Source organism: Solanum stenotomum, chromosome 3 (assembly GCF_019186545.1).
Source record: "Solanum stenotomum isolate F172 chromosome 3, ASM1918654v1, whole genome shotgun sequence".
NCBI lineage: Eukaryota > Viridiplantae > Streptophyta > Magnoliopsida > Solanales > Solanaceae > Solanum > Solanum stenotomum.
Window position 1 is genome coordinate 23,321,503 of NC_064284.1, and position 72,089 is coordinate 23,393,591.

At 35.2% G+C, this 72,089-nt stretch overlaps 2 protein-coding genes across 14 annotated transcripts; both read right to left on the bottom strand.

Moving 5' to 3' along the window:
* Positions 1 to 3,185: 3,185 nt before the first annotated feature.
* LOC125857730 (mediator of RNA polymerase II transcription subunit 31) lies at positions 3,186 to 9,161 on the bottom strand. Of its 8 annotated transcripts, none has more exons than XM_049537356.1 (7): positions 9,038 to 9,161; positions 8,862 to 8,959; positions 8,495 to 8,591; positions 8,231 to 8,309; positions 7,565 to 7,842; positions 7,345 to 7,407; positions 3,186 to 3,487 (listed from the first exon to the last, which is right to left on the bottom strand). In XM_049537356.1, the coding sequence occupies exons 1-6, from the start codon at positions 9,073 to 9,075 to the stop codon at positions 7,395 to 7,397; spliced, it is 603 nt and encodes a 200-aa protein (XP_049393313.1). In that variant the 5' UTR covers positions 9,076 to 9,161; the 3' UTR covers positions 3,186 to 3,487; positions 7,345 to 7,394. The 8 variants fall into 8 exon arrangements, with proteins under 8 accessions (XP_049393313.1, XP_049393312.1, XP_049393309.1 ...); XM_049537355.1 differs by having other exon boundaries at positions 3,186 to 3,560; XM_049537352.1 differs by having other exon boundaries at positions 7,345 to 7,410.
* Positions 9,162 to 10,185: 1,024 nt separating this feature from the next.
* On the bottom strand, positions 10,186 to 51,482 carry LOC125857728 (polyadenylate-binding protein 1). 6 transcript variants are annotated; one of them, XM_049537350.1, is made up of 7 exons: positions 26,643 to 26,663; positions 25,015 to 25,078; positions 22,151 to 22,218; positions 14,312 to 14,379; positions 13,271 to 13,462; positions 13,062 to 13,186; positions 10,186 to 10,489 (listed from the first exon to the last, which is right to left on the bottom strand). In XM_049537350.1, exons 3-7 carry the CDS (start codon positions 22,212 to 22,214, stop codon positions 10,444 to 10,446), a joined length of 495 nt encoding a protein of 164 aa, XP_049393307.1. In that variant the 5' UTR covers positions 22,215 to 22,218; positions 25,015 to 25,078; positions 26,643 to 26,663; the 3' UTR covers positions 10,186 to 10,443. The 6 variants fall into 6 exon arrangements, with proteins under 6 accessions (XP_049393307.1, XP_049393305.1, XP_049393304.1 ...); XM_049537348.1 differs by lacking the exon at positions 26,643 to 26,663 and adding an exon at positions 25,237 to 25,446; XM_049537347.1 differs by lacking the exon at positions 26,643 to 26,663 and adding an exon at positions 25,237 to 25,446 and having other exon boundaries at positions 25,015 to 25,081.
* Between the last annotated feature and the right edge of the window lie 20,607 nt (positions 51,483 to 72,089).

Consider the following 72,089-nt stretch of genomic DNA (forward strand, 5'->3'; position numbering starts at 1 on the left):
AGAACAAAGTTACGGGAATAGTCTAGAATTCTACTGGGAATTGCAAAGGTTTTTTGAATAAATCAAATTCTTCCTTTAATACATTTTTCTTTTATTTTAAACTAAATGATTAGTATAGTTTTTATACGTTTCTGGCCAAATTCTGGCCACATTTTTCTGGCTGTTTAGCACTTCCCTTACTTTAAATGCATATTACATAAATTTGTCTTTTAACTTGGCATCAACTGCTATGGCCTTCAATTTTGGGTGTGCACAAGTAGACACTTAAACTTATATAAAATTGAACAAGTAAGCACACGAATCCTAAGCGGTAGGATGCCACATAGGATACTATGTACGACGTATGTGTCTATTTGTTCAACTTTATACATGTTTACGTATCTACTTATGCACATCCATAGTTGAAGGACATAATTATTGGTTAAAACCAAATTAAAGAACACGTTTATATATTATACCTAATTCTAATATTTACATGAAATGGATAAATTTAAGAACTGCATATAAGTGTACAATTTTTTCCCCTAGTTTTATATCAAATCACCTCAAATATTTTTATCTTTACACTCGGAGATTTAAAATTAAAAATATACATAAAATTATATTTTGTTCAAGCTAATACAGAATTATATTAAATAGTTTCCTCATGTGAACAGAACAAATTACTATATTGAAGTATTGAACTTTCAGGACGTAGACCCCTACTTTTGGGAAATATTCAGAAGCCAGTATTGATTAATTTCTCCAGACATATTTAATTTGATTATATTACATCTCTCAAGTTTATTTTTTTGCATTTTTTCTAAGATGATGGTGGAATTTGTATAAGATGTAAAAAGTAAAATTGAAAAGGAACATATCTACCATAAAATACTAATGTAGCAAATTTTATATCAAACTATATCTCGGACGCTCTAATAAAAGTATCATCTGACATTGACATTGAAATTCAAAATACCAGAATCACGATCAAATAATTAGTGTAAAAGTTATTTACACGTTCACATTCTATGTATATAAGTTAAACTCTCCGTATATTTCCATGTTCAATATCGCTTGTTTTCAATGACCTGAATATCATTTTCACTAGTGCTAGTTACCAAGCTCTCCTCTACAGCTTTAATATACAGAGTTTTAACCTTCGAAAAAATATTTATCCAATCAGACATAATCAAACAATCATATGGAAACGTATCATAGCAAATATTCCTTCGTACATTTATTTATGTGTTAGTAGTTTGATTTGACAAGAAGTTTAAAGAAGAAAAAATGACTTTAGAAATTTGTGGTCTAAAATAAGTCTCGTGTGGAAAAAATGAGCATTTTAAAGTTAAATTAATATTAATTATAGAAATATAACATTCTTTTTTAGATTGAATAAAAAAGAAAACGATGTCATATAAATTGAGACAGATGAAGTAATGAACAAGGAACTTGAAGCAGTATCGCTTAGAGTGAATTGTATGTGGATGGTATCTTAGGAGGATACATTATATTATGAACCTAGACCTAATTAACTCCACTATCTACCATTTATTTAACTCGAAAGTAACATGTACCTTTTTACTTGTGGACCTAATTCGAATATAGATTAAAAGAACGGGAAAATACACAAGTTGTCCCTTAAATGTGTCCAAAAGGTTAATTGGATGCAAAATATACTTGACTGTTATAATAAAATGTTATTATTATATATAGAGAATGTACCTTAATTATTACCTCTATATTGGACCCTAACTAATCATAAATTAATAAATGGACCACACGCACTCCACATCACTTTCACTTAAGAACTCTTTCAAGTTTTTTTTTTCTATCTTCGTATTTCACCCTCCTCATAAGTCTCATATATACCAATTAAAATTTTAATGTGTGCTTTTGGGACAGTGGGGTTGCACATGTAGGAAGGAAGTTTAAACTTGATGCAAGTGGCTAAAATATCGTCTGATTTATATGATTATATTATCAGTTAAATAAAAAATAAAATTATTTTATGTATGAATCCTTACATTTTCTACGACCAAAGGAGTGACAGATAGCTTTTTGAAAATAATATGTTTGATCTATTCGGAAGGTTTTTATTGCTTTGAGTGGTTTTATAGATGTTCACGACTGAAAATAAATCGTTTGAAGTTCATTCAAAAGGAAAATTGGGATGATGCTCAAAAAAGTGAAACATAGCTTTAGTACTTTAAAAAGTTCACAACATGTAATATACAAACAATTTAGCTATAGTTCTCGAAAAAAAAAGGGATAAGACACCAGTACCCCTAGACTAGGATCAAAATTTCAGAAACACACCTTAATTAAACTAAAGCCCTATTGCCCTTGAACTCATTTCTTTTTGTAATTTCATACACCTTTTGGCTTACGGGGGCACAATCCGTGACTCCACGTAGAGGCACGTGAGAGATGTTTTGATGCCACGTATGCCAAAAAGGTGTACAAATTAAAAAAAAAAAAGAATTCAAGAGTAATAGGGCCTTAGTTTAGTTAAGGTGTGTCTCTGAAATTTCAGTCATAGTCTAGGAGGATACTTGTGCCTAATCCAAAAAATAAAATAAAATATCTTCCCGCCGTAAAGGCTTCATCACTTGTATCTAAAAAAATTAGTTTGCATTGCACAATGCTAGTTGTTTGTATCCATCCACAATACATAGAGGTGAACAAAATCGAACCGAAAACACACCAAACCGTTTGACATATCTCTATGTAAACAACTTAAACAAGTACAGATCCTATCCAAAAGAATAAAAGAAGAGTGGATATATGTAAAAGTTAAAACCCAGCCTTTGCTCTGTGAAGTCGACAAGAATTCCTAGTGAAAAGGGAGAAACCATCTCATATACGAGTCAAATACTCTAGAATGCAATATCGCTTACATCTACCACAGAAACCAACAAATTTCTAAATTGTCTTCACGCGTTCAATCCGTATTTAACACGTTCTATTATGGGTTGCAAACAGGTTAACCCATATTTACTGTCCAGATTTAAATGAGCAGATTGAATATGAATTTTTATGGGGTTTGGGAGGGTCAAACAAATTTGGGGTTATAATTGCCACCACCACTTGAGGGCAAGCTTAGCATTGTCAAGAAAACACTTGTAATTCAATTATACTGCACAAGAAACCATCAACATAATATTACCTCAAAGTTCCATATAAGGGATGAGAAACCATATTCAAGGACTTCATTAGGCTAAGGTAGCACACTGGACCTGTTCAATAATAAGCTATTTGCTGGCTGGCATGCATTTCTCCAGCATGAGAGAAAAGAGAAATGGACGTTTCGATGGTATTACAATTCCAAGGTTTAGCTCCTTGCACTACCACATGAGCTACTACTAGCTTCAGCAGCACAACAGGTGACAGCAAGAGTAAGCTGATGAGTGATGGCCTGCAGGAAGAACTAAAATTTCTATTTTTGTTTTGTTTTGGGGTGCACCAGATTGCAGTATACAACTGCCAAGCTTCATTCTTGAAACTGCACGCAGCAATTAAACAGGGTTGACTTCTTTTCTAAACATAGGAGGCAGTCTAATTCCATGGATGATCACCTACAAGTGGTTGTGAAATTAGATTCCACGAATAGGATGCAACATAGCTGTTATAGGATAATTAAAGAACCAACGCATGCAGATTGGAATATTTTAACACAAAGTGATATGTTCGGTGTAATGCTCCTATAGAACCCAAAAAGCCATTCTTAAATTTAAAGAATTGAGATTATCAGGATAATGGAAGAAACACATCATATGCTCAATTGGAGTATACCCAATTTTCGCTTAAGCATATATAAGTTTAATGAGAGGTCACAGAGCCGCAAGTAGGTCAATTTGACCAACCAGAATAAAGTATAAGCACAACACTTGATTTTACATTGGAGAACTATGTGCTAAGTATACAGGAAAGAGTACATCTTGTCGAGAGAAGGACACACGGCATAGTTTCTAACTAAAACTCATAAATATATACGGGGAAGCACTTCACTTGACCAAAAAGGGAAAAGAGATGAGTGATAACATGAAAATCCTTGGAATTCCCTTTTTGTGGAAGTGCTACAGCTAGTATAATTTTGTGTGCTGCACTTAATTTCAGGTCGACAGATCTAGGTTGTACCAATTCTAAAGTGTCACACCACCCAATTCAAGCCAAATGGATAAAGTTCCTCTTTTGCATAGTTTTCTGGAAAGACAGTAGGCCCTTGAGAGTCGGTACCTACAACTTTGAGGATACGAAGTTGGAAGAGTCAAAGGGGAAAGAATAACTACAAAGCCAAAGGTGGGGAGAGGAATTCGTACAGGCTAGCCGAGGCGAGAGAGAGGAGGGACCGTAACCTTGTCCAAGTTAAGTGCATCAAAGACTATAAAGGCAGAGTATTGAAGGAAGAGGCACACATTAGTCATAACTCATACTTCCATGAACTCTTGAATGAAGGAGGATACATGAATATTGTGATGGGGGATTCAGAGCACTCAAAGAGTAGTCCAGATTTAGGGAATTGTAGGGGTTATTAAGTTTGAGGAAATTAAGGAGGTTAGTAAGATGAGAAGCGGGAGGACGACTGGGCCAGATGAGATCCCAGTGGAATTTTGGATGAGCGCAGCTACTGCAGGCAAGTACAGAACTGAAAATTTCAGTTCGGTAATTTAATTTTTTATTTTTAAATATACTATACAATTACCCTACCAACGTAATTCGGTATGGTTCGGTATTTTAAAGTTTGACTTTGGTATTTGGCGGTATGGTAGATAACCACAGTTTGGTCAACTTCAACTCACACAAAATATTTATTTTCCGAACTCACGTAAATCATATAATAGAGAATTATGATTTTGACTTTTCGAAAAATGTCTCAATTATACCATACTAACACCTTAAACATGTGGAAACATTCAAAAGAAAATACAAGTAAATCCCCTTTGTTAATCAATAACCCAAAAAAATATTTTAATCAAGATAGAGTATTCAAAGTTCCAACACCTGAATAATTAGTTTTATTTATTTGCTACTATTACAATAATATATATGAATTTTACATGTAACTATAAACTTTGGTATGGCATTCGATATTACGATATTTTTCTTATAAATATCGAATACCATTTTTTTTTAAATGCATACCAAATACCATAATATTAAAACTGCAGTATCAATTTTTTTTTATTTCGGTATGATATTCGGTATCTACTATATCATGCCCACTCCTAGTTTAACATCACTTTTAAGACGTCAAAAATGCCCAAAGAATGAAGGTGGAGTATGATAAGCCTATTGTATACAAGAACAAAAGTGATATTTAGAATTGCAACAACTATAAAAGTATCAAGTTGCTAAGCCACACTCTGAAAGTCTGGGAGAGGATGGGGTGGAGGGTAGAGGGTGTGTTTATTATCGAGAACCAATTTAGTTTCATGTCAAATTGTTCAACTACTGAAGCCATTCATCTCGTAAGGATATTGATAAGGTAGTCTAGAGAGAGGAAGACAAAGTTACATATGGTGGCACACGACAAAATCCCTAAGGAAGTTCTATAGAGATGTTATGAGGCTAAAAGTGTACTTGTAGCTTACACCAGGGCGATTAAGGACATATACGATGGAGCCGAGACTTGAGTGAGGATAGTGGAAGGAGACTCAGAGCACTTCCCCATCGTGACAGGGTTGCACCAAGGTTCAACTCTTAGCCCGTTTTTATTTGTTGTGGCGATGGATGAACAAACACGACATATTTGAGGGATGGGGGGTGCCATGGTGTGTATTATTTGCAGATGAGACACGCAGTAGAGATAACATTACGCTGGAGATGTGGAGACAAACCTAGAGTCTAAAGGGTTCAGATTGAGTAGGACTAAGCTAGAGTATTTGGAGTGCAAGTTCACTAATGTAATTCACTAGGCAAATGTGGAAGTTTAGATCGACACTCAAGTCAAATCCAAGAGAGAAAGTTTCAAGTATCATGGGTCAATTAAACAAGGAAATGAAGAGATTGAGTATGATGTCACACATTGTATTAGAGCAGGGTGGATAAATTGGAGGTTTGGATCCGTTGTCTTGTGTGATACAAAATGTCACCAACACTTACATAAATGTTTTATAAAGATGTTATATGAACTAGTGTAAACATTTGAAGGAAAATGATTCTTCATTGGCATAAAATGTCAATGTATAAATTTGTAGTAGAAATTTTGACAAACCATTAAATGGTTTCACAAGTTAAAGCTTGATATTTGCATATCAATCGTGTCATTGATGACATTAAAGGAAAAAATTCATTTTCTATAAATAGGTAGCTCTTGGTTCATTTGTAACAAACATCTCATTTGCCTTCTCATCTTCTAAGGCATTTTAAACTTCTTCCACTCTTGAAGTATTTCACTTGTGTTCTTTTGGAGTATAATAAAGTTTGGTTGGATTTGACCGAGGACTAGGCAAAAAACAAAATTTTGCCGAACCTCATAAATTTTTGGCGTTCTTTTTATATTATTGTCTCATTTACTATTTATTAGTTGTCTCTCAATATAGCAGTTGTGATTTTATCACTCTAAATATTCGGCTTCCATAACAAGAATGACAATACATGTAGGATAAAAACAACTAGGTTCCAACTTAGGTCATGTACCATTGGTAGAGTCAAAAAATGATATGTAAGATCTAAGCAACATCATGACACTGAATGTTTGGTCATGGTGGAAAATACTCCTCCCATTTACAATAGATGATAGACGACAACAACAACAACAACAACATACCCAGTGAAATCCCACTACGTGGGGTCTGGGGAGATGATAGACAAAGGTTCGTAAACTTAGACCACACTAGAGAAGCTGCTCCTTCATTTATCATCAAAATCTGAAGTTCACATGTTAATATGGTGATTGGAATTCTTCACTCCATTGATAACCGATTTTTGCTGTAAGTGTGCATTGGCAATCTTCCAGTCACCTATGACCAGATGTCTGAACTAAAAGCCTAAGAAATTAAGCAATTGAAACCACAATGAGGGCATCCCAGAAGAGTTCAAAGGCAGGCTTCTTCCTTTATGTTTTGGTTACTTGGTTTGGTAAAATAAATAGTTCTATATTTATTTTTTAAAGAAATTTGATCCTAGAGAACCCAACAAAAATGTGTGGTTGATCTCTCGCAAAACTTTAGTACTATGTTTTCTGACACGAGAAAGAAAGTACAGGTCACTACAGATCGTGCTTGAGATTTGGTAAGGACTCTAAAATTCAATGAACAACAAATCACACTCTTAATAGGAATTCATAAATGTGTTTGCCAATGAGGGAACTGCAACACTTATTCTAAAAATGAAATCATGGGGTGCAAAATGTATTACCTTAATTCATGAATTAATTGATAGGAGGTATGTGCTATGAGTAAAGAAAATCATCCGTCTTTCCTGCTAAAACAAAATTATCCAAGTCATTAACTATGTCAGAAACATTACGTCATAAATCTAACCCTAAAATATAAAAACATAACAAGAGGGAGCATGCAACAACAACCTTTGACAAAGTTTTCACAGTAAGAGAAAAGTAAAAGACGAGAGGAAATACTTTCTCTTTCTTCGATCAACAGAAGCATTCCTTGGGTCAGTTTTAGCAAGACCAGATCCAGGAGGGATGGCATACTGCATCGGGGAAAGAGCTGCAGCTGTAACAGGTGTAGGAGCAGGAGGTGGAGCGGCTGGAGGGGCTACACTTGATGGTAGTGATGCAGGTGGAGCAGAACTTGGTGCAGTTGCAGGCTCAGGAAGCGGCCGCGGCAAAATATGTTTCAACCGGTTATTTCTATAGTTCTTCCAGAAGTAAAATTGCTGCCTATGTGCCACTTCCTAATAGTTATTACAAACATGTAGATTAGATCCTATCACATATTTATATGCCAGAACTTTAGGTTGGCAAACAAAGTGCAATAGTTAATAAAAAGTGAAAAATGATGAGAAGTCCTCGGGGAGAGAATTAACCTGGACAACGCAATTAAATAATTATAAGTTTTATGTCTAGAAACTACGAAAAAGTTAAGAAAGGGAAATAAGGCTGATGTAAGACGATGAAGTAACATGTATTATAAAGTGCTTTGGCTGCATTTTTTGTCCATAGAAACTGTGTTTACACAAAGTGGGACGAACTTTCTTTATAGTGGCTGACAGTCTTAACTAACTAAAGGGTATAGCAAAAGTGGAGGAGGAAACCAGGACAACACATGACATAACTTTTTACCTTGTTAGCAGGATGCGCCATTGCATTACGAAATGTTGGATTTTGAAGAAGCTCGAGAAAGAATAGGCAGTGTGGATACCTGCATTAACATCAAGAAAGGGAAGACCAATACTGTTAGTTAATGATACCCATAGTCCACAGCAAACAGAAAAGGAACAAAGACCATCAACCAAATAAAGCGTGGAATTGAACTGCATCTAAAAAGTTGCAGTAGAAGGAACATACAAAACTATTATCATATATTAATACTAGAAACTAACTTACATTATAAACTTTATGTACTCAGGTCGTTGCCAGTATTGAAGATATTTCAAGTACCCAATAAAAGCTTCATCTTCAAAATACCTATTCTGAGCCAAATCTGCATCAGAATCAATACAAAGTAAAAAACACAAAAAAGAATCAAAAAGGGATGGAAAAATTGAAGCTTTTGCACCCAAATTTGACTTGTCTAATTGAAACACAATGCATTTCACACACTTAAAACATAACGAAGAAGAAAGAATCATCCAACAACATATATAACATAAAACCAACAATAATTGGTCATTTTGAGAAATACCCAGAAATTATCATGTTTTTCTAAATAAGAGAAGGGAATAGATAGATAGATAGATAGATAGATAGATACAGTGAATGTAAGTGGGATTAGCGAGGCATTGAACAAATTCGAGTTCCAGTAAGAAACGTTGGCGTCCATCATCCGGATCTTTATAGACGCTTTTCTGCCTGCAAATTGGAACAGAAAAAACAGTTGATTAATGTGAAGTTGGGAAGACAAAGGCGAGATGAATTCATTCTGCTTACGGTGATTCATGGGTGTCTGGATTCGATGTAGAAGCCATTCGCTAAACCCTAACTAATTCTACTTTTCAAAGTTAGCCGTTGTTTGTATTGGTGCGCTATATATGCGTCTGCATATACAAATGAGCATAAAAATAGGGATTTCGGGCATGAGATTATGAAATTGTATTTTTAAGATGTAAGGGTGGATTCGAACTGTATTTTTCGACAAATTTCAGTTTTGACCTGAGGGTTTCGACTTCTTGGATTTGATTTTAATCCGAACTTTTATATGTCAATATGAGTATGATTAGACTCGTTTACTCACCTAGATTATATACTCGATCAGATTGGAACGATTCGAAGTCTTTTAAAAAAGAAGGTAAAATCATAACTCCGATTGAAGCGATCTTTGATGGGTGTTTCTTATATGGAACAAGGGGTATGTGATTATACCTAAGTTTTGACCATTTTTTCTTTAGTATGCATAATTTTTAAGCTTAAATTCGTAGTTATATACGTGAAAATTGTAATTTTAGTCCTAGGGGTAAAAAGTATAAATTTTGGGCAATTTTGGATGCAACCTTTGTGATTTTGGTTTGGAATAAAAGTCTTACATCGCTTTTGATATTTACACACTATTTCATCATTCAATTCATGTCTCGAATTAAAGTTGATTCTATTTCAATTATTTCTCAAAGAAAGGTGCTTCGATGATGCCTACGGGCCACAACTGAATATATATGTCATGAAAGAGAGGTGCATGATACCATGCCTAAAATGAGCATGGAAATTGGGGGTTTTGGACCTAGAACTACGAAATCATATTTTGATGACTTGGAAGTAGTTCAATTCGACCTAAGCTTTCGACCAAATTTTAGATTTCTTTCCCCTTTATGCAATTATCAACTTGGACTACTTCAATTGTTATGTTCGTGCGTTTTCCTATTAACAAGACGTTTTACCACACACTACAAATCTTCATCTCCGTCTATATCAAAGCATTTTGTATCTACCCTAACATGTTAATAAATAGTCCTTTTGGAAAACTAAACACCATTGGTCTTATTGCATGTAGCTATTAGGATTTGAAGTTGGGGACAAGGAGGTTCAGGAGAGAGGAGCTTAAGAGTGACCAAACCACAACCATAATTCAAAGAGAATATACCATCTCCAACAAAATGTCTATTTTATTTGTCTTTTCATTTTGCTGCCCAAAATGCAAGCACCTGAGCAAGCTAGCTAAGAAAAAACTTCTCAATCCTCACACACCTAAAACATCATCCAGAGTTGAAATTTATGTCAGCTTATGACTTATTTGAATTATAACATCCTTTGCCCTCCCAAAGAAAGAAAAACAAGGAGATGCCTCTTTCACAAAGCGAGCCACATGCTTCTCTCGGGAAGGCTGCAATCCAGCTTAAGATCCACTAGTATGGTCTGTAGCGGATGGAACGTCGGAACCTTGGAACCCTTCTGCAAATAAGACGACAACACAATACTTATTAACTAAAGTTTGTTTGATGTAATCATCAAGCAGGCATCAGTTTGAATCATGTGAAGACAAAACATGACAACGACAGTGAACATCAAACAAGAGAGTAAACATTGCACAGCTGTTAAATTATAGCTTATAAAAGTGAAGAGTCAAGGAGGACAAATTGAGAGCATGCTAATTAGGAACACTGTAATCCAGATGAACAAATATCTGAAAATTTACTCTTCCATTAAAATCTAGGGAAGTTCAGCTCTCTGTTGAAGGGCATAAAAAGCATTCCCACCAATTTAAGTTCTCTTTGATATTAAAAAGATTAGTACCAGCCTATCAGGAATTCGTATAGGATAATAGGAAATAAATTCAACTCAACAACTCTTGTAAAAAACTTATGCTGGACCAATATCAGTTGACATGTGTTACTGCAACAAAATACCCTACAAGTAAGTTTTATATTATCCTCATTTAACAGTTTAGTGATGCAACACCTATTTTTGGAGTTCTGAAGGTTTACTTTGTATTACTTAACTGGTAGTAGTATAGGGAGCATTGTTGCCAACATTTGCATTAGTGTTGCAAAAACAAAACAGCTGATTTTGGCACATACTACCAGTACAAAAAGTTGGCCGCGGAATGCATTGCAAGTGTTGTGATGCAACGTCTTAAAAAAACAGTCAAGTGATGCATTTTAGATAGGTATATGTAACAGTGATTGCGTAAAATAGATTAGATATAGGAGTCATCTAGTTTATTTCAGTGAACTGCTGACTAGACCCTTCCATCAATAAGACGAGACTCTAGGTTCATCTTCTGAAGTACACTGATAAGCTTGAAAATAGACAAGTTCGAGTAGCTGAGCTGCTAATCCAGAAGCATAGGACTTTAGGTCATATTTAGTCAAAATACCAACAGAAAGAAGTAACCCCTTCGAAAGAACATTAAACACAAAAGTTACCATTTCAGATCAACACAATTACCATGGCACATGCTCTGGCTTTACGAGAAACCCAACATCCTACTCGTTTAAAGGAAGTAAGCCTAGAAACCCAGCCAACCAAAGACAACACGAGATTCCATTTTATTTGGGAGGCAGGAAGCATGGAACTACTGCTCATGTAGGGGCAACAGTGTAGGTCAAACAAACATGTGTTGAAGTAGATTATGTGACAAGTGCAGATCCCATAAGGCATCAGAGTAGGCTGTATCCAAGTTGGGAACCAATTAATATTCAACTTGACTTCCTTCAGAAATTGAGTGATAGATAAATCTATGAAGTTGCAACTGACAGGATACTGGTACTTGAATGAAATTCGCAGAGTAAGGAGATAAGCTGAGCTTTAGCCCAATGTTTATTGAAGTAACGAAGGCCAGGATAACATTATTGGTCAGGACGGAAACTGCTCTGAGCTATATGTCCCAACCACCTCTTTGCTCCTGATCCTAGAGATCAGACAAAGATGTCTAGCCCCAAAAGAATGGTCAAGCAAAGATCCACTTTGTTTTGGACAAGTAAAAAATTTGATGCCTCTTCTTGTTGGGTTGGAGTAAAGAAGGGGAGGTTGCATTTCAAAGATAGATCAAGATTGACCGAGACAAAGTTGTAAGTTTTTTCCTTTTCTTTTGCAACACATTTTTAAAGATATTTTTAGCTTTTTACCCAAATACAAAACCACCCACCCTACTCGTCACATACTGTCGAAAATTCCTTGACTTCTTTTCATGATTTTGTAGCTCATCCAGCATCTAGGGTGGCAAGTTGTACTATGAACTGCTCCTATCTTGATACACCTTTTAAGTTTTAAGCCCCTCCATACCCAGACAAAAACAAAAGGAAAAAGAAATGGCCCCATATAATAAATAAAACAGTACCACTCTAGCATTCTGAAACTGACTAAAACATAAAAATCCATGGAACCAAAAGTTCAAGCGATGAAACTTGAATCATCAGCTCCTCTCAGAAAAGAGAAGTTGGAAGAAGACCCAAAGGGAGGGATTCTCTCGAGCACAAGATGGTTGAAAATAGAAGCATCATCACATTAGAAAATAGAAGACCCCTCCCCTTGGGTCGCCTTCCTACTTCTCTTTTTCGAGAGCTGAGGATTAGAGTTACATCGCTTGAACTTTTGGTTCCATGGATATTTATGTATTAGTCAGGTTCAGAATGCTAGAGTGGTACTGTTTTATGTATTACATGGGCAAGTTCTTTTTCTTTTTGTTTCCTGTTTCTTTTGTTTTTGTCTGGATATGGAGGTGCTTAAAAGGTGTATCAAGATATGAGCAGTTCATAGTACAACTTGCCACCCTAGATGCTAGATGAGCTACAAAATTATGAAAAAAACTCAAGGAAGTTTCGACAGTATGTGACGAGTAGGGTTGGTGGTTTTGTATTTGAGGAAAAAGCTAAAAATATCTATAAAAAATGTATTGCAAAAGAAAAGGAAAAGGCATACAACCTTGTCTTTGTCAATATATATATATATATATATATATATGCATACACATATATACACACTAAAATAAGGTTCTGCAGAGGGTATCATCATTGTTAATTACCCAAAAGGTGGAATGGCTGGAGCACCAGGCACAAACGCACGACGAGGGCGGAATCCAGCATAAGGATTAAATCGCCTGCCTCGAAATTGCTTCATACCAGGAACATTTGTCCGCTTGGCAGACACCTATACATGAAAAAAGAACATAGTTAGTAGAAGGTCTAGAAGGTGAAACAGAGTCGATAAATCATTAAGATGATTGTTATGGACCTTCAACTTCCGCCCGTGAAGCTCTGATTCATTTAACAGAAGTGCATTTTGAACAGCCTCCATTTCAAAGAACTCCACATACGCAAAGCCTTTTGGCTGGCCAAGCTTGTCAGTCAGGATAGTTACCCTGTTAACAGTGCCACATGCTTGGAAGTGCTGCTTCACTTCCCCAGGCAAGCAAGCATAATCAACCTGAAGTTGAAATGCAAAAAAAAAAAAAAACAATTCAAATGACAGTTATGCTAAGCATTTTCACAAGAGATGGGTCAGCATTTATTTTCTTTGTGGGATGGGGGGCTGCTGCTGGCCTCATTTCAGATAGTGTTACAAATATCAAACCACATTCAAAGACTAACAATGAGGGGCGCCTTACATGTGTTTTACTAACACAATATGGTGTTACTTTGGTAATACGTGCAGGGAACAATATATTGTTTTTTTGCTAGTTCGTGATTTAATGTGAAGTTAGATCTATCAATACAGCAACTCAACCTAATGGCAAAATGCAGCAACTAATCCCGTAAATGGAACATTCAGACCGAGCAATCTATAGTGCTGCCTTATCCTGTCATGTATTTCTGAACAAACTTATCACAAGTATTCATTCTTCTGCACACAACCAATTGTACAAGAGCAAAGCTGAGAAAGTAAAACAGAAAACAAAAGTAAAAGAACAAGTAGAAGAGCAACAAACCAATTTTCTGTGTCCGTAATGAAAAAAAAAAATCTCAAAAGTACAGCAATTAGACAACTGATGCGCAAAATAAGTCTGTTCTAGAAAGTCGAACACAATTATTGCTTTCTAGGTGAGTTCATGTTAAAGTTGCATCTACAGTGTCAAAGAACAAAAAATAATATAAATATAAGGGGGCAAAAACTATAGGCAACAAATTTTTGAGCAATAAAGTATTCTACAGTTTTATTGGATTATAATAATGTGAAAGCAAATAATCAGATAAGAGAAGGATAATGCAATTAGTAAAAACATGTCACGTAGGGAAAAATAAATTTACATGTTGAGGTAAAGGCAACAAATCTCACATTACCGACATATATGGATCGCAAATCCACCTCCTCCTTTTCAGCCTGAGTAGCAGAAGCAGTTGGATCTGCACATAAGCACAATTATGAACAACCAAATACCCCATAAGCAATTTTGACAATGTCCATCACATAAGATTGTTTGGATTTCCCTTGTTTTCTGGGAGGATGGGGTTTGCTATCAAAGGAAAAGAATTCCTCACACACACAAAGACAAACACACTCTCTTCAAAAACAGAAGTCCAAAACCTAAGATAACTTAAACACATTCACTGCTCTTCTATGCGTCAGATAATTGAGAGACCTTCCGAAGCACCCTAAAGTTTCACTCATGTTTTTAAAAAGCTACCATTAACGTGTGTTTCTTTCTCTCTCTATATATATACATTCACACACACATACCAATTAACAACTAAATACCTAGTGTAGTCTCACAAGTGGGATCTGGGGAGGGTGGTGTGAACACAGCCTTACCCTTTTCTTGAAGGTGGAAAGGGGTAAGGCTATATAGATATACACAAAAAGTACATTTAATGTTGGAAAAAAAGAGCAGTATGCTCCCAGGCACTAGTTTCGAGACAATCTTCTGAAGTCCCTTCTGGACTTCGCTGGTTTTTTCTTTTCTCCGGTGGACTTCTTTCACCAGAATACCATTCTCTTTCTTTCTTTCTCTCTTTTTTAACTCCATTGTTGTTCAGATGGACAACAGAGTTTATTTCAGATCTGGGGGGAAGTCTTGCGACATCACAGAGTCTAGATCAAAAGCTGAAGTATGGTATGACTGGGTTGAAGATGATAGGCATCACATGAGGAGAATGGTTCTTAGCAGGGGAGCACTCGGTTGGGTTTGCAAAAGGCTAACAGAGGCTTCAGGGATCAGAGGGAAATCGGCCAAGTCATGGAGATGCAGGGATTTCTCAACTAACTTCTTTATAGCTTTGAAATTCAATCAATACGGGAGATACCTGTCTCTAATTTCAGTTAAAGGTAGTGACAGAGCAGTTATTATACTCCCAGAAAGTGCATTCAATGAGGGGTGGGAGAAGTTAGCTAAGAAGATAGAAGCATTCATTAATAGGGGTATAAAACAAACAAAAGCATTTAAATTATCAGGGGAGGCAGACTATGCTGCTAACAAGGGGGGAAGGAGTTATAGAGACGTTTTGCAGAAAAGTAAATGGACCAGAATTGAGACAGAGCTAGCAGAAGAAGACAGCATGTTGAAAGCTCGAGTCCAATTAGAACACGAAGACCTATTGGCACGTTGCCTAGTGGGGAATTTTTTTGGAGAAGATGATACACCCACTAGAAATGATGTAAGAAGATGGGCCCAACAGACTTGGAATAGAGTGCATAGAGTCCAAGTCTATGATATGAATGGAATTTTATTTCTTTTCGAATTCCAGTCCAGAAAAACAGCAGAACATGTTTTGATGGGTGACTGGAGAAGACAAGGGAGCAGATTAAAGCTTCAATGGTGGTCGCCGACCATTGGGACTTTCCCAATAACCCATGAGTTCGAATGGTTCTGGATTTGAGTTCTAAGGTTGCCTCTACATCTCTGGTCCAGGCCAAAAATGAAGGAAATTGGAGATCGGTGTGGCGGCTAGATAGAGACAGAAGAAGAAACCGATATCAAAAATCATCTCCGTTGGGCTAGGATTCGTGTCAAAGGTCCGACAAAAAAAATTTCGGCATCCATCAAGATCGCCGATGAGGAGAACATCTTCTCTCTACCTATATGGGTAGAATCGACGGTGACTTTTCGTAAAAAGTACGATCAGGGGGCATGTACAAGTAAGGAAAGAGACGAGGGTGGGTATCGAAGGAGGAACCCATCAGATCTGTCTAGGTGCAGAGATATTCATAGGTCTGAAAAGCTGCCTGTTAAACCTAACAGAGAAGAAAAGGTTTTTTTTTGTGAAAAAAGTCACGTGGGTGGAAAAGTCACAAAGGGGGTTACTTGGTTTTAAACCCTGGACCAAGTCATTTGGGCCTGTTAAAAGCCCAAATTTTAAAAGACTGCCCGACAGAACCTGAGCCTTTTATTTGCGATGTAAATCGCTGGGAAAAAAATCATGAAATTATATACTCCTCAACTGATCAGAATCTGATGGAAGAAACAAAGGCGAAAGATTCAATTAGCAATTATATACAATCGAAAGTCAACACACAGGTGAATGCAGAAGCATCTCCACAAATTTTGGAAGAACTAAATGAAGAAGAAGCTGAGTTATATGGGCAGAATAGTTCGAAACAAATCACAATTCTGGGTGACCCAACACCCATTCAATGTGATGCTTCAGAATGCAGCAAAGAAGTCGAAGGCAAGGCAACAGAATGGGTACAGAAAAATCTGTTGAGGCTAAGCAAAGAGTTTGGAGTAGCTTTCCAAGGGTGCATAGAGGAAGCTTTCAATTTACTTCTGAAAATTGACCAGAAGAGGCTCAAAGAGTTAACAAAAATAGACCAATCTCGGGGACATGTGAGAATCAGATGGTGCCCAAAGAAGTAAGGAATCTTATCTTTGATGTTAGTTACAAATATAAAGATTCCAGGAGTGCAACAAGGAGTAGAGGGAGAAATGCAACCTCACATTTATCATGAAGCTAAAAATATTTTCATGGAATGTGAGGGGGAACAACATGGATACCAAGAGGAATCTGGTAAGGAGTAGAATACAACAAGAAGTGGTGGACATAATAGTGTTGGTGGAGACGAAACTTAGAGGGGGAGGTAGGGGAGTATGTGCAACAGTTGTGGGGAAACAAATAGATGAGAGGAATGTGGATGGAATCTTTAGGTAGTAAGGGGGGTATCTTGATAATGTGGGACAAAAGGAATTGGAAAGGGGAACCAGTAGAAAAAGGAAACCAAAGCATTACCTGCAGTTTCAGTGGTTTAAATCAAGACCTCATCTGGTTCATCACTGCAGTATATGCACCATGCGATGGGAGGGAGAGAAAGGAATTGTGGGAGGAGTTGGGTGCAATGAGGAGCTTCTGTTAAGGGCCATAGGTGGTATGTGGGGATTTCAACACCATAAGGTTTCCATCTGAAAAGACCAATTGTAGCAGAATTTCCGAGGCTATGTCTGATTTCTCCAGTTGCATCAATGAATTGGAACTTGTGGATCCCCCTTTATTTGGGGGACCCTACACATGGAGAGGAGGGGCAAAACAGAAAAATGCTTCAAGAATCGACAGATACATGTACTCTTTTCCTTGGGATGAGATGTTCACCCAAATTAGACAAAGTATTTTACCTAGTTTGGGGTCTGATCATAATCCAATAGCACTGACCTGTGGGGATGAGGTTTTCAAAAAATCATATTTCAAGTTTGAGAAGTGGTGGCTAAATGTGGAGGGTTTTCGAGACAAAGTTAAGGAGTGGTAGGGTTCCTTTAATGTGACAGGCAGTCCTGACTTTATACTAGCCTCAAAATTGAGCTTTTTAAAAAAGAAGCTCAAAGAATGGAGCAAAGAAAATAGAGGCAACTGGAGGGTCAGAAAAGAACACCTACCGGAACAAATTGGCAGTTTGGAAGACATTCAAGTGCACAGAGCATTAACAGATGATGAGAAACTTTTGAAAGCTCATATAGCAATGGAGTATGAGGAAGTAGCTAGAAATGAGGAAATCCATTGGAGACAAAGATCCAGAATTCAGTGGATAAAGAATGGAGATAAGAACACCAAGTTCTTCCACAGAATGGCGACATCCCACAAAAGAAACAATACTATAGAATCCTTAGTGATTAATGGAGAAGAGTCTTCAGATCCTGTTGCAATCAGAAATGAAATTGTGGATTTTTATCAGATTTTGTACAAGGAGACAGAAAGTTGGAGACCATCTTTGAACATCTTGGATGTTCAAACAATCACAGAAGAAGAACAAATCTTGTTGTCTAGAGACTTTGAGGAGGAAGAAGTTTTGGAAGGAATAAAACAGTGTGTTGTTGATAAAGCACCTGGACTAGATGGCTATACAATGGCTTTCTTCAGTGTTTTTTGGGAAACTATCGAAGATGATGTGATGCAGACCTTCCACAAATTTCATGCTCATCAAAAGTTTGAAAAAAGTTTTAATGCCACATTTGTAGCTTTAATTCCAAAGAAGGTGGGGGCAAATAAGCTAAAGGATTTTAGACCTATCAGTTTGATCACAGGGGTATACAAGATCATAACTAGGGTGCTGGCAGAAAGGTTGAAAGAGGTGATCAGTAAGCTAATAAACAAGCACCAAATGACCTTTATCAAAGGAAGGCAAATCATAGATGCTGCACTTCTAGCTAGTGAGTGCATTGATTCTAGAATTAGAGGTGGAACCCCTGGACTGATGTGCAAGCTAGACATTGAGAAGGCATATGACCATTTGAACTGGGAGTTTTTAATCAATATCCTAAGGCAGATGGGGTTTGGGTGGAGATGGTTAAGATGGATAAATTTCTGCATTAAAACCACTCGGTTCTCCATACTTGTAAATAGAGAACTAGTTGGCTTTTTTCCAGCAGAAAGAGGCCTGAGACAAGGGGACCCACTATCCCCCTTTCTATTTATCTTAGCCATGGAAGGTTTGGATAGATTGATGAGAGTTGCTTCTCAGAATAACTGGATAAGGGGCTTTTCCATAAAGAACAGGGTAGATGATACAATTGAACTAACACATCTTTTGTATGCAGATGACACATTGGTATTATGTGAAGCTGAGCATGAACAAATTTGCTACTTAAGAGTGATCCTGGTGGTCTTTTGAGGCTTGCTCAGGATTAAAAGTAAACTGGAGAAAGAGTAGCATTTTTTCAATTAAGGAAGTGCAACAGATTGAGGATCTTGCAAGCATTTTGAAGTGCAATTTTGAAGTGCAAGATAGAGAAGCTCCCAACAATTTACCTTGGTATGCCTTTGGGCTCCGAGCACAAAGTAGAAAAAATTTGGGGTGGCATTATTGAGAAAACAGAGAAGAAATTGGCTATATGGAAATCTTAATACCTATCTCTGGGAGCTAGAGTTACACCAATTAACTCAGTTTTGGATTCTTTACCCACTTATGTGATGTCCCTCTTTCCTATTCCTAGTAGGATAGTGAAGGTTTTATATGCACTCAGAAGGAACTTCTTGTGGCAAGGGAACAAGATAGAAAAGGGATTCAACCTGGTGAAATGGTCTGTAGTACAACAAAGCAAGAAAAATGGGGGGCTGGGAGTGGGAAATTTAAAAGTTCATAACATGAGCCTCCTCTCAAAATGGTTGTGGAGATATAATCGGGAGGAGCAGACTCTATGGAAAGAGATAATAAACCACAAATATGGGCAAGAGGACTTCTGGTGCACTAGTGAAGTTAATGAAACTTATGGGGTTAGGGTGTGGAGGACCATCAGAAACCTTTAGGAGAGTCTAAAGAACAACTCAAAAATTGTGGTGGGCAAAGGAGACAAAACAAAGTTATGGCTAGATGATTGGCGTGGAAATGGGATTTTGAGGGACTTGTTCCTTATTCTTTTCTTAATATGCACAAATACCAACAGCAAGATAGAGGAGATGTGGTCACCACAAGGTTGGAATATAATATTTAGAAGACTGCTAAATGACTGGGAGATTGATGGAATGGTGGAGTGTTTGGGCTTGATTGGTGGATTCCCAGGTACTACTCTAGAGCCAGACAGATTAGCATGGGGACATCACAAAGATGGGGTATTTTCAGTGAATAAATTATACAACTGGGGACTTAAAAGATGTGCAGGAAGATCCATTGGACCTTGGAACACCATATGGAAAAGTGTGGCTCCTGCCAAGGTGAAGTGCTTCACTTGTTGATTGCTAGGAAAAAATGTTTGACTCATGAGGCAATGCAGAAGAGGCGCATCAACATAGTATCCAGATGTCTCCTTTGTAAAGTGTTTGTAAAGAAGCTCTGGAGACTAACAAACACTTATTCATGCACTGTAAGGTAACTGCTCAGGTGTGGGCTCTGTTTACAAGCATAGCCAATGAATATTGGACTATGCCTGAACACACCTCTGACCTTCTTAGTTGCTGGATGAAAAGAGGAGGCAGCAAAAGTCAGAAAAGATGGTGGAGAACAATTCCAGCATGTATCTGGTGGATTATATGGAAAGAAAGGAATCAGAGAATTTTTTTAAGGAAAGGAGTGTACAATATAGAAGATCAAATGGAAAATAATTACTACTTTAGGTTTTTGGTGTAAAGAACAGGATATAGAAGAGGAGTTCCAATTAGTGGACTTCATAGGTTCTCTGTAAGTATTTCTTTTTAGTCTTTTCCCTTTCTTGTAACCGTTTTTTGGAGGTGGCCAGCATAACCCTTAATGCTGAGGAATACAAAAAGTTACCAGTTTAAAAAAATATATATATATATACACAAACATAAATAGAAGTCCTATGGGACTTTAAGCGAATGGCAAGAAGCAACACTCACACCTTTTGAAGGAAGCCCCCAAATATTGGAAACAGAAAAATCACGTAACATATATGAATTTGAAAAAAAGATCATCTAACATGTATGAATTAAGTAATTATAATATATAATCACAATTACTACCACCCGATGTACAATAATGGCAATATTAATACAACCATTCAAATTAAACATAATTCACATGTAATTTCAACAAGGCCCATATACAAAAACTTCAATCACATTGATTTTCAATTTGCAAATGATCAACGATAAGAAAAGAATTAATTTGCAACATACTCATATTAACTACTCAAATAAATGTACTAAGAGAATAAAAGATGAGGAAACAAGAAGTTCAAATGAAAAAGACTTGCACACTAAGATAAGAAGAAAGATTCATTGTTTGAAGAGGAAAAAGAGAAAGATGTAAATCAAAATAAGTTGAGAAACAGAAAGAGTATATGTTATTATTGAATCCATCACAACAGTAGAGCAGGTGTTAAACCTCAAGAAGAAGAAAACAATGAAAAATCTTAAGAGCGTAGCAGCATACTAGTTTCCTTATCTTTGTCTATTCTTTTCTTTCTATAGTCAGATTCAAAGACTCAACTGCTTCTAGCTGCGATCACTCTGTGTTTCTATATGTTTCACCCATGAGGGGATAACCCATTGCCTACCTGTACTCATCACATAAAGCAACAAAACATTGACTTCCAATAATATTGAATTTCTCACATAATCATATCATGAAACGAGCTACAAATTAATAACATTAATTATAATAAAAGGGTCCTCATTTTCCCCATTTTCCTAATTTTAATGGATAGCTAATGCAAGCCAAATGTGTCACTTATTGTCGACCACAGTTTGGTCTACTTCAGTTTTTTCGAGAACCCAATCGGTGTAGCCCAATTTCACATTTATACTCGACCAGAATCACATTTTATCTACAAGAAACAGATGAGTAATCAACTATAACCAAATTCATGGGCCAAATAATAGCTTTTTTTCCTTTGACAAGTCAAAGGACAAGCTAGTCTGTCCAACAAGAAATTAGCACCTTAAAGTATTTTCATACAAGGATGTTCTAAATCTACAAAATCATTTTGATTACAGAAAGGATATAGCAAACACAAAAAAGCAGAAAGGCAAAAAGAAACCGGAGAAAATGACAAGCTACTGTGTGTCCAAGAAGAAATTAGTACCTAAAGGAATTTCTATAAGTGGATGGGATCTAGACAATCATCCCGATTACAGGATGGATATAGCTAGCGGACACAAAAAAAGGAGGAAGAGAAACCAATAACCAAAGAAAGAGGAACAAACAAACAATCACTTTCACCTAGAAATAGATTTCTTTTTCTAGATACATCTGAGATTAAAAGAACATAGTGCAAAAAGGGAAAGAAAAAAATCCCACTCTTAGGTTCTGGAATCGGCCACAAAGATCGCCTAGGTTCAAAGCAGCGAACTTCTCCAGTCATCTTCCTGCAAGATATCTTGTCTTAATGGTGATTGGAAGAACAGATGAAGAAAGCCAACCTATAGAAGAAGATTTAGCTTAACCAAGAGAAAATCTAATTTAAATAGGGGACAAAAATGAAGTTGTAACGGAGGAATCTTTTAGAAAAATCAAACTTCTCCGAGGAAGACAAGTGGTCAAATCCATTTACCAATAGAAAGGAGACAAATCAAAATTAATTTGGCACGAAAGCAGTTCAAAGTATATTAAGGACACACAAGAAATTTGCAATAAATACTTATTTATTCAGGTAGATAACTTTGTCATCAAACTAACAATGTATCGGAAGATAAACTAGGGATTTATGTAAAAAGATTTACACTAATGTATTACACATTAGCCAAGCTTCTCATAACATAAACAATACCGGAGAAATGGAATCCCTATCCACAAATGACAATTTTTCAACAAATGCAAGAATAAGTAGTCCCTCCATTGAAATACAGGAGAAAATTTGAAACTAGTTATTGTAAAAATTCCATAGCTATGACGGTGCTAACTAGATCTACCTGGTCAGGAATCATGCGTCCTAAACAACAAATATTACAGTTTTGGCATTCATCTAATGGTATGTTATTTAGATAATCCCAAGTTTGAGAAGAAAAGAACTCTGAGTTTCGCAGTAAGAAGCAACTAAAACAAACTTCGTGACAAGAAAGATTTGAAAACTCAATCATAGATACAACCCCTCACTCCTGGAAATCGTGTAGAAGAATGTCTAGAAACACTCTAAACTTGCAACAGAAAGAGAGTCTAATTTGAAGCTACATGGAATTTATTCTCAATTAGGAAAGAAGATCAAGCATTTATGAGGAAAGCCAACCTTTTCATTTGTTTCCTTAAGAAATTCTAGAGATCTAAAATGATGGAACCAAAGAAAATAATCTTAGTACATCTTATACATTGATTAGGAAAATACTTATTATAGTAGCATTAGAAAGTAGAAATACGCTTCTCCAACCATGTAGCTCTTTTTGGTGAAGATCGAAACACATATATTACTTGACTAATGAAAAGACCAAGAAAAGGTAACCCAAAATGATCCTTCCGGCAACATTTAGCCAGTTGTTAAGGTTGAAAAGACTTTTGAAGGTGAAACAGATGCATGCCATTTGGGGTAAGAGAAAGACATTGTTGTACATTGTCCTTTGTTTGCTATTTTCATGTTTCAAGCAATAATTTTATTTTTTTGTACTAGACATATCTTTGCAACTACAGAGCTTTCTCCTAATGGAGTCATTGATATGCCTCTCTTTAATAGCTAATCAAAAGCTGGTTAACACCTTGAGATTTGAGAATAAAAATTAATCCACACCCATATTGAGCTTCTAAATTGTGGTGACCACATTATCAGAACCAAAAAAGTTTCTGTACATAATTGATTCTCTCGTATGTGCCTAAGGAGAATTCCAGGATAACATGCATAATCAAATCGGTTTTTCTGTTGCATTCAACAAATCCAACTAAAAGAAAAATAAATCCAACAAAAAATTTAACTGCAAAATTCGCATTTGACAGAACTCTTGTCATAAGCAAAGATGTCAATGATGACGTATTACTGACATCTGACGTGGACTCTTCATTATCTTGTCTTCCATTACAAATACTATTTATTAGCTAACAATTGGTATCAGAGCTCTATCTGTGTATGCTATGTGGTTGCTCTGAAACAAATTTGTTAAATTTGACAAGATTTTATATGAACTAGTGTGAATATTTGGAAGGAAGATAATTTTTCATTGGAACAAAATGTCAAGGTATTGAATTTGTAGTAGAAATTTTGGCAAATTATTAAATAGTTTCACAAGTTGAATCTTGACATTTGCATACTAGTGATGTCATTAATGACATTAAGAGGAAGAATTCATTTCCTATAAATATGTAGTCAGTTGTTCATTTGTGACACACTTCTCACTTGCCTTCTCATCTTCCAAGGCATTTGAGTCTTCTTTCTCTCATATGGTATTTCACTTGTATTCTTATGGATTGAAATAAATTTTGGTTGGTTGTGGTGTTTGAGGACTAGGCAAAAAACAAAATTTTACCGAACTTCGTAAATTTTTGTTCATTTTTATTATGGTCTCATTAACTATTTATTAGTTGCCTTTCAATATAGCAGTTGTGATTTCATCACACTCTAAAGATTCGGCTTTCGCAACAAGAATGACAATACATGTAGGATAAAAACAACTAGGTTCCAACTTAGGTCATTACCATTGATAGAGTCAAAAAATGATACGTAAGATTTGAGCAACATCATGACACTAAATGTTTGGTCATGGTGGAAAATACTCCTCCCATTTACCATAGATGATAGGCAAAGGTTCCTAAACTTGGACCCACATTGGAGAAGCTAATCCTTCATTTATCATCAAAACTTAAAGTTCACAAGTAAATATGGTGATTGGAATAACTTCTTCACTCCATTAATAACCCTAGAAGAGGTGAAAAGTAAGCTGCTTCCTTTATGTTTTGGTTACTTGGTTTCAGGAAAATAAAATTATTTTTATTTTTTACTATAAATTTGATCCCAGAGAACCCAACAAAAATGTGTGGTTGAACTCTTACAATACTTTAGCACTATGTTTTCTGACAAGAAAAGGAAATTACAGGTCATTGATCGTGCTTGAGACTTGGTCAGGACTCTAAAATTGGATATAAAAAAAATCACACTCTTAATATGATTTCATAAATGCATTTGGCAACGAGGGAACTACAACACTAATTCTGAAAATGAAATCATGGGGTGCAGAATGTATTACCTTAATTCATGAATTAATTCATTGGATGTCTGTGTTATGAGTAAAAGAAAATCATCCGTCTTTCCTGCTAAAACCAAATTAACCAAGTCATGAACTATGTTAGAAAGATCAAGTAAATATATCTAACCCTGAAATATGAAAACATAACAAGAGGGAGCATGCAGCAACAAGCTTTGACAATGTTTTCACAGTAAGAGAAAAGTAAAAGACGAGAGGAAATACTTTCTCTTTCTTCGATCAACAGAGACATTCCTTAGGTCAGTTTTAGCAAGACCAGATCCAGGAGGGATGTCATACTGCATCGGGGAAAGAGCTGCAGCTGTAACAGGTGTAGGAGAAGGAAGTGGAGAGGCTGCAGGGACTGCACTTGATGGTAGTGATGCAGGTGGAGCAGAACTTGGTGGTGCAATTGCAGCCTCAGAAAGCGACCGTGGAAAAATATGCTTCAACTAGGGGTGGGCATAAATACCGAAAAACCGAAAAACCGAACTGAACCGAAAAAATTCGGTTCTTCGGTGTCGGTTCTTCGGTGTTTCGGTTCGGTGTCGGTTTTTTTTTTTCGGAACTTCGGTTCTTCGGTTCGGAGTTCGGTGTAAGGGTTCCGAAACTACGGTGCACCGAAGAACCGAAGTTTTATTAAATAAATTTAAAAGTATTTATTATATTACCTAATTTTTAACTTTACTTGGCCCATTTCAATTTTTATATTTAGATCCTAAACTTAAATAGCAAAAATCTTAACAACAAAATAGTAAACCATAAAGACCTAAAGTCTAAACTAAACAAAACTCAATTTAATTCAAGTTTGAGCGGCAACTTGGTGTTTCTACTTTCTACTTTATGATTTTATCATTTTATGTTGTTACTTTGAAGTGAGAACAACAAATTGATGTTCTTACCTTTTATTGTTAGACGGTTAGTTGTTACTTTGAAGTTTGAAGTGAATAACAATTGTTACTTTATCATATTCTCTCTTTATTTTTGTTGACACCGAAAAACCGATTTAAAAACACCGAACTAAACCGAACCGAAGTAGAAAAAACCGAACCGAACCGATCTAGTTTGGTTTAAAATATGGTGCACACTTTTCTAAAACCGAATACCGAAGAACCGAACCGAAATTTGATTAAACCGAACCGAAGAACCGAACGCCCACCCCTAGCTTCAACCAGTTATTTCTGTAGTTCTTCCAGAAGTAAAATTACTGCCTATGTGCTACTTCCTACTAATTGTTACAAACATGTAAATCAGATCTTATCACAGATTTATGTGCCAGAACTTTAGGTTGGCAAATATAGTGCAATAGACGATAAAAAGTGAAATGAGATGAGAAGTCTGGGCAAGGATTAACCTGGACAACACGATTAAATAATTATAAGTTTTATATCTAGAAACTATGAGAAAGTTAAGAAAGTGAAATAAGGCTAATGGCTAAGAGCCTAAGACAATGAAGTAACATGTATTATAAAGTGCTTTGGCTGCATTTTTTGTCCACAAAAACTGTGTTTATACAAAGGGAGATAAACTTTCTTTATAGTGGCTGACAATCTTAATTCTTAACTAACTAACCAAAGGGAATGTCAAAATTCGAGAAGGAAACCAAGACAACACATGATATAACTTTTTACCTTGTTGGCGGGATGCACCACTGCATTACGAAATGTTTGATTTTGGAGAAGCTCAAGAAAGAATAGGCAGTGTGGATACCTGCATTGACATAAAGAACGGGAAGACCAATACAGTTAGTTAATGATACCCATAGTCCACAGCAAACATAAAAGGAACAAGGACCATCAACCAATTAAAGCATGGAATTGAACTGCATCAAAAAAGTTACATAATAAACTTAATGTACTCATCTCGTTGCCAGTATTGAAGGTATTTCAAGTACCCAATAAAAGCTTAATCTTCAAAATATCTATTCTGTGCCAAATCAGCATCAGAATCAATACAAAGTCAAGCACAAAAAGTATATAAAAAAGGGATAGAAAAATTGAAGCTTTTGCACCCAAATTTGACTTGTGTCCTATTGAAACACATTGCATTTCACGCACTTAAAACATAATGAAGAAGAATGAACCATCCAACAACATATATAACATAAAACTAACAATAATCGGTCATTTTGAGAAATACCCAGAAATTATCATGTTTAAATAGCAGAAGGGAATAGATAGATACAATGAATATAAGTTGGGTTAGCGAGGCATTGAATGAATTTCGAGTTCCAGTAAAAAACGCTGGCGCCCATCATCCAGATCTTTATAGATGCTTTTCTGCCTGCAAATTGAAACAAAGAAAACAATTTATTATTCTTGGATTGGGAAGATGCAAATTCATTTGAGGAAAGGCGAGATATTGCATACATGATTCATGGGTGTCTGGATTTGATGTAGAAGCCATTCGCTAAACCCTAACTGAATCTCCTTGTTCTCAACTCTGTTTTGCAGTTCCCATACAGGGAATAGAGCAAAACTACTAGCCTATCTGAAATTTCTAATGCATATGCCAAAGGAAAATACTTACCAAATATTTTTGGGTGTTTGACTATAATTTTTTTAAAAGATATTTGACTTTAAAAAAATAAATATAATTCATATTGATAAGTTTTAAAATTTATAAAAATATTCGTAAATTTATATTATCATTTTATAATATTAATAAATATGTTCCATAGTAAAATTAAATTCAAATATTATAACCTTTAAGCGAACATTTAATTTTTATATTTACATTATTTTTAATAAATTATATGGAACAATATCACTGTATATTTACAGATTAAATAATGATAAAAACATCATAAATAGAAATATGTTATGAAGAGAACTATGTTTTAACTGATAGGATTTGGGTACCATGGATTCTTAGTATGTATAGTGTGTTGTGGAAAATAAGTTTGATCAATAATGCGTTGGAGTTAATGTTTGAGTGCAATGTTGGATTACATACAGTTCATGATAGATTGAAACTGTGAGAGGACCTAAGGGATTTGATTGTTAATACTCAGAGGCCAATAATATGTTATATGTATGTAGGATTATAATGAAACACTAAAGATAGAGGATACACCTCAAGGCAGTCCAGTGCAAGATGTATAAGTCAAGAATTTTAATAAATTTCTGTTAGATGTTGGGATGAATGATTTGTAAACAGTCGGGGGTTCATACACTTGGACTTCTGAACACATTTGTATTAAGATTGACGGGGTATAGTAAATGTTGAATGAATGATTCATATACTAACTATGGAGGTAAAGATCTTAAGGCAGGAATGTCTGATCATGCTCCTTTGAGTCTGACACTGAATACATATTGCAAAATCCTTATAAAAAATTTTTGATTCTTTAATTGCATTACAGACTATCCTAAATTTCTTCAATTATTTAATCAAGCTTGACAATGACATAAAAAGGAGACATGAAGACAGTTGTGGAAACTTAAAAAGATGAAAATTGCACTTAAAAATTTGAATAATACTGAATTTAGAGAGATGAAGAACAAAATTCAACACATCAAAAAAAAACTTTACCAAATACAAGCTGATATGATAGACCATAATATGGTGCATGATAATAGGGAGGAAAAAAAATTGACACAACAATTGGAGAAATGAAGTTTGATTGAGTAAAGTGCTATGAGGTAAATGTCCATGAAACAATGGTTGAAACTAGGTGATGTTAATATAAGATACTTCTTTGGTCGTATGAAAAATAGAGTGGCCCAGAATGCTGTAACTACTTGCACTACTGTTGCAGGTATGATTGTGCGCTCTCAGAAAGATATTTAAGAGGAGGCATTAAATTTCTATCACGAATTGTTTGGGCATGCAGTTACTTTCTTACTAAATGTGAATAAAAAAAAATTAATATAATAAAAGAGGGCAGCAATTCTAAATAGAGCTCAACAACTTCAACTAGCAGCCCCAATAACAGAGATGGAAGTGAAAACAACTCGTTAGTAATCTAAAAGCTCCAAAAAAAGATGGATTAAATGTTGTGTTTTTTTAAAAAAACATGCAATAGTAAGGGAGGAGATCACATAAACAGTTCTAAATTTCTTTAACACTAGTGAGATGTACCAACCTATCAATTGTACTGATATAACACTCAAACCTAAGGTGAAAAAGTCAACTAAAATAAGTAGGTACTGACAATTTCATGTTGCTCAACAATATACAATGTTATATCTAAAGTGATCACTTCTAGATTGTAACCGATCATAGAGAATCTAGTGAATCCTAACCAATTAACATTTGTACTAGGAAAAGCTTTGAATGACAATGTGATATTGAGTCATGAAATTGTGAAAAGATATAAAAGACAGAAAATTTCTAAAAGATGTACGATGAAAATTGACAAAAAAATCATATAATTCTCTAGAATGAACATTTTGGAGCAGAGACCGATAGAACTCAAAATGTCAACTTAGAGTCATAACTAAATAATATAATTGCAATAGTCATATATTCCATTCAGATCAATGGACATAGTACAACATTATCTAAATCAAGGAGAGGGGTAAGACAAGATGATTCAATGTCCCCCTTATCTATTTGTGTTAGCAATGGATTATTTGACAAGAATTCTGAAGAGTTTGCATACAAATCCTAACTTTCATTCATTATCATCTTAGATGCAAAAATTAGAGGATAATGTAATTGAGCTTTGCTGATGATTTATCAATATTCAGCAGAGGAGATATAAAATTAGTAAAGTGTTTATATCAGTGTTCTATAGAGTTTTCTAAAGCTTTAGGTCTGATTGTAAATATAAATAAGAGCGGTGTCTATTTTGGTGAAGTTAAGCAACAATTACAAGTGGAAATATTGAAATAATTTCAATTTGTCAAAGAAATATTTCCTTTCAAATAACTTGGTACCTTGAGTATTAAAAAAATATCCATAGTCCAATGCGAATCATTACTGGAGAAGATGCTATGTAAGATTACAAGCAGGATCACTAAATTTTTAGCATGTGCTGATAAAGCTCAGCTCATCAAAAGTGTACTGTATGCTATTCAAATGTTTTGGTCCCAAATATTTGTGCTTTCTAAGAAGATTATTCAAACAATGGAGGCTTCGTGTAAAAGATTTTATAGATCGACAATATTGAAATTTCAAGATAGACTTTGATTACATGAGACAAGCTGTGTTTCCCTAAAGGAAATGGAGAACTACATTTTCTTGACATATATACATGGAACAAGACTGCAATTGAAAAGTTGTTGTGAAATCTGTACTAGAAAAAAGACAAGTTATGGTTGCTTGGATACATAACTATTATGGATAGAATAATGTGTAGACAATACAAGCAAAACAAGCTCCTTTGATGGTTCAAAGAATTCTAAAAGATACTCCACATTTATAAGAGGTTGGCTATGCTAAGGCATGGAAAAGTATTTCATTGACAAAATATATATGCAGATGAAGGGTACAATGAAAAAGGTAAAGTGGAGATAACTAGATTGGATAAATATGAGAACTCCTAAATGAATGTTCATTTTGTACCTAGTAGTAAATAGAAAGCTTGTGATTAAAAATAGATTGGCTAAATAGAATGTGATACAAACATACAATCCCTTATATGCCCTTTATATCAACAGATGAATGAGGATCTCAACTACCTAGTTTTCAATATTCGTATACTGCAAAAATGGAGTAAAATATTAACTTGGCAAAGAATAAGCAGAGGCACAATGAACTGGACTTTGGACAATCAAATATATGAAGGTTAAAGATAGCACAATACTCGTATATAAATTGTCAATGGCTAGTTCACTATATTACCAAAGGTTAGAGCATAACAACAGAGTATTCACACAAAAGAAGCAACTATCAAGTTCAATCATTAGGCATATCATTCAAGATATGCATGGAAGAAGCAATACATATCCTAGATTAGAGGTGTAAAAAATGAGTTCAATTATAGATAACCCGCCTAGCTACTAGATTTTATGATTTGAATATGTATTTGTAAAAAGCTAGCTAATTAGATATGAATATTAAGCTAAAGCAAGGATGAAACTTATGTCCATACCTACAATTTTTTCTTGATTTGTAACGTTCACTTGTAAATAAAATTTCAATTACCAAAAAAAAATCATTCGTAGTTATAAATGTGGAAAATTGTGATTCTAGTCCTATAGGTAAAAAGCACTCCATCTATCCCATATTAAGTGAATTTATGAAGTAGTGTACACCTATTATGAAAAATATTTATGAACATAATTTATACCATATTTTTCATTTTATCCTTTTGTAAAATCATAAATATAACTTTTTAAGTAGTGTAATTTATCTTCTAGAAAATGTAAAACTTCATTAAAGGAAAGGAGAAACATAGAAAAAAATTCAAATATTTATCTTGAACTTTGAATAATTCAATCATTTTGAACAATAAAAAAAACATCAATAATTCACATAATACGAAATAAAGGGAGTAGAAATTTTTGGGAGATTTTGGAGGCAACCTTCATGATTTTGGTTCAAGGTAAATTCTTACATCGCTATTTCTTCATTTAATTCCTATCTCAAATTTAGGTTAATTCTATTTCGATTCTTTCTCAAAGAGGTGCTTCAATTGTATCTCCGAGGCACAACTGGACATAGATATCATGAACATGAAGTGCAGGATATCATGCTGAAAAAGAGCATGTAAATCGAGGATTTCGATCCCAAACTTATGACATCATATATTTGATGATTTGAAGGTCGATTCAATTCAACTCTACTTTCGACGAAATTTTGGATTTTCCCTCTGTGCAATTACCAACTTGGGATACTTCAATTGTTATGTTCGTGCGTTTTCTATTCACGAGACACTTTACCACACTACAAAATCTTCATCTACGTCTGTACCAAAACATTCTGTATCCACCCTGACATGTAATAAATAGTCCTATTGGAAAACTAAACACCATTGGTCTCATTGCATGTAGCCACTAGGATTTGAAGTTGGGGACAAGGAGGTTTAGGAGAGAGTAGCTTAAGAGTGACCAAACCACATTATACACCCATCAAACTAAAAACACACCTTTTCTTTCCCCAGTAAAATCAGAGGACATAATTCAAAGAGAATATAACCATCTACACCAAATATCTATTTTGTTTGTCTTTTCCTTTTGCTGCCCAAAATGCAAGCACCTGAGCAAGCCAGCAACAGAAAAAACTTCTCTATCCCCACAGACCTAAAATATCATTCACAGAGCTGAAATTTATGTCAGCTCATGACTTAAATGGTACAAGAAATTTGAATTATAACATCCTTTGCCCTCCCAAAGGAAACCAAAGAGAGTAAAACAAGGAGATGCCTCTTTCACAAAGCGAGCCCATGCTTCTCTCAGGAAGGCCAGCAATCCAGCTTAAAATCCACTAGTATGGTCTGTAGCGGATGGGGCGTCTGAACCTTGGAACCCTTCTGCAAATAAGATGACAACAGGACAATTGTTAACTAAAGTTTGATGTAATCATCAAGCAGGCATCAGTTGAAACTTGATAAGACAAAACATCAGAATGATAGTGAACATAAAACAAACGAGTAAAAATTACATAACTGTTATATTATAGCTTATAAAAATGAAGAGTCAAGGAGGACATATTGAGAGCATGCTAATTAGGAACACTGTAATCCAGATAAACAAATATCTGAAAATTTACGGAAGTTCAGCCCTCTGTTCTGAAGGGCATAAAGCATTCAAACCAATTTCAGTTCTCTTTGATATTAAAAAGATTAGTACCAGCCTATCAGGAATACTTACAGGATAATAGGAAATAAATTCGACTGAACAAATCTTATAAACTTATATTGGACCAATATAAGTTGACATGTGTTACTGCAACAAGATACCCTACAAGTAAGTTCTATATTATTCTCATTTAACAGTTGAGTGATGCAACACCTATTTTTTCAGTTCTGAAGGATAACTTGTATTTTGCTTAACTGGTAGTAGTACAGGGAGCATTGTTGCTTACATTTGCATTAGAATTACAAAAACGAAACAGCTGATTTTGATACGTACTGCCAGTACAAAAAGGGGCCGCAGAATGCGTTGCAGGTGTTGTGATGCAATGTCTTAAAAAAACAGTCAAGTGATGCATTTTAGATAGGTATATTTAACTATGATTGTGTAACATAGATTAGACATAGGAGTCATCCAGATTATTTCAGTGAACTGCTGACTTGACCCTTCCATCAATAAGAGCACACTGATAAACTTGAAAATAGACAAGTTCGAGTAGCTGAGATGCTAATCCAGAAGTATAGGACTTTAGGTCATATTTAGTCAAAATACCAACACAAAGAATTAACCCCTTGGAAAGAACATTAAAATCAAAAGTTACCATTTCAGATCAACACAATCTCCATGCCACATGCTCTGGCTTTACAAGAAATCCAACATCCTACTTCATTTAAAGGCAGTAATCCTAAAAACTAAGCCAACCAAAGACAACACAAGAATCCATTTTATTTGGGAGGCAGGGAGCTCTGGACAACTGCTCATGTAGGCAGGGGCAACAGTGTAGTTCAAACAAATGGGTGTTCAAGTAGATTATGTAGCAAGTGCAGACCCCATAAGGCATTCAGAATAGGTGGAATCCAAATTGAGGGACCACTTACTATTCAACTTGACTTCCATCAGAAATTGAGTGATAAATAAATGACATATGAAGTTGCAACTGACAGGATACTGGAACTTAAATGAAATTTGACGAGTAAGGAGATAACCTGAGCTTTAGCACAATGTTTAGTGAAGTGACAAGGGCCAGAACAATATTATTGGTCAGGGTGGAAACTGCTTTAATCCCTGTTCCCAGCACTTTGCTCCTAATCCTAGATATCAGACAAAGACGTCTAGCCCCAAAAGAATGGTCAAACAAAGATCTACTTTGTTTTGGTTAGTAAACAATTTGATGCCTCTTCTTTTTGGGTTGGGGTAGAGAAGGGGAGGTTGTACTTCAAAGAAAGATCAAGATTGATAGAGACAAGGTTGTATGCCTTATCATTTTCTTTTGCAACGCATATTTTAAAATATGTTAGCCTTTACCCCAAATACAGAACCACCAACCCTACCGGTCACGTACTATCGAAAATTTCTTGACCTTTTTTTTATGATTTTGTAGCTCATCTAGCATCTAGGGTGGCAAGTTGCACTATGAACTGCTAAAATCTTGATACACCTTTTAAGCACCCCCGTACCCAGACAAAAAGAAAAAGAAAAAGGAAACAAAAGGAAAAAAAAATTGCCCCATGTAACAAATAAAACAGTACCACTCATGCATTCTGAAACTGTCTAAAACATAAATATCCATGGAACCAAAAGTTCGAGGGATGCAACTCTAATCCTCAGCTCTCGAAAAAGAGAAGTAGGAAGAAGACACAAGGAGAGGGGTTTCTCTCGAGCACTAGATGATATAGTAGAATATAGAAGCATCATATATATATATATATATATAAATATATATATATATAAATATATATTGGCATACTAAAATAAAGGTTCTGCAGAGGATAGCATCATTGTTAATTACCCAAAAGGTGGAAAGACTGGAGCACCAGGCACGAACGCACGTCGAGGGCGGTATCCTGCATAAGGATTAAATCGCCTTCCTCGAAATTGCTTCATACCAGGAACATTTGTCCGCTTGGCAGATACCTATACATGACAAAAAAAACATAGTGGTTAAAGGTCTAGAAGGTGAAACAGAGTTGATAAATCATTAAGATGATTGTTATGGACCTTCAACTGCCGCCCATGAAGCTCTGATTCGTTTAATAGAAGTGCATTTTGAACAGCCTCCATTTCAACGAATTCGACATAGGCATAACCTTTCGGCTGGCCAAACTTGTCGGTCAGGATAGTTACCCTGTTAACAGTGCCACACGACTGGAAATGCTGCTGCACTTCCTCAGGTGTGCAAGCATAATCTACCTGAAGTTGAAATGCAACAAAAAATAAAAAATCAAATGACATTATTCTAAGCATTTTCACAAGAGATGGGGGTTCAGCATATTTTAATTTTTGGGGGGTGGCCTCATGTCAGATATCCGGTCCCAAAAGCTTGAGTCACATAAGGAGTATTAAGAATATAGCATTGCAAATATCAAACCACATTCAAAGACTAACGATGAGGGGCGCCTTAGATGTTTCTAACTAACACGATTTTTATTTTTTTTGAGAAAGTTAACATTTTATAGACAACAATACACCAATGGTGTATTTCAGTAGTAACTACATGAGGAGTATACAGTAAGCAAAACCAAAAGATCTATCATTTATACCCCTCCTAAACTATCTAAAAAGTGAGTAATAGCCTCCATCTCTTTGGGGAGGACATGATTACACCAAAATTAAAGGGTTATAAGACAATTCAACTTCAAACTCTGGAAAGGGATGCTCTTGTTTTCGAAGCATCTCTGGTTCCTTTCCTTCCAAATTGTCCACCAGATGCAAGTAGGGACAATCTTCCATCTCTCCTTGTGACCTGATGATTCCCTTCTCTATTATAGCATGCTAGAAAATCTGAGGTGTGTCTTGGCATGGACCAGCTGATTCCCCTCAAATACAAAAAGACCTGCCACAATTTCTCTGTCACTCTGCAATGGAGGAAGAGATGGTTTGTTGTCTCTGTTTCTATTTCACAAAAAAAGCACCTGGAGCATAACTGTCTTCCCCTTTTCATTAGATTGTCCTGAGTTAGTACTGCTTCCCTAGCTACCAACCAGGTGAAACAAGCCACTTTGTGAGGTACATTAATTTTCCATATCATCTTCCAAGGCCATGGTAACAACATTTCAGCTGGCCTGTCAAAATGTCTATAAGTTGATTTTATTGTGAACTTCCCATTGTTGGCCCTCAACCATTGTAAAATGTCCTCCTTTGCGTCAAGGTTACTTGCCTGCTCCAAAGACTTGTAAAAATCTGCTAATTTGTCTATTTCCTAGCCATTCAACTTTCTCCTAAAAGATAGGTTGCATCTTTGGTTGTCTTTGACTTCTGCTACTGTTGCTTCCTTCTGTTGGTTCAGATTATAAATCTCAGGATGCAACTGTTTCAGAGAGTGTTGTCCAACCCACACATCATTCCAGAAGAATGTCGTCCTTCCACTTCCTATATCAATTTTTGAATTTCTCCATATTTTAGGCCACAAATTCCTGAGTACTCCATAAACCAACCCCATAAGGGCTTCTAATTTCGAAAGTGGAACATCCAGACCGAGCAAACTAAAGTGTTGCCTTCCTGTCATGCATTTCTAGACAAACTTATCCTAAGTATTCATACTTCTGCACACAACAAATTGCAGCTAAGGCTAAAAGAGCAAAACTGAGAAAGTAAAACAGAAAACAAAAGTAAAAGAACAAGTAGAAGAGCAACAAACCAATTTTCTGTGTCCATAATGAAAAAAAAAATCTCATAGTAAAGCAATTAGATAACTGCTGCGCAAAATAAGTTTGTTCTACAAAGCCGAAAAATATTATTGCTTTCTAGGTGAGTTCCTGTTAAAATTGCATCTTACACTGTTAAAGAACAACTAATATTTCTATTATATAGAAATGCCATCAAAAGAACGACCAAGGGAAAATCCGTAATTTTGCTGAAAGACAAGAAATAAATAGCTTTTGCTCAACATTTCCAGAAGATTCCATTGTTTCATCTCTTTGTTACAACAACAGAGAATTCCCAGAAGACTCCTCGCAAGTGTTCAGAATTTCCTTTCATCCAAACTTAAATTCAAAGCCTGCTCATTGACTTCATCTTCACATCTGGGTGTACATTCTTAAGTCAGCTTTTGTCCTAATCTTTTCCAAAAAATTTTTTGACAAAGGTTTGAGTATTATTTTTTCCAATTTCATAACTAAATTCATAGCTGCTGTGGTTATGTTCTACCTAACTCTCTTCCATGTTCTTCCACGATCACTCAAAGCTCATAACTTCTCTTTTATTTTTTCATCCAGTACTGCAAAATCAAATTAGTTTTTTCTCTCGATATTTTCCTAATCTTCTTCTGGTTGTGTTCAGAATTTCCAATTTTATGGGTTAAATTGATGTCTGCTACTGTTATTGTTCTGCCTTAACTCTCTCTTTGATGTTCTGCCTCATTTTATTTATATTTTGAAATTGATAAGATTGTATTCTTCAACATTAAGGACATGCTGGCCACCAAATCTACAATCTGATCTGTGTCTACTATACACAACTGTTTACACCAAAAAAAAGTAAAGATACTATACAATTTCATTTGACCTTGTGTATGGAATTAGATCTATCTTCGAAACATCTACCATTCCTTTCCTTTCAAACTGACCAACATATACATGATGGTATTAACTTCCACCATCTCCTCGGACTCTTGCTGCCTCCTCTCATTACCCAGCTCTTCAACAGCTTTGATGCGTATGTTCTGGCATTGTCCAATTCAGATTTGAAATGCTAAGGAACAAATTCCAGATTTGAGCAGCGAAATTACAACGCAAGAATAAGCGGCTGGTAGTTTCACCTGTCAAATTGCATAAAAAACACCTAGGGACCAGCTGTCTACCCTTCTGAAATACTTCCTATGTTGAACAAGCTCTCTTTATCACTAGCCAAGTGGAACATTACACTTTTGTAGGGATATCCCCCTTCCAGCAATAGTTCCAGAGGTGTTTTGGTCTCCCAGCCATCACCTGGAGGCCTATTCTGTAGGCACTATTGACTGAGAAAAAGTCATCTTTGTTGTGCTTCGACAACATCCTGTCTGTGGCATTTGTGTTTATGATCACTCCACATAGCATCCCTAATAACTCTGCCACCCTTTCCACCTCCAATCATTGAGAAGTCCTCTAAAAACTAAATCCCAACCCTGTTCAGTCCAGCAATCACCTACATTAGCATCAGGATTTTCACAAATTTGGAAGAGATCCCTAAGAGGTGATTAATCTATCCAAACATCCTTCCAAAATATTGTTTCAGTGCCACTTCCCACCTTGATATATAAATTTGCCTCCATTTGTGGCCACAAGAGTCTAATTGATCTCCATGCTCCCACACCATAAGGTTTTGTTGTGTTCTCTGTACACCAAGGGTTAACTCACCATATTTAGCTATAATTACCTCTTTCCAGATGGCATTTCTCTCCTCAGTGTACCTCCACAATCACTTCTTCAATAGGCTCTCATTTTGTAGTATCAAAATTTTAAATCCCAGCTCCCCTGTCTTTGCTAAGGAGAGCAGTTTCCCAGTTTACTAAGCTATTGCCTTTTCCATCTTTGTTGCCTTGCCATAGGAATTTTCTCCTTAACTTATCCAGATTTGTCGCTACTTTTGCTGGGATTGGGAATTGGGACATCACATAAGTGGGCAAAGACTCAAGAACAGAGTTTATGAGGAGCAATCTTCATCCAATAGAAAGATATTGAGCCTTCCATCCAGAAACCTTCTTTTCAGTTTTCTTCAAAATACCATCCCATATTTCCCAAGGCTTTGTGATTACTGCCCAATGGCATGCCTAGATAGGTGGTAGGCAGCCTCCCAACACTACACCCCAGTATACCTGCCAACCGTTGTATCTGAGGTACCTCATTCACAGAGAAGAGGCTACTTTTTCCCCAGCTCACTTTCAATCCAGCGACTGCTTCAATAAGTACCAACATCACTCTAATAAAGCTGATTTGTTCTGCTACAGGATCACAAAGGATGATGGTGTCATCTGCATAGAGCATATGACCAATTTCTCTTACCCCCCTCTCTGTCTCCCACTTTGAAGCCTTTGATCCATCTATTTTGTGTAGCAATCCCATCATAGCATTAAAGCACTTGCCAGGATGAACAGGAAAGGGGAAAGAGGATCACCCTGTCTCGGTCCTCTTTCTGATTCAAAAAAACCCACAGGTTCTCCATTTACAAGCACATACAACAAATGGATCCAACAGATCCAAGCTAAAGCTCTGATGAAGAAATGCCTTCAGGAGGAGAATACACTGTTCCGTAGATGCTTGGTAGGGAGGTTTACTAGTGGAGATGAAGCCCCTACTTGAAACGACGTGAGGAGATGGGCAAACCAAACCTGGAAGGGAGTCCTCAACTTTCAGGTGTATGATTTGAATGGCTTCCTATTTCTCTTGTGCATAAACATAGCATAATATCTGCTCCCATTAAGCCATCAACTATCTTATTCTTTCTACTGCCTTCTGATTTACTTCTCCTCTTTTCATCTGGTTTCTGATGGTGGAGAGAATGGACTTGATTCTTTTCCTACCTTTCAATTAATTTGTTCACCGTATCACGAATTTTAAATCCAAATCTTATAATGTGGCTTGAGCTATATCCGACTTGAAATTTCTAATGCTAAATTTTCTATAAGCTACAAGAGGGTTTCAGAGTCATAAAGAAAGGAGCACTAGATTGTTAAAATTTACTACAAATATTTCATCACCTCATAGTGATGAAAAGAATGAAAATATTGTTCTTCTTGCCTGACAGTTGACTTGTTTTGTTGTGTCAATTGTTCAATTCTTCATTTCGATTATCTTGAAATTTATTTGGATGCTCATCTGAGTCGAATATTTGCAATGGTATAATAGTTAGTATGAGCTTCAAAAGTAAAAGGTGCACTAATAATGATGTATTGTTTAGGTTTCTCCTTATTCCCTCTAAAATCTCTTGAGTTACCATACTTGCTACATTAATTTTCATATTTCTTCGGCTTCTTGGTAATGTTGTTAAAGCTTGCTTAAATCCATTAATCCATGAAGCTCACTGAAGCCCAGTTTATGTGCTTCACCTCGCTTAATTGGTGCTTTAGTATAGGTGTTGTGGTGCTAAAGTGTGTGCACCTTTATTGATTGGTTCTGTCTTAATGTACTACAACATATATATAACTTAATTATTGTTTTTCCATTCATTCGTCCAAATAATAATTATTTAAATTTATAGTGACATTCTTGCATGCATTTCCAGTATAATTTTTCCTGTATTGTGCTTTTTTGATCTAGAATACTGTTGAACTCAGAATATATATTGACTCATCACTAGGTATTTGGGTCATCTTTCTCCTTTTCTAGCTTGCTCGCAGGAATATTTGAGCCTTACATCCCTCTTATAGGTTGATGATCTGACACTGCATATTCATTTATGGATATATCTCATTGAAAGGTTTGTGTTGTATAGTATGTAAACATATCCAATTTTTCTTTGAAGTGGATGAATGAAAGGTATTTACACTTCTGTTGGCATGTCTTTGGTAGCATTTTCATTTATGCAGTTAACACTTTTGTTAATTTAATCCTTTTTCTTTTATCGATATGCCAATGATGACATGCCATAGTCTAAATGTTGTAGAAGAGTTTTCTTGGTTGCAGCTTATTAACCTCTCAATTGTAGATGACTTTCATATTTATATTTTATTTTTTGTTAATTTTATGTTACAAGGTTCTCTTTCTTTTTGTAAGGTACATGAAGTTAATAAGATTTCTATTTTGATAAAGTGAGCACGACTAATGACTAGCTTGTTGATTCAGGTCCGGAGTCATGTTCTAGTTACTTCTCTAGCAATTAGTTGGTCTATAACACAAGTCAGAGGTGAGACTTATTCATACACCAGCAAATTGTGTCCATGTCTAAAATATCTAAACTTGAGATTTCAATAGATCCGAGGCAGTTCATGCAATAGCCTAAAAATCAATTCACCATTTTAAAAAAAAATCAACAGTTCTTATGACTCTATTTTCTATATATGTTTTTACTTTCAATAAGTCTTAAAGAGTTGAGCACACTCATAGAGGCAACATGAATGCGGCAGAAACTTAGTTGTAGGTGGATAAATCTACTCACCTACAGAGCTTAATCATGCATAAAGCTTAATCTTTACAGGTTCTTTTTATCTTGGATTATAGAGAAACTAAAAACGTGATAGTGCAAACTTTGAGATTTTTTGAGTTTTCAATGGTCGGAGTTTTATCAAGTGCAAGGCTTATATACCTCACTTTCTATAATTGGATCATCTTTTTTGGTTGGAAATTAAATAAACATTTGAAATTCTTATTGGTTTTGCACATTGTATTTTTTTAGCAGTGTGTTTTGCAATTAGGAAAACATTGTTAGTCCTTCTTCTCCACTGTTACGTTGGAAAAATAACATTGTGCTTGTCAGTTAGAGTACTTTTAGAATAGTTTCAATATTTTAATTAATTATTATTTACTTCTCTTTTGCAGGTATTCATCCTAAACTTCTTCATATGGTGGTTTATAAAATGATAAAAAGGTTGTCTTATAAGTTGATGACTACAATTGTTACTTATAGGAAATGATGAATTCAAAATTGCTTATGCACATATTGTAGATGAAAAAAATCCTGTTATATGAATAACGATGTACTGGTACATAAGTATTTTCCGATGATTATCTATTCACACATTGTATATAGAGATGACATGTTCTGTTGTGTTAGTATGGAGGCATTTGACTGAGTTTAGTCTAATTATTTTAGTTGTGTTACCCAAAAAATAATTGTGAAAAAAATTGCATCAAAAACCAACATGTTGGGCCCTTGAGCACGGGCAATTGCCTATCTAGTATAAAATCGAAGGGAAAAAAACTATAGGCAACTAATTTTTGAGCAATAAAGTAATCTGCAGTTTCTGTCATTGGATTAAAATGCAAAAGTAAATAATCAGATAAGGTTGAACTATAAATTAACCCCCGTCATTGATTAACACAATATAAGCCTTATGAAGAGAAGGATGATGCTATAAGTAAGAAACTTGTCATATAGGAAAAAAACAAATTTATATGTTGAGGCAAAGGCGATAAATCTCACATTACCGACATATATGGATCGTGCATCCACCTCCTCCTTTTCAGCCTGACTAGCAGAAGCAGTTGGATCTGCACATAAGCACAATTTATGAACAACAAATAACCCATAAGCATTTTTGACAATGCCTATCTCCTCACTTCAAATATAACATTTAGGACAAGAAATGACAGAAGAATATTAGGATTTCCCTTGTTTTTTGGGGAGGATGGGGTTTGCTATTAAAGGAAAAAATTCCACACTATCTCTTCAAAAACAAAAGTCCAAAACCTAAGACAACTGAAACACATTCACTGTTCTTCTATGTGTCAGAGAATTGCGAGACCTTCAGAAGCACCCTAAGTTTCACTCATGTTTTTAAAAAGGTACCATTAAGTTGTAATTTTTGCTATATTTGAGTAATTAATATGCAGTATGTGTAAAGAAGAGGGTATATATGAAGTAGATCAGTTAGTAGATTTCCTAGGCTCTTTGTAATCATGACTACTTGGCCTTTGAATTTTTTTTTTGTTTGGTTGCCAGCATACCCTCATTGCTGATGAATACAACTTCACCATTCTCAAAAAAAAAAAAAAATATGCAGTATGTGTTGCAAATTAATTCTTTTCTTATTGTTGATCATTTGCAAATTGAAAATCAATGTGATTGAAGTTATTAATATATGGCCTTGTTGAAATTACATGTTAATGATGTTTAATTTGAATTGTTGGATTAATATTGTCATTATTGTACATCGGGTGATAGTAACTGTGATTTGATATTTTAATTTCTTAATTCATATATGTTACGTTATTTTTCTGCTTCAATTAATTGGGCGCTTTCCTCAAAAGAAGTGTGAGTGTAGCTTCTTGCATACACAACACCCTTTGTAATCCCACAAGTGGGGTATAAGGAGGGTGGTATGTATGCAAAAAGCAACACTCGCACTTCTTTTGAGGGAAGTGCCCAATTAATGGAAACAGAAAAATCTCATAACATATATGAATTTTTGATAAGATCATGTAATGATAATCACAATTACTATCACCCGATGTACATATATGAACTGAGAAATTAAATTATCAAATTGCAATGATAATCACAATTACTATCACCCGATGTACAATAATGACAATATTAATCCAACAATTCAAATTAAACATCTTTATCATGTAATTTCAAGAAGGTCATACATCAAAAACTTTTATCACATTGATTTTCAATTTGCAAATAATCAACAATAAGAAAAGAGTAAATGTGCAACAAATACTGCATATTAATTACTCAAATAAATGTACTAAGAGAGTAAAAGAGGAGGAAAAAAGAAGTCCAAGCGAAAAAGGCTCACACACTAAGAGAAGAAGAAAGATTCACTGTTTAAAGAGGAAGAAGAGATTGATGCAAAACAAAAGAAATAGAGAAACAGAAACAGTAGATTTTTTTTAAATCCATCACTGCAGTAGAGAAGGTGTTAAACCTTGAGAAGATGAAAACGATGAACAATGTTAAAAGCGTAGCAGCATACTAGTTTCCTTAATTTTGTCTATCTTTTTCCTTCTATAGGCAGATTCAAAGACTCAACTGCGTCTAGCTGGGATCACTTTGTGCCTCTCTATATAATAAAAACAACGCTTCACCCATGACGTAATAACCATTGCTTACCATTGCTCGTCATTTATAGCAAAAAAATAGACTTCCAATAGCACTGAGTTTCTCATATAATCATCATGAAACGAGCTACAAATTAATAGAATCAATTATAATAAAAGGGTCCTCCTTTTCCCCAATTTCCTAATTTTAATGGATAGCTGATGCAAACCAAATGTATCACTTATTATCGACCACAGTTTGGTCTAATTCATTTCTTTCCCTTTATATACCCAATGGTGCAGCCTAATTTTCCCATTTACACTCTACGAGTATCACATTTTATCTAGAAGAAGCAGACGAGTAATCAACTATAACCAAATTCATGGGCCAAATGAAAGTTTTTTTCCCTTTAACAAGTCAAATGACAAGCCAGTCTGTCCAACAAGAAATTAGCACCTCAAAGTATTTTATACGAGGATGGTCTAGATCTACAAAATCATGTTGATAACAGGAAGGATACAGCAAACACAAAAAAGGAGAAAGGCAAAAAGAAACCATACAAAATGACAAGTTCCTGTGACCCTTCGGGGTGGCCCAGTGGTTTGAGTTTGGGATTTCCATGTTGGAGGTCTCAAGTTCGAAACCCCTTGCCAGCGAAAGCAAGGGGTTTGCCTTCTGGGTCGAGCTCGTCGCACCAGGCTTGCCTAGTGCGGGTTACCTCTCCTATGTGGTTTGCGAGCTATTGCATAGGAGCGGGGGTTTTACCCTGTGCGCACCCAAAGGGTAGCGGCTACGGGTTTCCCTTGTCATAAAAAAAAAAACAAAAATGACAAGTTCCTGTGTGTAAAAGAAGAAATTAGCACCTAAAAGAATTTCTGAAAGAGGATGGGATCTAGAAAATCATGCCGATTACAGGATGAATATAGCTAACAGACACAAAAAAGGAGGGCAAAAAGAAACCAATAAATCAAAGAAAGAGGAAAAAATAAACAACCATTTTCACCTTGAAATAGATTTCTTTTTCTAGATATATCTGAGATTAAAAGAACAGAGTGCAAAAAGGGAAAGAAAAAAAAAGAAACAATAGCCCACTCTTAGGCGCTGGGATCGGCCACAAAGATCGCCTAGGTACAAAGCAGCGAACTTCTCCAGTCATCTTCCTGCAAGATATCTCATCTTATAGGTGATTGGAAGAACAGATGAAGGAAGCCAACCTAGAGACCAAGTTTTAGCTAACCAACAAGAACATCTAATTTTATAGGGTGACAAAAATGAAGATGTAACGGAGGAATCTTTTAGAAGAAATCAATTTTCTCCAGGAAGACAAGTGGTCAAAGCCATTTACCAATAGAAAGGAGACAAGTTGGGATTTATTTGGCATGACAGTACTTTAGAGTATATATTAAGTACATACAAGAAAATTGCAATAAATACTTATTTATTCAGGAAGATAACTTCGTCATCAAACTAACAATGTACCAAAAGATAAACTTGGGATTTATGTAAAAACGATTCATTCACTAACGTATTACACTATTACATTAGACAAACTCCTCATAACATAACCAATACCGGGGGAATGGAATCACTATTCACAAATGACAATTTTATATTTATTTTTTTCCATCTATTTCAAAAAATGACAATTTTTCCACAACACAAGAATAAGTAGTCCCCCCGTTGAAATGCAGGAGAAAATCCGAAACTAGTTATTGCAAAAATTCCATGGCTATTACTGTTCTAACTAGATCTACCTGGACTGGAATCATGAGGCCCAAACAACAGATATTACAAATTTGGCACACATGTACTGGTATCTTATTTAGATAATTCCAAGTTTGAGAAGAAAATAACTCTTTCGCAGTAAGAAGCAACTTAAACAGACTTTGTGACAAGAAAGATTTGAAAAACCTAATGCGAGCTATTGCATAGGAGCAGAGGTTTTACCCTGTGCGCACCCAAAGGGTAGCGGCTGCGGGTTTCCCTTGTCATCAAAAAAAAAAAAAAAAAGCCCAATCATAGATACAACCCCTCAAACTCAGACTCCTGGAAATCATGTAGAAGAATAGCTAGAAAGACTCTATACTTGCAACAAAAAGAGGGTCTAATCTGAAACTACATGGAATTTGTTTTCAATTAGGAAAGAAGATTCAAGCATTTATGAGGAAAGTCAATCTTTTCATTTGTTTCCATAAGAAAATCTAGATATCTTTAAGAAAATTATGGAACCAAAGAAAATAATCTTAGTACATATTATACATTGATTAGGAAAATACTTAACATAGTAGGCACTAGAAACACACTTCTCCAACCATCTAGCTCTTTTTACTAAGATCCAAACACATATATCACTTGAACTAATGAGAAGACCAAGAAAAGGTAACCCAAAATGATCCTTCCCGCAGCATTTAGTCAGCTGTTAAGGTTGAAAGGACTTTTGAAGATGAAACAGTGCCATTTGGGGAAAGAGAAAGCCGTTGTTATACCTAGTCCTGTGTTTGCTCTTCCATTTTTAAGTAATAAAAAAAAAAAACTGTAGTGGACACATCCTTGCCACTACAGAGCTTTCTTCAGATGGCGTCAATGATTTGCCTCTCTATAATAGCTAATCAAAAGTTGGTTGATGCCTTGAGGTTTGGGATTAAAAAAAATTGCAGCCATGATGATGAGCTTCAAAATTGTAGAGATAACATTACGAGGACCAAACAGTTACTGTCCTTAATTGATTCTCTTGTAGGTGCCTTAGTAGATTCCAGGATAACATGCATAATTAAATTCGATTTTCTGTTGTTGTTAACCAATCCAGCTAAAAGAAAAATAAATAAGCTAGAGTGAAAGAATTAAGCCCATTCTACAAAAGGAAATTCGACCACATTAGGCAAATGTAAATTTTTTTATTTCCCAAGCCAATAATGGAATCTTCATTACTGATCATCTCATTGACAAAAGGGGCATAATAAGTTTCGTAAAAGTTTCCTACTACTTTAACAGTTCAAAAAGAAAAGTTCGGTCAAAGTTGACCAATTTAAGGGTTTGTATGCTAGTGGACTAAGAAGGGTTTCAGCTGTTTCTGCTTGCAGAGGGTTAAAGGGCTTTCAACAATTATCAATAAGAATCCAATTATATTCTGAAAATACAATAAATAACAAAATATCAACACACTTACTCGAATCAACAAATTGAATTGCATTGACGCAGTAAAAAAATTTCAAAAGAAGAAGGTTAGGCTTTAACTTTAAGGGGTCGTTTGGTTTGAAAATGAGTTATGATGGGATAAGTAATGTTGGAATAAGTTATGTTGGGATTAGTTATGATGGGATAAGTTGTGTTGAGATTATTTTTTATTGAGTGTTTGGTTTGTTGTATTCAAAATAATAAATTTTAAGAAAAAATTATTTATTTACAAAAATGCCCTTTATTAATGTAAAAAGTGATATAACAAAAGGGTTGAAAGAGACATTTTTGTCATTTACCTATTTTATCCCGGGATAAGTTATCCCGGGATTACTATACCACCCAAAGAGAGGGATAACTTATCCCGGTACTAATTATTAATCCCGGAATAAGTTATCCCGAACTTGCCAACCAAACAACAAAATAAGCAGTACTATAATTTAATCCCGGGACTATATGGTATTATCCCTCACACCAAACGACCCCTAAGAGTAGAAAAGCGAAAAACACGAGGTATAGGATCTTGCAACACCTAAAAAAATTTTGTTGATCAAGTAAACGTATATTCATTCGTAAACATAGTCAAAGGCCTCATTCTAGAATTTTGTCCACCCAACAACCATCTAATCCCACCTTCTTCAAGTGAAGAAAGGAAAAAAAAAAACTTGCAACCTCAACTTTAGCTTGTTGCTGCACCTACCATGTAGCTATCTTTACCCCACAACATGCACTACCATCGCAATATACATCTTGTTCCTCGACTGAGTAGATCTATTCAAGTCAAAAGGCCAATAGAGAATTGCAGCAATAACCATTGATTCACTAAACACAGCATGAACTAAATACAGTACATCCATAAAGTTTATTCCAACCAAGATTTTCCTAACCACAATTGCAGCAGAGAGATACAAAACCATTCATTTTGTAGCATTACTTAGTTCTCTTTACCCAAAAACTGGATCACATACTCAAACAATCTTTTCCAACAAAATTGAAATGCGTAATAGTTCTACAAAAAACAACTCTTTAAAAAATATACTAAACAAATTGAGAAGTCAAAACAAAAATCCAATTTTGACAAGTTTTTGAGCCTTGGAATTAGCATATAAAACCTTCCAAGAATAGTTCGTCAACAAACAAACTGTTGAGCCTCAAAACAATGCACAAGGTTAAGGTTTACAATTATATTTCAAACTTCATGAAACATATATTTCTTCCTCACAGCCACCTAGCTAAGCACAATGTCTGTTAAAATATAGTAGTTGATTACAATTGTTAAGTCGTCTAACCATCAGAAAAAACAGATTGTATTAACTGATATTGTCAAAGGTCAAGCTAGAGTTTCTTATGCCCAAGACTTGAAATGTGAATCTTGTGGCTTTATTCAATATTATTTCTTTAAGTTTTCTAAACTGCTAAATCAGAAAACTTTTGTACTTCTCTTCAAGCATATTGACAGTTGAATATTTAAAACAGAAAAAAAAGCATACACCAACATCTTAAGGAGGTCATAAGCAGCTGGAGAAGTCAAACAACAAAATAACCCAGGACATTCTGTACACTGATCTATTATTCATAATGTGGACAATTTGGAAGGGAAGTAACTCAAGATGTTTTGAAGGAAAAGCAATTGCTACTCATTGTATAAAATTTAGTTGCTTCAAGTTTTTAGCCTTTTGGTGGTAACTTGAAAAGTGCAAATTGTTTCGACTCCTCAGACTTCACAGATTCCTTTTAGTAGGAAGGAAAAAGTCAAGCAGTGTACTTGCACAGTTTCCAGCACTTGGTGGCTGGAGCAATTTCATGAAGAAAATATTTCTTTTAGTTTTCATTTCTGTTTTTTGAAGAGGCAAGTATCATTGATGTCCAAAACCAGCAGTAAGTAGGTGCTGTGATAACATTAAGATATCTCTAGAAGAGGAACTATCTACTCATCAATTGCAACTCAACAATGCCTGCCAGACTCAAGACAATCTTAGCAGAAAGGAAATTACTCTTGTCAACAGATGCTATCTCTGAAAACAGAATTTAGAAAGTGTTGACCCTTTCTTTTTGCATTGCCCATCACAGCTGATATCTAGGAGACTAGGACTTCCTTCTTTTATCTCTATGATCTTTCTTGGATCCAGGTGGGGGAGACCCCCGAATTACACTATGAATATAAGATCAAAACTTATATTTTCTGATATATATTATGTTTTGAACCCCCTTAACAGAACCTAATAGCCTAGCTTTGCAATTGGGGGGTGGGGGTTCATACTCTCCTTAAGGTCATGAGTTCTATTCCTGCTTGCTCTGAACTTTTTCTTTCGAGGCCTTTTTGTACACAAGTTACGTTTCCAATTAAAAAATGGTCATAGGCTTTAGTTCTTGAAAATTTCCTTCCTAATACTCTTCACTATTAAAATATTTGTAATATAATAAAAATACTTATTATATGTGTGCTTATGTGTCTCAGTAATACAAATATCATATTTGTTATATAATAAAAATACTTATTATATGTGTGCTTTATGTGTCTCAGTAATACAAATATCCTCCACCACAAGTATCTTATTTTCATACTTCCAATTAGATTTTTTTGCAATCATCTTTAGATCATTTTTCAAAATTAGATGATGATTATCTTCTCTTCTTTTTTTTTTTTTTGCCTTTTCTTCCTTTAAATATCATTTGCACTAGCATTTTAATTTTTCTTTTGAGGAAAATAAAAGATTACTTCAAAATAATGTAGTGTTGAATTAATTATTTTTTTTAAATATATTGTTAATTTGATTTTTAATGATGCTTTAGCTTATATTTAGATTTAATTTTTTTATGAACTCATTTGACATCACATTAGGATCAGTTTTTTTTTGATGGAACAAGTTTAACAAAACTTTTGCTGCTCACTTCTTTAAAATGATGAACCCCTCCCCCCCCGTTCAAAATCCTAGATCCGCCACTACTTGGAGCATGCCTAAGTCTATGAAGGAGTCTTACACCAGTGGATATTCTGGAGAGTTGACAAATCCATCAAGAACATATGGAGGATGATTCTAGCAGTCATTTTTTTGGGTAATATAGAACGGAAGGAATCACAGCTGCTTTAATGGTGTCTCAACTCCTACTTACTCTCTTAAGGCTAAATGTCTAGTTGGTTTGTTCAGTTGGAATTTTCTCACACCTGTGAAGTGTTAATAGTGTTAACATGTTTTTAGACTTAGTAAGCTTCGTAGTTTTAGCTTAGACTCCATGTACTGGTGCTACAAATGTATTTTTTTTACCTTTCATGTACTGGAGCAAACAGTCTATTTCTTTTGTAACTTGGCATCTTCCTGATGCCCCTGAAATGAAATCCTTTACTTTATAAATAAAAAGTATCTTAATAGCAATTTCAGAGAGATTACACTTAACAGTCTCAAGGCAGCAGGAACCAGATCAAGCTCTGGCAAAAACTTAATAGAAGCAACCCACCCAAACATGATGTAATCAAAGTCAACATATCTATATATAAACATTGTTCCTTTGCTGATTCACATAATACAGTAACCACAAATGGAGCTCTCGTCCCAACTTTGAAACTTGCTTCCCAGCAATAGACCTGTGCACTTGGATCAAGTTTTCTTCACCAAAATGTAAAGCTTAGATTTTTTTGTATTTCTTTCACTTTAATTATTTATTATACTGTTTGCACTTTCAGGGATCCGTTACAAGTTCTAACTAAAAAGAAAATATTTATTCTGAAATTGATGATTCTGTGCTATGAAACTTAACAGTATGGTCACAAACAATCAGCAGTTGTGACCACACGAATGGCAACTACCTTGCCTAGTCTGCAGACCTCTTGCAAGTACTGAGAGGAAGCAGATTAAATGAATAATTGGACAAAATTTCACCAATATCTGTGTTCGTTATCAACTAGAGCAAAAAGAAAATGCAATGTAAAGTTAAGTTGTACAGCACTAGCAATACAACCTATGCCAATGTCTAATACACAGTCAATTGCATGAACACCTAACCACCTTCATGTTTCTACCTCTCGCAACGGAGAATTCTTAGTTAACATCATATTTTCATGAGAATAATCACTCTTTCTCCATCACCTCGATAAGACCTTATAAGCCCCTACATATTTTTCCTTTCTTTTTTATAAAAGGGAGCATAGGCCACTACTTACAGGGACAAATAAACTAAATTAGAAAGACAAAACAAAATGAGGCCAAAGATCATAAATTTGATCCACTCATCAGTGACAGATTCATTTAATCCTTTTTCTAAAACAAAAAAGAAGAAAATATCGTGTAATGAGAGTGTATCTGGCTTGGCACTGCAAGGATCAAGGGGTATTTCTTAATTTAAGTTAGGATTGGAGTTTCCAGACATGTGAGTAGTGCAAAGTATTCGAAAAATACTGCCAAATGAGTAAAACCTTGAGCAGAGCCCATTTCCTTCTCGACCTTAGCCTGCATTTCGCGAAGAGCACCTGCTTCATCCTCAATCTCCTTCAATCTCTTCTTCATATTCTCTAACTCCTATACACACCAGATAATAAAATAAATCAAGGTTACACACCTAAAATACCAGTAAGACATTAAAATAAACAAATTCATTCAAATTCAAATCCATAAAGCTAACAACCTTAGCATTAGGGTCATCCTCAGATTCAGCAGCAGCAGATGTGTCATACTCGGCATCCATCTCTCCTTCTTCATCAGGTATTTCTCCTCCGTAAACCTCGTGCTCATGTTCATCATCGTATTCATTGTCCTGGTGCTCCATCTCCTCTCTCTCTCTAACTGTATTACAACACAAGTGTTCCTCACGGCGGAGTAGGGCCGGCAGACGGCGGAGGAGTGAAATTGATTTTTCTAGGTTTTCTAATATGGGGATTGGAATTAGGGGGCAATAAGTCGGTCGGTGATCGACGGAGAGGATGATACGTGAAACTATCCTATTATATTGTTTACTTTTTTTTTTTCCTACTCCTTATAGGCTGTTTCAGTCAACTTTTGGGGCATGAAGGGTAATAAACTAGTATGGTTTACTTCAGGTTAACGAACTCTAGTAATTTGAGGGTGTTAAAATATCCAAAAATCAAATTTAACAAATCAATTTGAAGTTTGAAATTTTATTTGGACAGGTTTGAATTTTTTATATTGTATTTTTCTCACAAATATTAAAATTTCATAATTTGTAAAGATTAGCAAAAAAAATTCGATTCTTATACAAATCTTACCAAATGAACAAATTATAGTTCATAAACATTGAAATTGTGTTGGGAGTATTGGGTGAAACGTGAAACTTGTTTGTTACACGTGACATTAAGAAGAATAAATACAAATTGGCAGGGTATGGTTGGAAGGTAAGACTTGGTAAATTAGTCCTTCGGAAATACACCCTCGAAGAGAAGGGAAGAAACACATCAACGACAAGAGAGGAATATATACATCTGAACATTTGGATCTATATATTTACTCTATTATCTCGCTTTTACTTACTTCATGTATTACTCAATGGATATTCAAACTACTAGTAAACAAACTTAAAAATAGTTAGATTGATTTAGACGTGTGCACTTAACCTCATATAAATTCAATTATACCATTTTTAGGGTACACAATTTGGCGCCACCATGGGGTCAGAGAAACTTTCTGTTGATTTAACTCTACCTACTAGTAAACAAACTTAAAAATAGCTACTTTTTTCCTCAAGAATCTTCTATGAAGAAAATAGAGATATGCGACTTCGATAAATGTTTTACACTTAATGGTGAACATACTTAGATCTCTAGCGAGTTGTGTTATAAACAAGAAAAAAGTAAAAGTTGAAGGTCTCCAAAAGACACTCACTGGAATATTGGCTTTATAAAAGTGGGAGAGACAGCCTAACAAAAGGCATACCCAGCGTAACCAACTGCTTGATAGAAATACTCAAGGAAGAGCTTCAAATAGGGTTTGTAAGGATACACACTCCATCGAACTACAAATTGGGGTCGCTTCTAGATGCTCGTGCTAAGACAAGCATCAAAATTGCGAAGGCACGACCAGGGTGAGCCGACATTTGTTAAATTATCCATAGTGGTTATGAACTGGTCGTGCACTTTATCGCAAGATTCCAGAAGACACTCTAGGAGAATAGATTGTCAAAGTTTTTATGGAGGGACTGAACCTCAAAAGCTCATCCACTGTCTTATTATTAATTGAGAGCTTGAGGGACCTCGAGGTCGAATCTTAGGGTAAGGTGTGCCAGCGGTATGAATCTAGAGCTAAGGTGATAAAGGACTATTGTAGGGGACAAAAAAATGATGAAAGTATGGAAAATACATTTGTCCATTCGAGCCATACCGACCAAAAAGAAATAAATTAAACATGATTATTATGGGAGAGAAGATTAGTGGAGTGACAATGTCGACTACAAAAAAGGCCAAAGTATCAAATTAATTATCGAAAAGGTTTGACAAGATCGAAACCTTGACGCCGAAGCAATCATTCTTAATGAGTATGATATGGATTGTTGTAACTCCCGAACAATAATGTTCTGGTAATTTCTTTGAACAGTGCTAATTTTAATGCTAAGCATGTGTTGGTCGATCAAGGTAGCTCAGCCAACATCATCCACTAGTGGTTTTTCGAGCAGATGGAATTAATGAACAAAATAATTTTGCTAACCAAATTACTAGTGGGATTCAATATGATGTCACACCCCAAATTCGATAGACGTAACTAGCACCTAATGTCAAACTTAGGCCTGAGCCAACACTACTTAACTATTTGTGAACAACACATAGCAACCACACACAATCAAGATACAAACAAGTATATCCTGACTCAATAATAAACCCACGATCGACAAGTCCCCTGTCAAATGCTCTACAAAGAAAACAACTACTCCTAACAATATATTAAAACAATAAACAATTAGCATACGAGTCCTCTTTGGATCGTTGAGGACAACATTATATCTAGGAAAACATACACATTATGAGGGTTGTCAAGACCTCCATGATCTATATACATAAGTTTAAAATACGTATATACACTATAATTCAAGACAACAGGCCATTGTACATGTAACACCCCGGCTTTTCGAAATGTATAAATTGACTTGCATCTTCGTGGAAAGACCAGGAGGGTGGGTAATAAATTAAGAATGATGTGTTATGTGATATTTTAAGTTTTCAAATGTTGTATCTCAAGTTTTGAAGTTAGGTAAGTGGCAAAATAAAAGTTGACGAAAGTTACTGTAAATTCCTTTTTATAGATTTGTCTGAAATTTGGGTCAAATGTCTTGGACATTTTCTCCCAATCTATTAAGAGTTATGGTCCCTGCAACCTATGAAATCGAAGGTCTACGAGTCTAGTTTCCAAGGCATCAACCCTTTTATTCATACGACTTCAGAATTGAGAGATATCCGAGTTTTCGCAAGACTGCGCAAGCAGGCAGGTGAGGTGGGTCCCCTAGGTCGGTGGAACTTTATATATATCATCTTCTTTGACTTTTCTTCATTTTTCCTTCATTTTCCTTAGTGAAGAACCAGAAAACTCACAAAACCTACACAATCCACTTCTAGGACAAGCCAAGTTATTGATTTTCGTGACTTAAGTCCTTGACAAAAGTTGTTCTACGTGTTGAGCTCGTCATCGTGGTATAATTTGTTTTATCGATTTCCTAGCATATCGTACTTTGGTGTGTGGACAGCAGGGGTTTGGGCATATTTTAAAGTTTTGAGGTGTATTACAAACTTATAATCAAGGTAAGACCCTTCTTTCATCAACTCTAGCTTTGATAAGTCACAAATAGTAATTTGCGACGAAAATACATATCTTTTATCGGATTTTCGTTATATCTTCTATTCTTTTACGTTGATTATGATCCTGCCTTATTGTAGTATCAAGGGGGGTTGTGATTAAAGTTATTAGGGCACGTGAATTCAGCGAAAAAGGTATGTTAAGGTTATTCCCTACTTATGACATGTTTCCTTAAAGCTTAGAAGCAGTGTATTTGGGTTGTTATCCTTCATATACTTGTAGTTGTGATTGTTGATTGTTGGCTGCTAGAGTTGATATAATCCTCCCTTATCGGGATTCTTATTCAGTTAGTAGCGTCCCTATGTTGGACACGACTTAGAGGCTATTTGTATAGGTTGCTTATAACTAAATTGCTTGTTTTTAGCGATTAGATTGTTATTGTTACCCTTGGGGCTTTTGTGGTTAGCTGCAGGAATGTGATTTATGCCTAGAAGGGATATGTTCTGCCTACAGGGCTATATGGATGCCAACAAGGGCTATGAGTTGCCTACAGGGTTATATTGATGCCTAAAAGGGCTATGAGTTGCCTATAAGGCTATATTGATGCCTAAGAAGGCTATGCGTTTCCTACAGGGCCATGTTGTTGCCTAAGAGGGCTATGAGTTGTTTATAAGCTATGTTGATGCCTAAGAGAGCTATGTGCTGCCTACGGGGATATATTAATGCCTAAGAGGGCTATGTGACTGCCTACGGGGCTAGGGGACTACCGATAGGGGTATATAGGCTGATTGGCACCTTTCGGGCTTATGGGGGCCTGAGTAGGTGGTCTTGTGTGCTGTTTGTACCTACCGAGCTTATGGGGGCTTGGTTAGGTTGTTGTTTTATTATTTTTGATAAGTTTAGATTTAGTAGCAGGTCAGTACTTATCTTATCCTTGATTTATTTATCAGATTATTCTAGTATATCAAGATACCTCATCATAGTCTATTGCCTTTCATACTCTGTACATTATTTTGTTCTGACGCCCCATTGCCTTGGAGGCGCTGCATTCATGCATGCAGGTCCTAACGGACGACCGAGTAGACCTCTTCAGCAGCAGGATTGACTTTTATCCAGTTGGCTAGCCCCTTTTCTCTGGAGCTGCCAGAGTTGGGAGGTTTGTTACCTTTTGTTGTGTATATCTTTATGGGTAGGCTGGGGCCCTATCCCGCTAATCTTTACTACCCTTAGAGGCTTGCAGACTAGTGTGTGGGGTGTATAGCTACGTTATGGCCATACTGACCTATGTTGTTGGTTTGCTGAAGCTTGTGAGTTGTTTGATGTATTGTATTGATATATACCTACTTTTAGTTTTGGTATAGATATCATGGTGGCCTCGATGGCCCAATCAGGACTTCTGTGCTAGTTGGCTATTTATTTATATGATCTCCTGGGAGTAGCTGTTTCTTTTATAGATCAGTTGACAGGGGCCTTGCTTGCCGATGGCTTAGTTTTAAGCCGAGATATACTTATTTGTTTTCTTGATTGCGTGTGGCTGCCATGCGCTAGTAGCAAATGGTTCAGCAGGGTCGGCTCGGGCCTGAGTTTTGGCATTATGAGCCAGTTGCGCCCCTCGAGTTTATGGCGTGACAGTACAACAGTAAATCTAAACAATAAGTCAAAACGACTATCAAAATGGTAACCAACATACAAAGCCAACGTGGGCAATAATGTATATAATTGAATACACTAATCTACAAGCCTCTATAAATACAATACCTTGTTAGGACATGTCCTCAACCTACCCAACATCTATAAACAACAAAATAGACAAACTTTTGCGACTCTAGAGACCCCACGAAAAAAGAAGTTAACAAACTAGCTGGATAGGTAGGAGATCTATTTGATCATTGCTCACGACCTACAGACATGTATGTAGTGGCCTTAGACAAAAAAGCATCAGTATATATTGAGCATGCAAGACAAACTAAAAGCTGAAATTAAAGTATAAGAACAGAATGAAAATGGTGGAATAAAATAAATGTAAAACACCTTACTTTCCTGCAATAAGACAGTAAATAAATATGTAGCAAACAATAACCTGACCTATCCCCTATAATCCCGACAAGTACAAATAGCACACAATCACCAAAAGCCCTAGCAAACAGAAATAATCATTAAGTACCACCGTTGGACCCCTTACCTAGAACCTAGTGATAATTGGAACTGAACTTGTATTCGTCGTGAATCAATACAACTCTTAGGATCTGTGGTACAATATAATTGTAGCCTCGTAGGTACAATATACCTAACCCATAAGTGTAGTCTGCCCAACCCATAGGCCCGATTTAGTTGCCTACTTTATAAGATCAGTCTACCCGACCCATAAGCCCGGTGTATTAGTTAATTAGTACGCTTTAAACTCTTGTAATGTCTATGTCTACTAAGGATAAAATAAGCTCATAGGCGGAAGCCACACGATAAAAACATCATAACAATAGAAAGTAATCACAAATGATCAACCTAAACATAATCATTACATGTTTTTCTAGGCAACTAAGTCAATAATAAAGTGCTATAGATAAACACTATATCATGTTGTAGTAGCTAACTCAATGGGGTAATAATATAATTCTAACGACGGTATACATGTCATAACAATCTTAGGCCATCAGAGTCATGCCAGATGAGAAATTAAAACATTAACATATCTTTTAAATATAGTGTCTTTGTAAAGTTTGACCAAACAATTGTGACACAACCAATGTGATAACAAATAAGGTTGTAAGTCATAAATCAATTGATAAGGCGCTAAGGTTTTCATTACGATCAACCCACTTTAAATCAACAACTACTTATGTCAAGATCACAGATGAACCCAAGAGGACCCCTGGTACTTCATGCTGCTAATGAACTGATCTAACAATTTATGAAATGCGAGTGGAATCTAAAACTTAGTTAAATGAAACATGTACTAATTATAAGTTTGAGTAAATTAATAAAAAAGGTTTGTGAAACTGAGCAACTACTGTCTGAACAATGCTACTATGGTTTAGAATGAAAGAAATAAGTTTGTCGGGAGATAACCCTCAACTACCTTAAAACAAATAACAAAACTAATAATAAGTCTGACAACTATCTAATCCATGAAGTCCCCGAATAAGGAGGACTCACCAACTGCTGACCGAAAAGTTGTATCTTGTCTAGCCACGAGTCGGAGAATGAACGTCTGAATCTACATCATAAAATGATGCAACACAGAGAAAAGTATGCGGTCAGTACGTGTAATGTACTAAGTATGTAAGATGACACTAGGCATAATCAAAAGGGAAAACAAAATAGATGAAATACATCTTGAAAATAGTGAATAAAAGTCACCTCTAACAAAATCTTTATGATGATAGAAGTACATAAAAGTAGTAGTAGCTTTACTAGGGAGTTTCTCACAACTGACAAATACCATATGAGTTGATGATGTCCAACTTATGATCTAGTTGGGTGGGCTGCCCTATACCTTGCCAGAGTATAAAACGTGTATGTCTAATGTGGATCCACTAACTGAGACTTAAAGGGCTAAAGGAGTTGACCATCAAAGGGGCATACTCAAATCCTATAGTGGCACGTAGTTATGGGATTTAAATTTTCTAAACTCATATCCTCTTGATACTAAATAATCCTTCCAAAATAATATACTTATATGATATGCTAATGATTTAGTAAAATATTTGTTTGTATGAATAAAAGGTGAGACAAAACTCAAATCTTTCTAAAATATATCTTTCAAAATCATGTTTATAGCTTAAATCATGAGAAAGACTTATAGAACTTTCATAAAGACTCTAAAATCATGCTTTGAAATATAAGATTCATGAAATCATAACAATATCATGTCAATAACTCATACAAATGATAATGTAAAATTATTAAGTATAAAAATAAAGTACATTAGTCAAGAATTCATATTCATTAGTATTCGGGTAATAAATGTGAATGAATTCAAAAGTGGATTTGATAACCTCAACTATGACATTAAATTCATGAAATTTGAGAAATCTTGGACATGAGCATAAAAAGAATTATTTCTCATTAACGTCTTACATACCTTAGTGATGAAGCTTGATGGAGAAACTTGGAAGATGAACCCTACCCTTGATGTTTCTTGAAGTTCTTGAGAGTAGAAATTTAGGAGTGAATGAGAGGGTTTACTAATGGAAAAAAAATGATTTCCTACATGTTTAGGGTCATTTGGATTACTCTCCAATGGTTTTTGGGACAAAAATACCCTAAAAAGGATAAAAACAAAAATTGGTGAAATTTGGTTGTTTGACGTAGTCTAGGTGACAGATCATCACTTGGGTGACAGACCATTACTTGGACCATCAAAACTGACCGAAATTTTAATATTTTGCCTTATTATAACGGCCAGGTCTAACAGGCTGTCACAGTCCCCATCACATAGTGACAACTTGTAGCATCTCCGGTAAAACGATCATAATGTTTTACTTTGAACTCCAATTGATGCAAACCTGGTGGCGTTGGAAAGAACACTCATAGACCTTCAATTTGATAGATTATGAACTGCATATCTCTTTATATTTTGAGAGATGTAGTCATTTGAAGTTGGCTCTTGTATGAACTCATGTGAAAACATAGTTGATAAAAATGTTTTGAACTTGACTTAGTGTGTGAGGTCTCTTAAGATCCTAAACCACATCTGATACACTTACTATACTTAGCCAAGGACCTTAACATACATGTACAACTTAAAAATTATTAGGTTCGAGTTTATACGCATATAGAGAAAGGTTCGAATCTATGCTTAGAAGTTGCGGGACCTTACAATATCACAATTTCTACTAAGCCAACAACTAATAACAACAAGAAGAAGCTATCAATATCTCAGAAAAGTGGTACGTTGCTGAGGTAATATAACAAGGCATACATCATGATCTTTCAATCCATAGACTATGTATGTGACTCTTAAAAGAGACGCACTAATCTTTCATTCCACAATAACCTTAACACCATTTATATACACATCAAAATAGTTCACACCAACATAACAACTAGGCTATCCCGAGGGATGACATCCAAATGCTGCCTCGTGGTTCAAAAACTGACAAAACAATATAAAAATATAAAAATACAAGAGAGATGATTTGAAGAAACTTATCGTAATAAAAAAAATTATTTATTAATCACAACAAATTACCCCAAAGTTTCAACATCATTCCGCCACTGCAACTTAAGAAATAACACTAAAACAAACTCTACATTGTAGGAATTGATTTTCAATATAGAGCCATGAAACTCTAAGAAAATGTTGAGATATAAGCTGATAATGAAGTTAGAAGAGTACAAGTTAAAGCAGCTAGGATTAATAAAGGGAAAAATAGTATTTTTCCTAAAGTTAGTTATAACTACTTTTTGTTAGTAGATTCTAGAAGTTAGTTACTCATTGTAAAAGGAACGAGCTATAAATACTAGCCTTTCCCTGATGTATTACTTAGTCTTTGAACTCAAACAATGAGAGTTTCTCTCCTTCAATGTTAGCTCCTTGTTAATGGATGTTTTCAACTTGTTTTTCACTTACGTTCATAGTATCAGAGCTACCCACATTAATTTATGTGGAAGGCGATTGGTGTTTGGATCAAAGAATTGAGTATTCAATTCACAGATTCATCATTTTTCAGTAGAATTACAGATCAAAGCTAGGATCTGTTGTCCAAATTGAGTTGTTTTTCTTTTGCTTTCGCGACTAGTGATTGATTGTAGCTTCAGAGAAATGGGAACTAACAGAGCAGTTGTAGATCTGGATCAAACACTCAACCATGGTTAGAATGAAAATACATCAACACCACTCCATGTTGCATATCTGTCTGGACTAGGTATCGATTATAATCATCCTCTCTTCCTTAGTCCTGCTAATATTAGTGGAGTTAGCATTATTTCCTTTCAATTGATTGGTGTTGAGAATTATACCTTATGGAATCGTTCCATTACACTAGCACTACTAGTAAGGAACAAGGTAGGGCTAGTAGATAGATCCTACATGAAATAGATGTTTAGTGAAGAACTATGGGGACAATGGGAAAGGGTTAATGCAATTGTACTTTCATGGTTGATGAATTCAGTGTCAAAGAGACTACTTATTAGTGGTATTGCTTTTGCATCCAGTGTTTTCAAGTCTGGAATGATTTAAAAAAGAGATTTAATAGGATAAATGGATCTAGAACCTATAGTCTACACATTACCTCATTACATCAGGGTACTGATTTTGTGTCTGTGTACTACACTAAGCTCAAAACACTATGGGATGAGTTTGAAGCTTTAGTTCCTGCTCTATGTTGTAACGGTTACAAGTGTAAAAGATTTGTTACTCATTTGAATAGGAAGAGATTATATCAATTTTTGATGGAGTTGAATTAGTCTTATCATCAGGCCAGGAGCCAAATACTGATGATGAATCCCTTACCAACTACTAACCATGCATATGCTATGACAGTGGGGGATGAATGCCAAAAGGCTGTGGTTTCAGTCACTAACAACATGGGATTAACTCAGTTGGAGTAGACTTTGTATCTATGTTCTCTAAGACTGGTGCTTCTTCAGGACCAAGTCAAAGATTCAAAAAGAATTCCATTTTGATATGTGATTTCTGTCATTATAAGGGTCACAACAAAGAATTTTGTTATAAGATTATAGGGTATCCACCAGACTTCAAGTCTAAAAGGAAGGTACAAGGGACTTCCTTAGACTCATACCATCAACTAGCTCACTTCTCATATGGTATGAATACCAATGTTCCTGTTCCGGGATAAAGAATGAAATCTGATACTACTCAGGTTACTGATGAAGTGATAGAAAACTCCAAAGGGCCCAAAACAATTAGTCAAGCTGAGATGAAGGTCAAACAACTTCTTAAGGGCTGCACTTTTACAAAAGGAATAGTATGATCATATCCTCACAAGCTTCCAGAACAAGAATGAATCTACTTCTTCAGACTGTTATCATGCACATGTTGCTCACACTGCAGGTAAAACTTTCTTTGTTTCTGAAAATAGTAAAGTGTGGATTGTAGATATTGGTGCAACAAACCACATGGTGTCTCAGTTGGATATGTTTATCAAAGGGTTTGTGACCAAGTTAGAGGTTCCTAAGAGTGTGTATTTGCCTAATAGAGACACTACACAGGTGACTCATGTTGGTTCTTGTGCCTTATCAGATAGAAGTATCATTTCCAATGTCTTCTATCTACCTGAATTTAAGTACAACCTGATGTCAGTGAACAAACTAACAAAATAACTTGGGTGCTTAGTCACTTTCTTTCCTAATTGTTGTGTTTTCCAGAAACGTTACAGTGGAAATGTGAAGGCGATTGGTGAAGAATATGGATGTTTGTACACTCAAAAACACATTAGTGAAAAAGAGGGATGTGATAAGAAGGATACTGCACTGTTAGTTGCTCAAATAGCCTCATATATGAAATTGTGGCCTCAAAGACTAGGACATGTGTCCTAAGGAGTTCTTGCTAGGATGTTTGATATGAATAGTCACAGTATATGTAAGAGTGTCTAAGTGTCTAGTATGTCTTTATGCTAAACAGACAAGATTTACGTTTCCTTCTAGTAGCATAAGAAGTTCAAACAACTTTGATTTGATTCATGTTGACCTCTGGGGTCCTTATAACACTGCTACATTTAATGGAAATAAATACTTTCTCACAATAGTTGATGATTTTTCAAGGATGACCTGGTTGTTTATGCTAAAGCATAAATGTGATGTGAGTATGCCCATCCAATTGTTTCTAAGATTTGTTCAGAATCAGTTAGCTAAAACCATCAAAGTGATAAGGACTGATAATGGTACTGAGTTTGTGAATTATGTGTGTGAGACTATGTTTAAGAATATGAGAGTTATTCACTAGAGATTATGCCCCTACACTCCTTAGCAGAATAGAGTGGCTGAAAGAAAGCACATGCACTTACTTGAGGTTACAAGGGCCTTAAGATTTTAGGCAAAAATTCCCTTAAAGTACTGGGGACATTGTGTGCTAGCTGCAACACATATTATTAATAGGATACCTAGTAGTGTGCTTAACTTTCAGACTCCCTATAAGAAGCTATATGGTAGAAAACCAGAACTATCACACTTCAGAACTATTGGTTGCTTGTATTTTGCCAAGATTCTTAATGAACATGATAAGATGATGCCCAAGTCTAAAACTGTAGTTCATATGGGATACTCAAAAATATAGAAGGGGTACATTTTGTTTGATCTTACTACTAGAGCATTCTTTGTCAATAGGGATGTCTTATTCAGGGAAGATGTGTTTCTTTTTTCACAAACAGACACTTCTGATAGCCAACCATTGTTTGTAGATAATTTACAGGCTCTAGAATTGACCATTCAAGATTTTCCTCACCAGGTTCCTGTTACACCTAGTTGTAATGAAGATACAGTTACTTGTGGTTCTCCTTGTCAAGAACCTGATTTAGAGGTACCTGATCCCTTAACCACTTCTCATGCTACTGAAACAGTCCAAGAAGATCCTATGCAGGTTATTCAAGCTAATACTAGAAGATCCTCAAGAACTACACACAAATCTCTATAGATGAAAGACTTTGTCTCTCTCAACATAAATAAAGATGTTCAATATCCCTTATGCAACTACATGAGCTATAGTCATCTCTCACCTGCCTATCAATGTTACATAGCTGCTACCTCATCTCTGCAAGAACTTTGTTCCTACTTAGATGTTGTTAAGGATCCTAGGTGGGTTGATGCTATGAAATATGAGATTCAAGCCTTAGAATCCAACAACACTTGGGAGATCACAGATTTACCTCAAGGTAAGAAGCCTATAGGGTGCATGTGGATATACAAAATTAAGTACAAATCTACAGGAGAAGTTGAGAGGTTTAAAGCCAGGTTGGTAGCTAAGGGGTATAACCAACAAGAGGGTATTGACTACAATGAAACTTTCTCACCAGTTGTTAAGATGGTGACAGTGAGATCCATAGTTTCTCTTGCATCTTCAAGGCATTGGCATATTCATTAGATGGATGTCTTTAATGCCTTCTTGCATGGTGATCTAGAGGATGAAACCTATATGCAGCTTCCTCAAGGATTTGTTAGTCAAGGGGAAAAGGTTTGTAGACTGAGAAAGTCACTGTATGGGCTCAAGCAAGCTCCAAGACAGTGGAATCACAAGCTGACTGAAGCCTTTGTTGCTCTTAAGTTCAAGCAAAGCAGTATGATTACTCATTATTCATCAACAAGTCGGAAGCTGGAATATGTATTGTGCTAGTCTATGTAGATGATATGTTAATCACTAGTAGCAGTCTTGAATTAATAGAAGACACTAAACATGCACTACAAAAGGCTTTCAAGATGAAGGATCTAGGTGAACTAAAGTATTTCCTAGGTATTAAGTTCAGTAGATTAAGAGATGGTATATTGATACATCAGAGGAAGTACGATCTTGAGCTTATAACTGATGTTGGTATGATAACAACTAAGCCTGCAGGAACCCCTATTGATGTCAATGTTAAGTTAACATCAAGACAGTATGATGAGCATGTAAAACTGAGAGATGATTCTGAGGAACCATTGGAAGATCAGACAATGTATGAAAAACTAATTGGGAAGCTGTTGTATCTTAACATGACAAGGCCAGACATATCCTTTAGCACACATACTTTGAGTCAATTTCTACAACAACCAAAGAAGTCACATATGGATGCTGCATTGAAAGTGGTGAGATACTTAAAAAAGGAACCTGGTCAAGGTCTACTACTGACTAGTTCCTCAGATAAACTGGTCTCTGCATTTTGTGATGCTGATTGGGCTTCATGCCCACTTACTAGAAGGTCAGTTACAGGGTATATGATCAAAATAGGCAAGTCTTTGGTGTCATGGAAAGCAAAGAAACAGACCACAATGTCCAAAAGTTCAGCTGAAGCTGAATACATGAGCCTGGCATCTACAGTCTCAGAGTTAGTGTGGTTACTTGGAATGTTGAAAGAGGTAGGAGTTGATGTTTAGCTACCAGTACAAGTATATAGTGACAGTAAAACTGCTATACGAATTGCTGCAAATCCAGTATACCATGAGAGGGCAAAGCGAATAGAAATGAACTGCCACTTTATAAGGAAAAGATTACAACAAGGCTTGATCAAAATAGACTACCTACCTACACAAGAGCAACCAACAAATATTTTGACAAAAAGGGTTGTCCAGAATACAACATGATCTAGTATCCAAGCTAGGTGTGTTGAACATCTTTACACCTCATAGCTTGAAGGGGTATGTTAAGATATGAGCTGATAATAAATCTAGAAGAGTACAAGTAAAAGCAGCTAGGATTAATAAAGGGCAGATTAGTCTTTTTCCTAAAGTTAGTTATAACTACTTTCTATTAGTAGATTCTAGAAATTTGTTACTCATTGTAAAAGGAATGAGCTATAAATACTAGCCTTTCCCTGATGTATTACTTAGTCTTTGAACTCAAACAATGAGAGTTTCTCTCCTTCAATGTTAGCTCCTTGTTAATGGAGGTTTTCTGCTAATTCAATTTGTTTTTCACTTACTTTCAGAAAAGTAGTTGTAAAACATTACCTTAAAGTAGACAAAACATTTATCGAACTTATCAAATAGATTTCAAATGAAAATCCTATAATCACAATGAAAAATGATAAGAGTGACACAAAATGAAGCTTAAGAAGAATTTTTGTTTGAACTTGGGCTAAAGAAGAATCAAGCTATAAGAAGGTGTTTTCTTACCTTACATGTCTTGGAACCCTCCCTAGGATGTTGGACGTTTCTCTTGTCACGCCTTAAAACTCGAGAAAGGCGTGATTGTCCTCAATACTAATTAAATTAAGAAACCAGCTATATAACATATATGAAACTATAACCTTAGGCCGATCAGACCACAGACACAACCATCTGGACCAAAAAAGTTGCAATACAATAAAATTTGAAAACATAAGGCCAACTTCCTACTACTGATGGTCAAAGCCTCTACCTGCACCTGCAATACGAATGCAGCATCCCCAAACAAAGGGACGTCAATATAAAGGACATGTACTGTATATAAGGCTGAAAGTTGTAAACATAAGTATATCAAAGATATTAAACCAGAGTTAAGGATAGAAACAACAAAAGAACTCTGAAAAACTGAAATTTGATAACAATCAAACAACTTAAATGTGAATACAACCAAGTAAGCACATATAAACATTATATTGTCCTAATAGTGAACTATACGATAATCTAGTCATAATGATGACGTTGCCCAACCGAGATGACCATTTAAGAGGTGTAATAACTGAATAAAAATCTGCTTACATGACATGTCTGAGTGTAGTACTAAACTATAATTGTAGATGCTATTGTATCTACCCACTGATATTACCGCATTGACGGTGTAATATAAAGTCATAACCATTATCATTTACTGAGTCGACTGGATTCATGTCGAGTCTATCTAATACATATTGCACATATACAAGGTGATTCTAAGACTTTGGTCTGAATAGGCTTTTTTAAAACTCGTGAACTGCAACTATGTACATATAACGTATATAGCTTTCAAATAAAATATATAAGTACAACTAATTAGTGACTTAAAGAACCTTCATAAGGTGTAAATGTCATAGAGATTCTAGAGGCTTATGAGCGATAGTCTAAAGACATTTCTATCATCTTAGCGTATATCTTGAATAAGAGAACATATATTTCTGTATAATACACTTAACATTTAAGATTCACACACACATAGTACTCTGTAGACATTTTTGTCATCTTAGCATATATCTTGAACAAGAGAACATATATTTTTGTATAATTCACCAACATTTAGGGGACACACGTCGTTTATACATGTCAATGATTATACAATTGGATTTTTGTTATAACTTATCATGTCGATAAGCACAAATAATTCATAATTTATTTGTCTTATTCATATGAAACTGTGGAACTCATATACACAACTTCTTCATAGTCATAATAATTATAGAACCAGCTCATAGTGCCATGATAAGGGGTCTCTAACTCAGTTTACAACTATGTACAACAATATCTATATATATATATAGAGAGAGAAAGCTGTCAACAAGGGCCGGACTAGCCCCACCCGGTCTAAGCCTCGTGGGCCAAGGAATTTGAAGGGCTAGGGCGGACAGGCCCATCATTTGGTAGGGCTTGAAAATGCTCAACCCAACCCTAGAAGGGCCGAGGGCAGGGGTGGGCTAGCCCTTCTTTTTTTCTTTCCAAACTTATAATTCTATAACTTTAAGAAAATGAGAAGATTTTCAAATCAAATATGGCAAACAATGGTGTTGTTTCAATAACACTAGCAAAAAATCTAGTGTAATTAGAATGTATCTCACATACTAGATACGCGATTGAGATAAGAGAGTGACAAGCAAGATAGAAGGGAGGCGAGGGTGGGGGATTTGTCTATATATCCTAGATACATGTGAATCTACTTGGATAGAGTGTATCTAGAACAAATTAACCGAATTTTGAGTCCATATATTCCGAGATACATGTATCTGGACGTACCAAAATCTGGTAAGATTCATAACATTATAACATAGCTTGTAATTAAGTAATTAGATTATATACTAGTGAGATTATTGTAAGTTACCCTTAAATAAGAAGTTTTGGCCCATGGGCCGACCCTAGCCCAACTCCGATCAAGCCTCATGGGCCAAGGGCTTATATGGGCTAGGCTTATAAGCCCTAGTTTTAAATGTTTAGATCAGGAACCACACATCGTAGATATTATCAATTAACTCGGGTACATGTTTGCTATGAAATATCTATTGTTGTCTTAGATACAACACCTTGTATAGGTTCTACTATCGGTTGGCTAGGGTAGCACGATTGGTACATCTTACAATTTGTTTGTTGGTTTCATGAGTGACCAAATTATTTAATTGTGATGTATTTATCATGGTTGTCCATGAGTGGCCGAGTTGTTGTGTTTAATGCAAGGATGGCTCTTGTGTAGATCGATTTTGCATGTTAAAAATTGTAGTAGAGGTCTTAAGGACCCTTGAGTGGACTGAATTACTTAAAAAGTGAGTTGAAATTAGATGTGAATTATGGTGATTGTTTAGACATGTCTCATATGGTTTCTAGGTCATGTTGACGACCAAGAGTCTTGTGCATAGTTTATTTGTTAGGACTATATATATATATATATATATAAATAAGTGATTTAGAACATTTATTAATAAAAACTAATTCTAAATTGACTATTATTAGTTTATATAATTATTTGATACTAAAATAGAAAAAGGAAGATATAATAAAATTTTCTTAATTTTATAAATTAGACAATAAAATTGGACCAACTATTTTAGTATGTAGGATAATTACTATGTAATGGATGTATACATTTTATTAAGATATTAATAAATGAAGCATAGTACTATTGTATATCCATTAACATTTTTCATTGTACAAAAAATAGAGATAGTTTCTTCTTTTCTTTGATTCACTGCAACAAAGGAACAAACAAAAATGATATACTAATCCAAATGAAACATACTAAACATACCCAAAGAACACGTACTATTTGAAACACGAGCTATGTCTAAGAGAATGTATACATAATTAAGAAGTTTGAAACTTAATTTTTTTTATTTGCATATTTAAATTTCAATTGGCAAACAAAATATATTGATTAACAAATAAAAATTTAATGGCCCTTATATTTTTTGATAAGTCATCATGTTTATGACCGGTGAGTTACTTGAAATTAATGATATGCAAAAGGAGAACATCTTCTCAAATTGTAAAATGTAATGAAAAATTTAGTTGGGTGGTTTTATTGATACAAATGCCTAAATTAAATGATTTTATTGATATAAAATAAAGTTTAATGACTTTGTTAAATAAATTGTTAAAGTTGAGTAATTAGTTTAGGATATTAACTCCAAGAAATATATATGTATCTCTTACCATAATCTACTTGCAGTTTCTTTTACAATAAAAGAGAGAAGGAGAGGGGGTTCTTAGAAAACTTGTAGTTTTTTTTACACATTACATATTAATTTGAAGAGACTAAAATATCCTTACACAAAAAATAAAAGAACACCTAGTAGACATGTTGATACCTATGCTTTTAACTCATACTTCTTTAATAATAGGAACGAAAAAAACATTGATGGGTGAAAATTGAAATTAAAAAAAAAAGGCTCATGTAATCATATAAGCAAAGGGCTAAGTTGTCAAGAGATCAAAATATTTCACGGTAACTATAGTTAATAAATTTTTTGATCAATGGCACTACATCATTTTAATAGATTTACAAAAATTAACCTTTTGAGGCCATATTTCAAAATATAGGATAAGCTTAACATTTAAGAGGAACAATTAATTTTATTGATAATTGTGATTCAGGAAAAAGTACTCCAACACAAAGAACAAACAAGTATTGCACAAAAGTAAGCTCAAATAAACCAAAATACCCTAAAAAGAAATTCACTGACCATATGCTGACATGTTGACGGGGAGCTGATTAACTCCCACTTACAAAATAAGAAAATAAATAAATAAATATATATATATATATATATATATATATATAAATTGTGGTTGTATCAGATTTAAATACTAAAATTTTGTATTAATTCTATTTTGAAATTATAATAATATTGGGTAATAATATTGAGGCAATAATCATTTAATGAGAGAAATTCCTACTAGGAATGTTTATCTAAAAAAAACTATTATGATCCAAATTGAATACATAAACGGACAAATAATGATTGGCATGCTTCAGACTTGCCCAAGTAAGTAGAATCAAGACTAGATTCTTATTTTCCAACTATCTTGGAGCTTGGACTTAAAATGGAAATAGATTTATTAGCCTTTTTGTGCTAACACAAATTCTAGTAGTATATATAGACGCATAAAATAGATCTAGTTCAATACACAAAATTATCATGGATGCGCCTTTAGAAGCTGTTAGGGATAGAAAGACAGGTGACCTGTTGTTCTACAAAAAATCTCATCCCCCTTTTAAGACCGATCCCCTTCGAATTGGTTCACAAAAAAGTAGTTCTGTTGATGTAATTACATCAAAGAATGAACCAATGACAACTAGTAATGTAAAAAATGAGGCAGCTGCTCAACAAGTGATGTTGAATTTCGGAGATAACTATGAATACATAGAAAATTATCGACGTTTAGAGGAAAACGTTCCTTCTGCCAATCGTCGAAACACAGAACGATCTAAGAGATTAGGCGAACTTGTAGTTGCAACCGCCACACCAGAAATTCTTGAAAATATAAGAAGCTTAAGTAAAGATGTCTACAAGTTGTGTTCCACAGAAGATATGCTTAATCAATTTGAGTAACAAAATCTTTTTTGATTCGATCGGAACATCCAGGTTCTACAATTGATTGATTTTAGTGTGAATTTACTTTAATATTTTAATATGCATATATGTTCCTTATATAGTCAGATCCTGACTTGTTTGGATTTACAGGAACATTGTTATATGTATATTTACATGTTCCGAGCAACAAAAATAATGATTTTGAACCCAAAAAATTCAATTTTAGAATCACATTCTTGTTAGTATCACTAATTAACTGTTTTTATTTTGAATCCAGTTATGAATGTACCATGCTTTGCGACTGATAATGAATTTGGATATCATCTTATTTTTTATGAAAAAATAATTCTACATTCAAATTAATTTTCAAGTTAGTTGGTATATAGATTCTTATTCTCAAGATTTTGGGAGTCTAATTCTAACAAAGTTGTTATTATATTTGGGTGGTTTTTAATCTTTATTTTTTTTAATCTCTGCTACTCATTCAATGAATATATGTTGATCAAAGTTTTCTTATCTATGATATAATTTCGCAAGACTTAGCTTAGAGAAATTTTGTGTTGTCCGTCATTGTTCTATACGAATTAAGTTGTGTATTATTTAATTTATTCGACATAAGTTTAGACTATTGTCTTGTGGGTTATTAATTGAACCTATGCCTCTAACGACACAAGTGTTGTAGGAATAAGCAGGATAACTTGTAATGCCTTGTAAGATATAACTTGTGTTATATTATGATACTTAAACATAACCTAATGTCAAGGATAAAAATTGAATACCACCAATTTGAGGGACAAATATAAATACCATCCCAAAATAGGGGCATTTATGCGAATGACCCTCTAAAATTTGAAGGTGCAAAAAAGGACAATTAAATTAGATTATGCAAATTTAAGAATTATTTTCCATATTGACAAAAAATAAAACTTTCAAAAAAGTTTGGATTATGATGTTTTGGATAGTTTCAAAGAAGTTTGAGTTATGTGTTATGGTGTATCAGAGGGTAATTAAACATGATTTGTTATTGTAAAATATTGTTATAGAGGATGATTTTTATGTAAATGTTTAACTACAAAACTTTTGAGCAGTTCATGAGCAGATGAATTGAATGTTATAATTGCATATTTGTGGTAGAGATTGCAATGGGGCAGGACAAGTGTAGGACAAAATGAGAATGGTTCAAATATTTTGTAAAGAAAATTAAGTTCGGTGGGATAAGTGCGAATTTTGACACTTGTTAATAATTAGGTTCTCTTATGCTATGCGGAGACATAGGAAAAGAGTATTAATTTTTGAATTTTGAGTTTGTTGTCCAAGAATTGATGTGTTCATGTTCTTGATCTTGTTATGTCACGATTTAATCCACCAGGCCATCCAAATATCTACTCTAACATCTAGACAAAAAAATTCTTAACCCAAAACTAGAACATGAAATACGGATGTGAATAAAATATAAGCTAAACACCCTGTTGTAAATATAGAAATACTCAAACTTAGTTAAAATATAGTACTTTTGTCAAGATATACATTACCCCAAGAAACTCGTCTAAACATGTATAAGAGCTCCCAAGAGATTATAAGGTTCAAACTAATAAGATACAACTCTCATCATAAGAAAAGAGAGGTAGAAGCTTTCGGAGATCATCGTCGTCTTCACCTAAGAAACATTGTTGATCCTGCAATCAGACTATGCCAACTAACATAGCAAGAGTAGTATCAATACAAACAACACGTACCGATAGACATCATTTATCGATCCGAGTTCACCATTTAATATCATGTAAATACTTGGAAGAAAACATGTAATATAAAAATCACCCAACCCAACCTTTAGCCACATGCTCTTTGTAAAGACTTTTTCCGTCATTATGGATAAGCCAATGGGGAAGGAATTTAGGCCAGAAAACTTTTGAGTAGTAACTTAGAAATTTTCAGCCTAGGCCAGTCTTGGATGAAATCCGAGTTAGGGGAGGTCTATGGTAATTTGGATGGGGGATTTTATTATGAAATTAATGATTTGAGTGGATATCCAAGACGATAAGGAGCATGTACGGCTAGACATAATCGAATTCGGGTGTGTAGAACTCCTGTAATTGATCTTAGCGTGAAATGTTGGTTATAAAACGTCAATGTTTGAGGTCATGTTGTGAAATTAAGACTTGGAACATAAATTATGAGTCTCTATCTTTGTGCAACCCGCCACAACGGAATTATTTCCGCTATGACGGGCCAGTCGCGAGTAAAAATGGAAAAAGTCCCAAAAATGTTATTTTTCTGCAAACTGCATTCTTGGAGAGAAAAAGGGCGACCTAAGGCTATTTCTTTTGGTTTTTCACTGATTCTCGCGCTAATGGTAATTCAATTACTCCCCTAATTCGTAAATTAATTCTTAGAACTTAGAATCTTTGTTATTTATCCTTGGGGGTGGTGGCTTGAATTAAATGGTGGAAAAAGCCCTTAATTGGGTGTTA

Excerpts from the sequence above, each read along its gene's own strand:
- LOC125857730 (XM_049537352.1), bottom strand. The coding sequence starts at position 9,075 with ATGGCTTCTACATCGAATCCAGACACCCATGAATCACC. Across the intron at positions 8,310-8,494 it reads GAGTACATAAAGTTTATAAT|GTATCCACACTGCCTATTCT; the intron begins GTAAGTTAGTTT and ends ATGTTAATGCAG. Across the intron at positions 7,843-8,230 it reads TGGCGCATCCTGCTAACAAG|GAAGTGGCACATAGGCAGCA; the intron begins GTAAAAAGTTAT and ends AATAACTATTAG.
- LOC125857728 (XM_049537346.1), bottom strand. The coding sequence starts at position 51,308 with ATGGAGCACCAGGACAATGAATACGATGATGAACATGAGCACGAGGTT. Across the intron at positions 51,062-51,167 it reads AGGATGACCCTAATGCTAAG|GAGTTAGAGAATATGAAGAA; the intron begins GTTGTTAGCTTT and ends TGGTGTGTATAG. Across the intron at positions 14,380-50,958 it reads GGAAATGGGCTCTGCTCAAG|ATCCAACTGCTTCTGCTACT; the intron begins GTTTTACTCATT and ends GCTTATGTGCAG.